This window comes from Dasypus novemcinctus, chromosome 24 (assembly GCF_030445035.2).
Source record: "Dasypus novemcinctus isolate mDasNov1 chromosome 24, mDasNov1.1.hap2, whole genome shotgun sequence".
Lineage (NCBI taxonomy): Eukaryota > Metazoa > Chordata > Mammalia > Cingulata > Dasypodidae > Dasypus > Dasypus novemcinctus.
In genome coordinates this window covers 3,951,209-4,015,411 of record NC_080696.1, presented here as the reverse complement: position 1 = coordinate 4,015,411, position 64,203 = coordinate 3,951,209, and the positions used below count along the sequence as shown (strand labels likewise).

General features: G+C 61.0%; 4 protein-coding genes across 4 annotated transcripts in view; all 4 read left to right on the top strand.

The window, feature by feature from the left end:
- The first annotated feature begins 10,096 nt into the window (after positions 1-10,096).
- On the top strand, positions 10,097-17,733 carry LOC131275882 (ral guanine nucleotide dissociation stimulator-like). The gene is made up of 6 exons (XM_058287518.2): positions 10,097-10,285; positions 13,737-13,847; positions 14,988-15,181; positions 15,797-15,853; positions 16,485-16,678; positions 16,926-17,733. Exons 1-6 carry the CDS (start codon positions 10,097-10,099, stop codon positions 17,222-17,224), a joined length of 1,044 nt encoding a protein of 347 aa, XP_058143501.1. The 3' UTR covers positions 17,225-17,733.
- A 52-nt stretch (positions 17,734-17,785) lies between these two features.
- On the top strand, positions 17,786-20,129 carry LOC139437575 (ral guanine nucleotide dissociation stimulator-like). Its single transcript, XM_071211844.1, has 4 exons — positions 17,786-17,794; positions 18,099-18,314; positions 18,595-18,698; positions 19,182-20,129. The coding sequence occupies exons 1-4, from the start codon at positions 17,786-17,788 to the stop codon at positions 19,309-19,311; spliced, it is 459 nt and encodes a 152-aa protein (XP_071067945.1). The 3' UTR covers positions 19,312-20,129.
- A 563-nt stretch (positions 20,130-20,692) lies between these two features.
- LOC101428037 (ral guanine nucleotide dissociation stimulator-like) lies at positions 20,693-25,469 on the top strand. Its single transcript, XM_058287517.2, has 8 exons — positions 20,693-20,975; positions 21,363-21,395; positions 21,740-21,861; positions 22,015-22,113; positions 22,431-22,623; positions 22,817-23,032; positions 24,344-24,458; positions 24,951-25,469. The coding sequence occupies exons 1-8, from the start codon at positions 20,913-20,915 to the stop codon at positions 25,124-25,126; spliced, it is 1,017 nt and encodes a 338-aa protein (XP_058143500.2). The 5' UTR covers positions 20,693-20,912; the 3' UTR covers positions 25,127-25,469.
- Positions 25,470-58,741: 33,272 nt separating this feature from the next.
- The window catches only part of LOC131275880 (ral guanine nucleotide dissociation stimulator-like), a 5,850-nt gene continuing 388 nt past the window's right edge, over positions 58,742-64,203 (top strand). Inside the window, exons 1-8 of the mRNA XM_058287514.2 lie at positions 58,742-59,309; positions 59,925-59,981; positions 60,645-60,838; positions 61,086-61,954; positions 62,260-62,475; positions 62,756-62,859; positions 63,346-63,430; positions 63,992-64,203. The exon at positions 63,992-64,203 is cut by the window's right edge and continues 388 nt beyond it. Of these exons, the coding sequence (XP_058143497.2) occupies positions 58,771-59,309; positions 59,925-59,981; positions 60,645-60,838; positions 61,086-61,954; positions 62,260-62,475; positions 62,756-62,859; positions 63,346-63,430; positions 63,992-64,203 (2,276 nt within the window). The 5' untranslated portion in view covers positions 58,742-58,770. The remainder of the gene's footprint in view (positions 59,310-59,924; positions 59,982-60,644; positions 60,839-61,085; positions 61,955-62,259; positions 62,476-62,755; positions 62,860-63,345; positions 63,431-63,991) is intronic.

Below are 64,203 nucleotides of genomic sequence, written 5' to 3'. Positions count from 1 at the left end.
TGGGGGCGGGGACCGCGCCCGGCCTCACCTGTGACAGTGATCTGCGTGCCCCTGACGTCCGACCAGCGGTTGCCCTCGCTGATCTCGAAGCGGAAGTTGTAGGGGCCCGCGTCCTCGGGCCGCAGGTCGGCCAGCAGCAGGCTGCACACCTTGCGCTCGGGCGGCTCCAGGAGCCGCGCGCGGCCACGGAAGCGCTCATCCACCTGCGCGGGGTCGGCCGAGTGCAGCACCACCTGCCGCGCGCCCGCCCAGTCGCCGGTACCAGATGGCGGTGATGCCCTCGGGCACCTCCACGGCGGCGGGGAAGTCGAAGGCGCGGGGAACCAGCAGGCAGGACCCGCTCACGCTGCTCACGCTCTGCGGGCTGGACACGCCCCACGAGGCCCGGCCTGCGGGCGAGGTGGGCAAGGTGGGCAGCGGCGGGCATGCGTGGTCACCAGCCCCGCGCCCCCCAGCCCGGGCCCGCCCGCCCGCCGCAGCTGGGCGCTCACCTGTGCGAGGACCAAGGCCAGCAGCAGCAGTGCGGGCAGGGGGCCCATGGCGAGCTCGCGCGTCCAGGCATCTGGCAGGGGGGCGCAGCCGGCTGAGCGGCGCGGACCGCAGGGCCAGCAGCCCCCAAGTGGCTGAGGGTCCAGCCCTGGTTCCCACCCGCCGCGCCCGCCAGGTCTCGGGGTGCCAGCCAGCGGGTGCCGGAGGCCCCGGTGCCCAGCTCGGGGCGTGCCCAGGAATGTCCTCGCTTGGTGCCGGGCGCAGAGGGCCGACTGCGCGTCCTGGAGCCCCCGCAGGGCGGACGCCCGAGTTCTGCTTTCCCAGCCCCTCGGGGAAGCGTCTGCAGGGCTGCTGCTCCCTCCCCCCTCGCCAACAGGAACTGGAGCCCAGAGGCGCCAAGGGAGGGTCCCAGGGCGCCCGAGAGTGGGGGCCTCCGCCCAGAGCCTCGCGTCCCAGCCGCAGGCCGTAATGGGGCCTGGCTGCGCTCACAATGCGCCTGCCGTTAAGGCTCGTTCCACTGCTCAGAAACCTTCTGTGGCTCCCTATTGCCAGTGAGTTCTGGGTCCCAAGCGGTCGCCAAAGGTCCTCACTTCCAGTCCCCTTCTGAAGCCTCACTCCCTGGCCCCCACTGACCCACCGGGAGCCAGTCCGTCTCTCCGTGGGCTCTCCAGCTGCCCAAGTCTGTCCCTCCCACCAAGTCGTCTGCCCGCCGAAACCTCATTCGGCCACCAGGATGCCTCCTCCGGGCGCCTGGTGCACGCCACTGGGCTCGCCTTGTCCTTGGCAGCTGGCGAGCAACCTTTCCCGGGCCTGAGGATGCGTGCCCGCAGCAGCGCAGAACCCCCGGCCCCCACGGGCCCCTCCGCGGGCCGGAGCAGGATGCGGCCTCGGGGCTCAGGTTTGGGCAGGGGGGTGGCAGGGCCAATCTAGGGCGACAGGCAGCTCGAGGGCGCAGTGCCAGGTGGCCCCCACAAACACGTGGGCTCGATGCCCTCCGGGGCTCCCTGGGTTGGGGTGTTGGGGCTGCAGGGACAGGACGCAAGGGAAAACGCTCAGAACGCGCCTCGCCCACTGGCAATGCCCCCTGGCCCTGAGCGCTGGCTCAGCAGGGCGCGGAGGCGCGGGGGCGGGGGAGGGGGCAGGAAACCTGTGACCCTGCTCATCCCGGCCCCGGCACGTGCACCTCGTCTGGGCTCAGGCCTGGCTGGTGCCAGCGGCTACTGGGGGGCACCTGGGAGGGGCCGAGCAGAGGCCGGGGCCGGCTGGGCCTGAGCTGCTGGGAGACGGCTAAGCAGCGCTCAGCCAAATGCAGGGGGGGAGCGCGGGCCTGTGGGGCGCAGCCAAGGAAAAGGCATGGCGGGCACGGGCCGTCCCTCGGGCCTCAGCCCCCGGGTACTCCTGCAGGCGGGTCTGCCCATTGGCTGGGACCCCTTCTGTGCCCAGGAGAGGGCAGGCTGGCCCGGGCGGGGCCTGTGGCCTTCATTCTTGGCCTCCGTCACCAGCACCCCAGGGCCACACGGGGGCTCTGCCTGTTTCACCAGCACCCGGGGCCACGAGGGGGCTCGGCCTCCGTCATCAGCACCCCGGGACCATGCGGGGGGCTCGGCCTCCATCACCAGAACCCCAGGGCCATGTGGGGGCTCAGCCTGCGTCACCAGCACCCCGGGGCCATGCAGGGGCTCTGCCTGTGTCACCAGCACCCCAGGGCCACGGGGGGCTCTGCCTCCATCACCAGCACCCCGGGGCCACAGGGGAGCTCGGTCTGCATCACCAGCACCCCGGGGCCACGGGGGTGCTCGGCCTCTGTCACCAGCACCCCAGGACCATGCGGGGGCTCGGCCTGCGTCACCAGCACCCCGGGACCATGCGGGGGCTCGGCCTGCGTCACCAGCACCCTGGGGCCACATGGGGGACTCTCCCTGCATCACCAGCACCCCGGGGCCACAGGGGGGCTCTGCCTGTATCACCAGCACCCCAGGACCATGCGGGGGCTCGGCCTGCATCACCAGCACCCCGGGGCCACATGGGGACTCTCCCTGCGTCACCAGCACCCTGGGGCCACGCGGGGGGCTCGGCCTGCGTCACCAGCACCCCGGGGCCACATGGGGACTCTCCCTGCATCACCAGCACCCCGGGACCATGCGGGGGCTTGGCCTGCGTCACCAGCACCCCGGGGCCATGCGGGGGCTCGGCATGCATCACCAGCACCCCAGGACCACGTGGGGACTCTCCCAGCATCACCAGCACCCCGGGGCCATGCGGGGCGTCAGGGAGGCTCCCCTGGCTAGAGACAGCAGTGATGTCTGCGCTGACCCCAGCTCCCCGCTTGCAGAAGCTAAAGGTGTCCTGGTGGGGTTTGGGTGGACGCTCAGGAGGGCGGCAGGGGTTTCTGGAGGGCACGTGCGGACTCTTCTAGAACCAGCCAAAGTCGCGTCGTGCTGCCGCGGCGTTGCTTAGCCCAGCCCTACACCTGCGGGGCCAGGCCCTCCGCGTCCTGCCGATTGGCTCAGCCGCCCCCACCCCAAGGCCGGCCGCCGCCCCGAGAACTGTCCTGAGAAAAGGAGGGCAGGACGGCCCTGGGGAGGGAGCCCCTGGTCCCCGTTTGAAAGCCTGGCCGGGGTGGGTGCTGGAGGTACGACGGGGGGTCTAGGAAGCGGGGGTGGGGCGGGAGCAGCCCTGAGGCCGCCCCCCTCGGGCCACGGCCCCCCTGGACAGTGGCGTCCCCGGGCGCGAGGCTCGGGGTCACCCAGGATCTCAGGCTGAGGACGGCGTTCAAGTCCCTCCTGGGGCTGGCGTGCGCGTCGGGGTTGGGGTGTGCAGCGGGCGCCCCACGCTCCTGGGAGGGCGGGTAGAGCGGGTCCCTGACCTGACCCGGAGGCCAGGCCTGCCGCGGGCAGCTGTCCGGGTGAGGGTTCAGTTTCTCTTTCCCGACACCAGCCCCGTCTCCAACTTCCCTTTTGGGCTGGGGAGGGGGGTGGGGGGCCCGGCAGGAGCGTGCGCCCTGCGGGTGGGAATCAGGGGGGTTTGGAGGGGCAGCGGGGCAGTTCTGGGAGCCGATGAGCCTCCACGTAACGGAAAGCCCCGAGCCGGGCCAGCGCCCTCCCCCAAGGCCTCACCAGCCACAGGTCCTGTTGCCTGGGAAATGACCCGCCTCTACCACCCGCCTGCGTGCCAGCCGAGCCCCCTGGGGGTCTGTGTGCCAGCCGAGCCCCCTGGGGGTCCTGGGCTCGATTAGAGGGAGGGGAAGACTAGAGCGGGGCCGGGGCGGGGTGGGGCGAGGGTGCTGATGGGGAGGCTGGGATCAGGGTGGGGATGGGGTGGGGTGGGGTGGGCTCGATTGACCTGGGGTTAGGACGGGGTCCCGCTGGGGTCGGATGGAGATGGGGAGGAAAGCGCTGGGGTGCTCTGCCAGTGAGGGGGGCTAAGGTCAGGATTGGCCGGGCCGGCTGGGCTGGGGTCAGGACCACGGTCAGCACTGGAACCGGCCGGCACTGGCGAGAGCGGGCGCTTGCGGGGGGGGGGGGGGGGGGGGGGGGGGGGGTATGGGAGGTGCACAGCTTTGACCTGTGTCCTGGGCGCGGGTTCGTGGGGGTCCCGCACTCACACCCGGCGGCCCACGCGGGCCCGCCCCCGCCCTGCAGGCCCAGGCTTGGGGGTACCTGCTGCGCGGTGGACAAGGAGCCGGCGAGGCGGCCCCCAGGGAGACTGGAGGGGAGGCCGGGCTGAGGCCCCTGGCCCCGCAGGGCTCTGCCGCCCCGGAGGCTGCTTCCGCCTTCCGCAGAGCCCGAGGCCGCGCAGCCTGGAGGTGGCCGGGAGGCGGCTGCGGCCCGTCCAGTGCCAAGGCCACGGGGCAGGGGCAGGCCCTCTGCAGGCCAGAGGTGGGATCTGGTCCCGCTGGGCCCACGGGCAGGACGTGCCAGGAATCCGGAGCTCCCCAGAGGCCGGCCTGCCCGGGTCCGTTAAGGCTGCACCACCCACGGGGCACTTTCTCAACAGGCCACGCCGATGACCTGCTTGTGCGCTCGCTGTTCAGATGAGACCACCACAGCAGGGGGAGGCTGGGAAATTGGCTCCAGACATTTTTTTTACTGCGATATGTTAAAGTAAGTTTGACTACAAGCAATGGCATACAACTAAAATAACAGCGGTTTAAGTGAAACAGAAGAGAATCTCCCACTCCCTCGAGCGTCTGTTGGCCTCTGGGGCTGGTCTGGCAGCTACGATCGCCACGGTCCCAGACCCTTCCTGTGTTTTTGCGCCACTCTCCTCAGCAGGATACTGGAGCTCCAGCCATCCCATCTGCATTCCAGAAAGCAGGACAGAGAAAGCAACAAGCAGGTCACTCCTCCTTCTTTAAAAAAACATTGTCGCGGTAACATACATAACATAAAATTTGCCGTTTTAAACTTTTCTTTATCATTTTAACCATTTTTAAGTGCGCCAGTGGCATTCATGACTTTCACAGCGTGCAGCCATTTCCTGTCTGTTACCAAAACTGCTCCATCACCACGAGCTCTGCCCACTAAGCCCTAACTCCCCGCCGGCCCTCCCCAGTCCCTGGCCGCGTCCGCCCCACGTCCTGCCCTGTGCACCTGCCCGTTCTAGACATTTCGTGTGAGTGGGATCGGACAAGAGCTGTCCCTTGCGCCTGGGCTGCGTCACTCAGCGTCACGCCTCCAAGGTCCCTCCGCGCGTCACGCGCATCAGCCTTTCTGCGGCTGGGAGACAGTCTCCCACCTGCGCCGTGCCTTGTCCAGCTGGCCATCTGTTGGTGGCCCCCGGGCTGCCCCCACCTTTGGCTGCTGTAAATACAGCTGCCGTGGCCGCTGTCCGTGAGGAGCGATCCTCACCCCTGCTTTCGACTCCTCGGGGTGTATACCTAGCGCGGAACGGGGGGCCCCACGCTCTGTGCTGACCTTTCTGAGGAGCTGCCCAGCTCTGTTCCACGGTGGCTGTGCCACTTGACGCGAGGATTCAGCCTCCACGCCCCTCACCAGCGCTTCTTACCATCCATTGTGTTTTTTTTAATAATAGCCATCCTAATAGATGTGAAGTGGCCTCTCATTATGCTTTTTTTTAAGATTTATTTTTTCTCTCCCCTTCCCCGCCCACCCCCCCAGGTGTCTGTCCTCTGTGTCCATTCACTGTGTGTTCTTCTGTGTCCACTTGCATTCTTGTCAGCGGCACCAGGAAATCTGTGTTTCTTTCTGCTGCGTCATCTTGCTGTGTCATCTCTCCGTGTGTGCGGCGCCACTCCTGGGCAGGCTGCACTTTCTTTCGCGCTGGGCGGCTCTCCTTACGGGGCACACTCGTTGTGCATGGGGCTCCCCTACATGGGGGACACCCCTGCGTGGCAGGGCACTCCTTGCGTGCATCAGCACTATGTGCGAGCCGGCTCACCACGCAGGTCAGGAGGGCCAGGGTTTGAACCCTGGACCTCCCATGTGGTAGGCGGACGCTCTATCCATTGAGCCAAATCCGCTTCCCTCATTGTGCTTTTGACTTGCATTTCTGTGGTGATTCACGATGGGTAACGTCTTTTCATGTATTTATTGGCCATTTGTTTTTCTTCTTTGGAGAATATCTATTGAAGGTCTGTAGCAGTTTGATATGGCTATGAATTCCAAAAATAGATAAGGAATGATGTCTGTAATCTGGTCTGTACCTGGGTGTGATTAAGTTATAATTAGGGCTTTGATTGGGCCACATCATTAGGGTGTTGAGTCCCCTGCACCAAGGGGTGCAGACTCACAGCTAAAAGGCTCGGCTAAGGACAGAGTGGAGGGGTTTTGATGTTGGAGTTTGATGCTGAAGCCTTAAGCTGGAGCCCCAGGAAGCAAGCTCACAGAGGAAAGAGAAGCAAGCCCAGGAAGAGAGGAACCCTGAGCCCAGGAAGAAGCAAGCCCTGGGAAGAGAGGAACCCTGAGCCCAGAGAGAAGCAAGACCCTGGAAGGGAGGAGCCCAGGAAGCCTGAACCCTGGCAGACGTCGGCAGCCATCTTGCTCTGAATAGACTTTGGTGAGGGAAGGAACTTATGCTTCATGGCCTGGTATCTGTAAGCTCCTACCCAAATAAATACTCTTTATAAAAAACAAACCCATTTCTGGTATTTTGCATCAGCGCCCCTTTGACTGACTAATACAAAATCCTTTGCCCCATTTTCTTAATAGGATGTTTATTTTTGTTGTTGAATAGTAATAAATCTTTATATTTTTTTGTATATTAAACCCCTCTCAGATATGATTTGCAAATATTTCTTCCATTTTGTGGGTTATTTCTTCACTCTCTTTATAGTGTCCTTTGAAGCACAAAAGTTTTAAATTTTGATCAAGTCCAGTTTATCTATTTTTTTTTCACTTATTGCTCATACTTATGGTATAAAATCTGAATCTGTTGCCAAATCCCAGGTCATGATGATTTTCCCATTTTCTTCTAAGAGTTTTATGGTTTTTAGCTCTTATATTTATATGTCATTGGTCCATTTTGAGTTAACATTTTATATGATATGAGGTAGGGGTCTGTATTAGTCAGCCAAAGGGGGTGCCGATGCAAAATCTGATGGTTTTTATAAAGGGCATTTATTTGGGGTAAAAGCTTACAGTTAGAAGGCCCTGAAGCATCCAAATCAAGGTTGCTTTCTCATCAAGGTCTTTTGCCACGTGGAGAAGCAAGATGGCGCGCGACCTCTCCTGGTCTCTCCTTCCTCCTCCTCTTTGGGCACCGTGGCCCAGCTTCGTCCAGTCTCCGCTGTGGGCTGGCACCGGGCTCAGCTGCTCTGCTCTCTTCAGCTGCAAACTCTCAGGCCAACGGCTCAGCTCTCCCCAGGGCTCCAGGATCAAAACTGACCAAGTCCTCTCTTCTTCTTCTCGAGTGAGTGTCCCTTTGCATCAGCCACCAAGGGGGTGGGACTCAGCCCTGAGTCACACCCTACTGGCATGGTCGAAGCAAAGCCCTAATCTTAACAGGTGATTTATCCAGACATGTCAGCTCAATCTAATGCATTCAAAGCTATCGCACCCAGAGGAACAGACCCGTTCACAGACATGATCTTTTTCTGGGGGAGGGGTTCATGAATAATCTAAAACTGCCACAGGGTCCACCTTCCTTCTTCTGCACGTGGTTCTCCCGTCTCCCCAGCACCACTTGTTGAGGACCATTCTTTCCCCACTGAAAGACTTCGCACCTTTGTCAAGAATCTGTTGGCCAGAGGTCTTGGACCCCATCCTCTCTTAAGAGGAGTTTTTGTTGTTGTTGTTTCATTTTTTTAAATTTATTATTTTAAATTTATCCCCCCCTTGCCACTTGCTCACTGTCTGCTCTCTGTGTCCATTTGCTGCATGTTCTTCTGTGTCTGCTTGTCTCCCTTTGTTGCGTCATCTTGCTGCACCAGCTCTCCACGGACGTGGGCCATCAGCTCTCTGTGGGCGCGGGCCGGCTTCCCTTCACCAGGAGGCGCTGGGAAGTAAACCCAGGGCCTCCCATATGGTAGGCGGGAGCCCAGTCATTTGAGCCACAGCTACTTCCCAAGAGGAGCTTTTTTGTTTGTTTGTTTTATGACAGCTTTATTGAGATCTGATTTAGATATCACACAATGCAGCCATTTAAAGTGTGCAATTCAATGGTTTTTAGTATATTTAGAGCAGTGCAACCATCGCACAATCAATTTCAGAATGTTTTCATCAACCAAAAAAAATAAACCCCAAGCCCACTCGCCGTCACTCCCACTCCCCGGGTCCCGCAGTCCTAGGCGAGCTCTAACCTGCCGCCTGTCTCTGGTCATATGGAAGAATCCGACAACAGGTCTTCTGGGACTGGCCTCGTTCACCTGCAAAAGTTTTCAAGGCCCATCCGTGGACCCTGCAGTTACCAGGACTTCGTGCCCTTTCATTGCCTCATATTCCACAGTGGGAGAGACCACGTACGTTTACCCATTCACCAGCGGATGATCCTTTAGGTGGTTTGTTGTCGAGCACATTAATTTCATTCTTCTTTAAAACTCACATGTTATAATGATGATTATTGTTTCATTCTTTTGTACGGACATGAAATGCCTGCTTCCCCTCCCGCGAGGTACTTGTGCAGCTTGCTGGAAAGGGTGGGGTGGGATTGGCCTGCAGTCCACCCTGGAAGGTTCCTCTACAGTGCTCAGGGCCTGAGGGGCAGCGGTCGTTGCCCTGCGCACCTGCTCCCCGCACTGTTCTGGGAACCCACATGACTCCCGCGTGCGTGTGCTCAGTGCTGAGCACTTACTAGTCTACATGCCCCCGACTGCCCTGTGCATCGGCAGGACCCCTTGGTGCTGTCCGGCCCGTGATAAGCTTTGTGTCCACAATGTACGGGTGGCCGCTGCCCCACGGCCGTCACCGGACACGTGAGTAAATAAACGGCGTGGCTGCTGCTGGCCTTGGAGCCTTCCGTGGGCGTCCTTGGAGCATCAGAAGGACTCGGGCGCCTTCCCGGGCCCAGCCCTCCTGCGTTTCCCTGCTCACCCACGCCCACCCACTCCCACGGGTTCCCAGCATGGCTGTGACCCGGCCCCACAGAGAAGCAACACGTCTCTCAGGGAGAAGGCGGTTTACTGCGCGTGGACAAGCAAGGAAGGGGGGACTCTGCCCCAAGCCCCTGCCAGGGATTTTATAGGCGAAGGAGGGGAAAGAGGAAAACAAGTGAGGTGGCGGGGCGGTGAGGAGTGTGAGCAGTTTTTCCGTTCCGAGCTGTCTCCAGCGCTCACCACGCCCTGGGCCTCCGCGGCTGATGGCGCTCAGTTAGAAGTCGAGCTCTCCGCGCCTTCCTCAGACGAGCAGCCGGAGCTCCAGATGGGGCCCGGGGCTGGCCCTGCCCCCTGCCGGGTGTGCTCGGGACACGCCTGTTCCTGCAGGCAGGGCCCAGGAGGCCGTCACCCAGGACACTCAAGAGTGAGCTCCTGAGTCAGAGGGACAGAAAGCCGGCTCGGGGGGAGGGTTTCGGAGCTGCCTGAGTGAGGACAGCTGAGGAAGCGCATTTCCAAGGTCACCCTCGCAGGCCAGTCCGGGGGCACAGCCGCCCCTCAGGCTCCAGGACCAAGGCTCAGCGGTTGCGTAGCAACCAGCCCGCCCCCGGCCTGGATGCCCCCCACCCTCCCCCGGCCCTGAACTGCCCTGCGTCTTCCCATTCCACACCCGAACTGCCGCTGGGCTGCCCACCTTGGAGCGCCCACGCCCCCCGCACCCCCAGGGTGACCCCCGCACCATCCCTTCTGCTCGGTCAGTCCTCCTCTGGGGTCTTCCCTCAGCTAAGGCTCGGTCCATCGGCCCCGTGGCCCCTCGCACCTCACCTTACCTGTGGAAGGCAGGTTGCAGAGTGATTGATTAATGGCACCCTGAGATGTTTCCTAGGGGCCTAAGAGGGAAACCTGTTTTACCTGGGGTGTTTTTTGTTGTTGTTGTTGTTTGGATGTGCCCTCTTTATTTTTTCCATTTTTTCATTTACTTATTACGGTTTTATTCAATTGTGCTTGCTTTTTCTTTTTAAATGTTTGCTTCTACCTCCAACTCTTAAGTGGACAAGATAGAGTTAGAAATACTCAGGGCAATGGGAAGCCTCTGGCAGGATTGGTGGCACAGCCGCCATGTCTGACTTTGGTCTCATTTGCCAGATGGAGACAGCAGCCCAGGAGCGCAAGTGGGTCTCCTCAGACCGCGCGGCCCTTCACCAGCCCTGTGTGGAGTTGGCCTCAGGGTTCCGTCCGTCCCCTTCCTGCTTCCCCGTGTCTGAGTGTGTGCATTTGCTCCGTGTGAACCCAGACTCGGGGCTCACGGTGTCCGCCCCCCGTGGACGTGACGCTGTCCCAGGAAGCCGATGTTAGAATGGATCCCGCTGTGTGTTGAGGAGACTGAGGGTGGGCCCCAGTGACTAGCCTGGGCTCCCCAAAACAGAAAGGGCAGAGCAGCAGGCTCTGAACCCAGCTGGGTCTCCCCCCGACTCTCATCCAGAGTGGGAGGACAGCCGAGAGGGCTGGCGCAGGAGCAGGGCACGCTCAGACCTCCCCTCACGGCCCATTCTTTCTCTCTCCCCAGGAGGGCCGAACCCTCCGTAACTTCTCCTCAGGCCACGCCATCCTCTCTGCTCTCGAAAGACACCTTGTCCGGGAGCCAGGCTCGGGGCAGCACTTCACATGGACCCTTCCAGTCTGTCCTACAATCAGCCCTGGGGACTGGTCCTCAGGGCGCCCCCTTCCCAAGAAGGAAACTGAGGCCAGCGGGTGCAGTGGTGTTTCTGAGATGCCCAGTGTGTTGGGGGCGCAGCAACCCAGGGGGTGGGTGGGGGCGGGCACTCACCGGTGGAACAGCTGCTCCAGGATCAATCGATGTGGAAAAGGCATTGGACAAAATCAAGTGTCCTTTTTCAGATACAAACTTCAAACAATAGGAATAGAAGGAAAATTCCTGAACATGATAATGGGCATAGGTGGAAAACCCGCAGCCGTGATGTGCTCATGGACTGGAAGAAGAAATATCGTGAGGATGTCAATCTTTCCCAAACCGATTTATAGATTCAATGCAGTACCGACCAAAATTCCAACAGTCGTTTTACAGAATCAGAAAAGGCCATTACTAGATTCATTTGGAAGGGAAAGTGCATCCAAATAGCCAAAAGCATCCTGAACAAGAGGAGTGACGTGGGAACAATTTCACTGCCTGACCTTCAAAGGTATTATAAAGCTACCGTGGTCAAAACAGGAAGGTAGCGGCATCGAGATAGACACATCTATCGGTGGAATAGAATGGAGAATCCAGAAAAACACCCTCACCTCTACTGTCAACTGGCTTTTGACAAACCTACCAAGACCGTGTTAACAGGACATAATGGGTTCTTTGACGAATGGTGCTGGGGGAACTGGATATCTATGACCAAAAGAATGAAAGAGGACCCTATCTCACTCCCAACACAAGAATCAACTGAAAGTGGATCAAACCTAGATAGAAAAGCAGATAAGAAAGACCTAGAAGAAAATATAGGGAAGCATCTTCAAGATCTTGTAGTAGGTGATGGTTTCTGTGACCTTATGCCCAAAGTGCAGGCCACAAGACCAAAAAAAAGATAAAAGGGACGTCTGCAAAATTAAACCCTTGTGCATCTCACAGGACTTTGTCAAAAGGGTGAAAAGGCAGGTGACTCAATAGAGGAAGATATTTGGAAATCACATGTCTGGTAAAGGTCTAATATCCAGGATCTAGAATGAGATGTTTACATCTCAACAATAAAAGGAGAAACAATCCAGTTTAAAAATGAGCAACAGACTTGAGTAGATGTTTCTCCAAAGAAGAAATACAAATGGCAAAAAATCACATGGAAAAAATGCTCAAGATCTCTTCTGATCAGGGCAATGCAAATCAAAACCCACAAGGACTTATAATTTCCCACCTATCAGAATGGCCACTATTCCCAAAGCCAGAGAACTCCAAGTGCTGGAGAGGCTGTGGAGAGATAGGAACACTTCTTCCCACTTGGCTGGAGGCAATGCAGGACGGTCCAGCCACTGTTTTGCAGTCCCTCAAGAAGTTGAAAATAGACTCGCCCTGTGACCCTGCAGTAACACCACTGTGTCTATAGCCAGAGGAACTGAGAGCAGTGACACGAACAGACATCTGCATGTCGATTTTCGCAGTGGCATTCTTCACGATTGCCAGAAGTTGGAAACAACCCAGGTGTCTTTCAATGGATGAGTGGACAAAGAAGCTGGTGATTTCACCCGAGGAAAAGGTAGGCAGCAGTAAGAAGACATGAATTGTCAACAAGAAGACAACGTGAATGACCCTGGAGGAGAATCTTTGAAGTGAAGCCGGCCAGACATAAAAGGGCCAGTGCCACAGGATTGTGTTATGATGAACCAAATAGACTGTGCAACATATTGTACGATAAACAACAATTTGACATAGCCAGTCCATTTAATTGAGAGTTGTACGGTTTTATTCAATTGCGCTTGCTTTTTCTTTTTCAATGATTGCTTCTATCTGCAGTTCTTAAGTGGACAAGTTAGAGTTAGAAATACTCAAGGCAATGGGAAGCCTCTGGCAGGATTGGTGGCACAGCCGCCATGCCTGACTTTGGTCCCCTTTCCACCTCATCACGGGCCGGACGGAGACAGCAACCCAGGAGGGCAAGTGGGTTTCCGCAGACCACACGGCCCTCCCCCAGCAGTGTGGAGTTGGACTCGGGGTTCTGTTCATCCCCTTCCTGCTTCTCCCATGTCTGAGTGTGGGCATTCGCTCTGTGTGAAACCAGACTCCAAGACTCACAGACGTGACGCTGTCCCAGGAAGCCGATGCTAGAATGGATCCCGCTGTGTGGTGAGGAGACTGGGGGTGGGCCCCAGTGACTACCCTGGGCTCCCCAAAACAGAAAGGACAGAGCAGCGGGCTCTGAACCCAGCTGGGTCTCCCCCGAGCAGTGACCCAAGCTGCCCGCAGCCCTCCCAGGGAGCTGTGAGGGGGACGTGTTGGCAGAACGGCGTCCAGGGAACAAGGCGCTCCAGGAGAGGGCATGGACAGACAGCCATGAAGAGGGACTTTGGTGGGCTTCTGACAGTTGAAGGGCCCAGGGGAAATGACCTCAGGAGGTGACCTCACTTCCTCGGTGACAGAACTTGGAACCCTGGTAACCAGGCACCCAGATTCCACAGGCAGCCCCTTCCCAGCTCACTTGGCAGGAGACGCTCGAGAGAGCAACATGTTCTCCTGCTGCGTTGCACGACCCGGAGGCTCCAGCCTCCACCAAAGTGGGAATGCATCCCTTTGCCATCGCTTCCGACATTGGCTCAGGCATCAGCCATGGAGCCGCTGGCCATCGGCACCCAGGAGGCAGCCAGAGGTGACACGGGGTGGCCCAGGGGAGCCGGTTCAGCACAGGCCACTGCTGTGCTCCTCCTGGGCAGCCCCACGTCCATCCTCTTCCCAGGCTGTGGGGGCGTGGACAGGGGGACCACTGCGGGCAGGAGCAGCTGTCAGGGTTGGGGACCCAGAGGGCCTTCCCTGTCCCCTGCCAGGTCACAGGCAGGGGTGGGAAGAGGCAGCTTGGGGACATCCATGTGGACCATGTCTATCCTGAGCCTCGAGCTCCCCTGTTCTCTCCACCGGGCTCGGGGGAAGGCAGAGCCCACCTGGGCCTGCCCTGGGTCCCGGCCCGATGGAGGGCCAGCTTCCCCTGCGGGGGAGGACAGGCCTCCTGGTGACACCCCTCGGCCCGGCCACCGGGCGCTGTGTTCACAGAGCTCCACGCAGGTGGTCAGCAAGGAGCTGGAGGAGGGGCTGGTCTACACCGGCTCTCTGAGGAACGTGATGGTCCATCCGGGCCCCGGCCAGGGCATGAACTGGTTCCAGGTGAGAGCAGGTGCCGAATGGGGCCGGAGGCAGCCGGGGAGCACTCCGGGGCCGTGTTCCACCCTGACCCCACCCCCCTGTGCGCTCTTCAGTCTTTCCCACCCAAGTGGCCCCATAGCCTATTTCCCGAGGAACCTGGGACCCCCCCAGTCACCCAGCACACTGCCACTGCACACACGGGGGAAGGTCACTGCTCACGTAGAGAGGGGCAGGAGAGGGTCTTTAGCGCAGGATTCCCATCAGGGCCGGCTGGAGGGTGGGCGTGCCGCAGACACGTGCGCGTCGTGCTGCTATGTTTGCCAGTCCCCTCCTCGGGCCCCCGTCCCCGGTGGCATCTCCGTGACTGTCCTTGCTCATCTGCTCCGATCCGTCCAGCTCTCCTGCTAAGGAGGGTTCTCGCCTTCTCCCAGAACCGCCTCCTTGACCTTCCCGGGTAGGAGCTGGGCCTGCCTCGGCTGCCCAGGATCCCAGGAGGGTGGCTGCTCAGAGCAGCGTTTCGGCCTTCGGGGCTGCTGGAGCTGAAGGTCCTGTCCCTGGGCCCTGCCGGCTCTGCTGCCCTGGACACTGCCCGCAGGCCCCCAGGCAATGGTCCTCCTGGCCCCGGCAGAGGCTCCAGGAAAGGGCCGGCCAGGCAGAGGACACGCAGACCTCCCTTTCTCCAGCGAGGGCCAGCTGACCTTGTGGAGGGGCAGCGGTGGGGGACCACCGGCTGTCTTTGGGGGGAGCGTCCCTTCATCCCCTGGCCCTGGCCCTGGCATTTCCCTTCCCTGTCCTGAGCTGGGGTCGGGGTGGCCAACGGCATCCCCTTGTTGCTCTGGCCCCGGGACGGTGCAGTCCAGAAGGTGGTCTCCTGACCAGGAGGGTCTGCAGTTGCCCAGGGTCTGCTCAGCCCCTCGGCCCTGCAGGGGCCTTTCTCCCCAAGGACCCTCCAGGCACCGGTCCTTTCAGGCCAGGGGCCTCGCCTCTCAGGTGCTGGCTCAGCTGCGGTTCCGTGTGGAGGCCGAGGACCTTTCTCCACTAGGGCCCACACTGCCCCTCGCAGGACGTCGCTCAGGGCTCGGGGCAGCAGGTGGCCCTGGCCATGCCTGGCTGGGTCCAGACGCTGCGTCTGACCACACTGCCCCCTCTGTCCCACCCCAGAGGAAGAACGAGGGGGCCCTCGCGAGGGGGGAGAGCCGCGCCGTGCGCACGGTCCAGGCCGGCCGCTGGGAGGACCTGGTGGAGCACCTGGTGCCCGCCTTGCAGGAGGGTGACCTCGGCTACGTCTGCAACTTCCTGGAGACCTACGGCGTGTTCGCCTCCACCGAGCAGGTCCTGGACTGGCTGTTTCACCGGTGAGCGCCCGCCCCCACCTGCCCCCTGGGCTGCTGCACCCCCCACGCTCTGGGCGTCTCAGAAACGCCACTGCCCCCGCTGGCCTCAGTTTCCTCCTTGGGAAGGGGCGCCCTGAGGACCAGCCCCCAGGGCTGAGTGTAGGACAGACTGGGAGGGTCCGTGGGAAGGGCCGCCCCGAGTCTGGCTTCTGGACAGGGCGGCTGGAGGCACTGGGCTGCTCCTGGGCAGGACTTCCCTCTCCCCAGGGAAGAGGCTCTCGGCCTCGCTCCCTTCGCACCCAGTTTCCTCATTTCTCTGGGAGGTCTGCGAGCCCTTTCGGGCCTCCGACCTTGGTGTGGTCAGAGCAGGGATCCCTGTGGGCTGCCAGAGGGCTCCAGGTCTCCCCCAGGTCTGAGGAGGTGCCGCTGGGGGCTCCCCCTTCCCCTGGTAGCCGGCACGTGTCTACTCGGGGCTTGTGCTCCCTTCGGCACCTGGCTCCATGCAGCGGACACGGCAGACCAAAGAGCCTGCCGTCTGGGGGCCTTTGGAGGGGGGGCCGCCGGCAATAGGCCGAGCCATCTTCAGCAGGGGGGACACTCAGCCAGCAGCTGTGACAGCCTCACGGTCTCCCCTAGGTTTGGAGGTGACCTCGGTGGGAAGGGTGAGCCTCCTGGACGCCTTGACGTGAAAACGTAGGTGCACCTTGGGTGAGGGCGAGGGGCTCTCGTGCCCAGACCCCATCGTGGGGAGTCGGGTGGTGGGTGTCTGGGTAGGACTAGGCGGGGTCTGGGGCCACGGGTCCTCCGTCCAATGGAAGGCTGAGTCCAGAGGGCTTCCCCCTCCCCTTGCCAAGGAGTAAGGAAGCGGGGGTGGGGTCCTGGGGCACTTTCTGCACAGGAGGCCCCAGGAAGCCCACCTGTCCTCCACCCCCTCCCAGGCCCCACGCCCCCAAACACCACCTCACGCAGACCCCCTACGGGAGGTGGTGAACGACCTGCTGCCAATCTGCCGGGGACCTCAGTCCTGTCTGCCTCCTTCAGGGGTGGCAGGGGCGGGGGGGCAGTGTCCGTGGGAAGGGAGACACACACGACACCAGGCGGAAGATGAGGCAGGTCCTCGGGCAGACGCTCCTGGGGGTGACCGCGAGGGCTCGGGGCGGGAGGACGGGCCCTGTCCCCTCCACACTCACCCGCTGCTGAAGCCCCCACTGTGTGTCAGCACCGGGTTGTGGCCAGGCCAGTCAGAGCCCTTGCTGTCCTCGTGGACTTTCTGTGCAGTGAGAAGGCAAGGCCGGCATCTGACCGTGCTGCCCCCTGCCCTCAGCACCCTCTGCACCCTGCTGGGCACCTGGATGGACCAGTACTGGGAGGACTTCCTGCAGCCTCCGGACTCTCCCTGCCTCCAGCTGCTGGCGGCCCACGCCCAGGAGCACCTGCCGGGCTCTGGCCCGCAGTTCCGTGTCGTGCTTCTGCTTGCCTGGATGAGACACCCGGAGCCCACGGAGGCAGAGCCAGAGGGTGAGGGGGCCTCGGGGTGGGGGCATGGGAGCTTGTGGGCCGGGGGCCAGGATTGCACCGCAGAGGCAGGAGCCAGCAGAGGCTGCCCTCGGGCTGCGAGCACAATGGAGCCCCAGACATGTCCCCTGGGAGCCTGCGGCGGGGAGCACTTTCCTGGGCAGGATCTTCCCCTAGAGGTAGTGGGATCTTCTCTGTTTTGGAATGACACTCGGAGCCATTCATGGTGGGGAAACTGCCTCTTGTCCAGCTCCTTTGTCAGCTCCAGAGCCACCGATGCCTCCAGTGCGACCGCCAGTGCCAGTTCCAACCCCTGCGGCCGACACAGGTCCAGAGCCAGAGTCGGCTCCATCACCACCCGGAATGCCAGCTGGCGAGGTGGTTCCAGTGCCTCCCGTGCAAATAGAGCCTGACGTATTCTGCGCCGGGGCGCCAGCTCCTGAGCTGCAGGTGGCTCCAGCACCACCACAGCTGCCCCCCACAGAGATGGGGCCCGTGCCCTCCCTAGAGCGCGACTGTCTGACCCGGTCAGCCGGAGCACCTGCCTAGGAGCCGCGGGCAGCTGCAGCACCATCAGGAGCAGGAGCTGCAGAGCCGGGGGCAAGTCTAGCTCAACCTGCCTCACCACCGCTCCACGGATCGGCACTGCCCGCTCTCGAGGGAGAGCCTGCTCCTCCAGCAGCAGAAGCGCCGGCTTGCGGGCTGGAAGAGGCCTCTGGGCCACCTGCACTGCCACCTGTGGAGGGAGCGCCAGTGCCCCCTACGGAGGCAGAGCCGGCCCCATCTGCAGGAGCAGCCCCATCCGCACCAGAAGTTGGTGAGGGGGAGGCGGTCCCACCGCCACCTCCAGTGCCACCTGCACAGGTCGCGCCAGTGCCCACTCTGGAGCTGCAGCCGGTTCAGGCTCCTTCAGGAGCAGCGGCTCTCGAGGGGGAGCAAAGTCTGTCAGCAGCACCTGAGCCACGGCCAGAGCTCAGCTCAGCAGCAGGGCGGGCTGCCCCCCCACAGCCTTCCTGCCCCTGGCCCGGGACCTGCTGGGACGGTCTGCGTGAGCAGAAGCCTGAGCTCCTGGCCTTCCCTCCCGAGCTGGTGGCAGAGCAGCTGTCGCTCATGGATGTGGTGAGCAGCTGGGCTCGGCAGCGGGGCGCTGGGGGGACCTTCCTCCCAGGACCTGCCACCCCAGCCCTCCCCACCCTGATCCCGAATCCTGGGATCTGGGTCCAAGCCCTGGTCCCCTGCCAGCCTTGTTCCCTGGGCGAGTTTCTTGAGCTCAAGCCGCACTGCGCCTCTGGAGAGGGGACCTAGGACACTACCCGTCCCTGCCACACGCACTGCTGTGACGATGACCCCGGCTAGGGTCCCGAGGGCCTGCGGGATCTGAGCTGGGGGCGGGCGTAACTGGCTGACTTGCCCTCCTCCCCAGGAGCTGTTCAAGAAGGTGGTGCCCCACCACTGCCTGGGCTCCATCTGGTCCCAGCGCCACCAGAAGGGCAAGGAGCACGTGGCGCCCACCGTGCACGCCGTCATCAGCCAGGTCAACCGCGTGGCCGACTGCGTCATGGCCACCTGCCTCGGGGACCCCAGCATGAAGGCCGCAGACAAGGCCAGGGTGGTGGAGCACTGGATCGAGGTGGCCAGGGTGCGTGCCGGGCCCTCTCTGGACTCCTGGACCCCCTGCGCTCTGGTGGGCTCTCGGCCTCCGGGCCCTGCCCTGCCTGGAGCACAGCCCTCCTTCCTCCTCACGTCCCCCCAGGCTCTTCCTCAGGTGGAGCTTGGGGGTCCCGCTCTGGGGCCCCAGCTCGCCCTCAGGGCCTCTGTGGGGGTCTCTCATCCAGAGGGGGAGGTCAGACGAGAGGGCTGGCGTGGGAGCAGGTCACGCTCAGACCACCCCTCACGGCCCATTCTTTCTCCCTCCCCAGGAGTGCCGAACCCTCCGCAACTTCTCCTCAGCCCGTGCCATCCTCTCTGCTCTCAACAGGCACGCGATTGGCCACCAGAAAAAGACATGGGGGGAAGTTTCCAGGTGGGCAGGCTTCTCTCCAGGGGCGCGGGGGGGACCAGGGGCCCCGTGGGAGGCTGGGCATGGCCCTGCAGGGAGCCTGGAGGCCGCGGGACCCGGGCAGGGGCCGGGTGGGCTGGGGCGCCAGGTCTCGCCAGGACCTGAGGTCAGCTGTCGGGCATCACCACTGGTGCCGGCCGCGGTCACGCACGGAGTCAAGCCAGATGAGAGCACGGCCAGGGTGTGCTGGTCAGCAGCCCGCTCTGTCCAGGGGACAGCTCCCATGTCGACACCAGCCGCTCATCAGCTAGGATGGGGGCCCCCGCGGTGCCCACCTGAGAGCTCAGCTCCCAAGCCCACACTGTCCTGCAGTGCTCAGAGCTGCCCAGTCTCAGCACCACCCACCCAGGCAGTCCAGGTCCCAGGACCCGGCTACGACCAAGTGGGCTGTCCCCGGGACACTCCCACCCACTCCCACCTTTCTCCTTCCTTCTTGCCCTCCCCCAGGGACAGCTTCCACCTCTTTCAGACACTGTCTGAGATTTTCTTCACTGAGAGCAACTCCTCCCAGCGCAGTGAGCTGATCTCCCAGGTGAAGAGCAGGCGGGGGGCCAGGGCTGAGGAGGGGGGCTTGTGACTGTTTCCCTGGGTGTTTCTTTGCAAACATCCTGTCTGGCCTCTTCTGGAGGAAGATGATGAGGGCTCTGCCTGGTTCGTGGGCAGGTTGGGGGCAGCTGCCGGGCCATAGGCCGGGGTTGGTGATTGGACGCGGTCAGGGGGGTGCTGGGATGTTCCAGGAGGAGATGATGAACCAGCAGGTTGAGAAGTCTCCATCCACGTGGGGGTCTCAGAACTGCCCCTCGTTATGAATGGCTTGTCCCGAGAGCTAGGAGAAGTCTTTGGGAGACGGGAAACCACGGTGGGTCCTTTCTGACTGAAACTAGAAGCTTCCACCTAGAAGACGCAGCACAACTTCGATGTCCAGTGCTGCAATGTCCAGCCATGCAGCTGGAGGACGCGGTGCCCCTGCTGACAGAACATGCCGAGTGGACCCCCGGCAGGGAGCGCCTGTGTGCGGGCCTGGTGTGGCCTTTGGGTTTTCCATCCTGTGGGTTGGGGCAGGCAGGATCTGCTCAACTAGGCCTCCCAGGACAGCCCATCCTGCAGCTCCACGGCTGGGGCGACACGAGGCCCCTCGCACACCCACGCGCAGAGGCCGGGAGAAGCGGACAGCTGTTGGCAGTGGTGGGCTGTGGGGCGGCGTCAGCGCAGACGAGGCCTCCAGCTGGAGGGAGACACCCGTCCTCGGCACCCCGAGCGCATCCTTCCTTGGGCCCCCGGCGGAATGGAAGCACGAGCATCCAGCAGCACCGCCCTCACAGCCAGGTGGCGGGGTTGACGGGAGAAAAGGAGCGTGGCCGAGCGTTCCCAGGACTCCGAGCAGGCGAGCGGGATTCCCAGAGCATCTGTGCCGCTGGCGTGCACCCCCGAGGCCTCTGGACTCCCAAGAAGGGGTCAGGTCTTTGTGGTCACGTCCCAGATGTCCACACCGGCTCAGGGAGGCCAGGCCGCTTGCACCAGGCCCCCAGGGCACCTCCGGCACGGGGTGGCAGCAGATTTCCACCTGCCCACTTGGTCCAGGGGTCCATGGCCCCGGGGACACTGACCCTGAGCCGCTCAATCCTGACAGGACTGGAACCCCGAGTTTGCCACCCTGGACGCAAACCCCAACAGAGCCCAGAAGCAGCAGCAGCAGCAGCAGGAGGGGGTGGGGGTGGCTCCTGCCAGGGGGCCAGGGCGGGTGGCCTGCAAGTCAGGGAGGGGCCCTCCTCCCAGCCATCCCTCCTGGGCCTCTGAGCCCGGGCAGCCTCCCTTCCATGTCTGTTCCCCTGGAAGCTTGAGGGCCGGGAGCCGAGGGAATCCTCGGGGACTAGTGGCAGCAAGTCAGAGCAAGAGCCTGGAAGAGCCGGGGCTGGGGGACTGGGTGGGGCAGGTGTGGGCTTGGCATGGAAGAAACGCCAGTGCTGGGAGGGGACTTCAGGGGAGGTTGGTGTCCTTGGAGGCCGGGCGGGGAACTTCGGGGTGACAGCTGGGTGCCTAAGCGAGTGCCGGGGTGATGCTGGGTGGTCCTAGGAGTCTGAGCCTGCGGGTGGTCAGGGCGGGGTGTGGGGGTCCCCATGTGCCTGCGCTCATCACCACCCACTCCACGCCACAGGGTGCCATCCAGGGCACTGTCCCATGGCTGGGGACATTCCTCACTCGGTTTTCGCTGGTGGACCTGCCATGCCGGAGTTTCTGGATGTGAGTGAGCCGGGGTGCCGGGGCCGCGTGGGAAAGGGTCCCTGAGGCTTGGGAGGAGAGGCTGGCCAGAGCCCCGAGCACTGAGCAGTGGGCACACTGCATCTCCCAAGAGCCTCCCGGGCGCCCTGGAGCTTGGGGCCGTGGTCTTGTAGCAGCAGAGTGAGCGCAGGCTGGTCCCGGGGCATGTGTCCACTATGGTCAGAGGCTGGGCCGGGCGGGCCTGGGGCTCCCCTGGCGGCCCCACTCCTGCGCCCACAAGCCTGCCTGCATCCTTGCCTGGTCTGGGCTGCCCTGTGCCCATTGAACCCGCAGTTGTGCTGCGTGACAAGGACTCAGGGGTGATGGGCATGGCAATGTGGTGACGGATGGGACCTCTCTGCCTTCCAGGGGACCATGGTGAATTTGAAGAAAAGGAGGAAGGTGAGCAGCTGCGGGCAGCAGTGCGGGGTGGGGCTGGGGGTGGGGGCTCAACAGTGAGAGCCTCCTGGCAGGGCCCCCCCCCGGGCTGTAGGCAGCTTCCTGGAAGACTGCTGGGGAGTTGGAGGAGAGAAGACAGGGCCGTCCCGTCCCTCGTCCCTCGGAAGGGTGGAGGTTCACCTGGTGGAAGGCCGACTTCCTGGAGGAGGAGCTGTGTGAGCTCAGCCCTGAGGGCAGGTAGAGCACGGAAGGCAGGGGAGGGCTGGGAACCCAGGGGCCCCGGGCCCCGGCCCACCAGGCAAGCCCACCCGGGCCTCAACAGTGCCTCCTCCTCCCTCTGACCACAGGAAGAGCAGCTGGTGGCCGAGCTGCAGAAGCTGCAGGCGCGCTGCTGCTACGACCGCCTTGTGCCCGACGGGCACTTCAGGGCCTGGTTTGAGGCCGTGGAGCAGCTCGGCCAGAAGGACAGGTGAGGCCAGGGGGGCACCAGGCCCCGGTGGGGGTGGGAGCGCCCTGGTGGCTCCTGGGCCCGCGTAGGCCCTGCTGCCCGATGAGGCTGGGACACGCGGATGCCAACTGCTGTGTGGACCCCGGGAGCCTGACGGCGCCCCCTCTCCTGTAGCGTCCTCCTGTCTCATGAGTGGGAGCCACCCCCCGAGGCGGCCAGTGAGAGCTTCCAGGCCCAACAGCCCCCGGAAGGCAGCGAGCCTTGGAGCGGAGAGTGAGTTCCCCTCGCGGGGCAGGCGAGGGTGGGCTCAGGGGAGCTCCAGGCTGAGCGTGGGCTGGGGGGGCTGCCTGCCACTGAGCGCTGGGATCCCAGCTCCACTCCCGACCTGCCCTGGGGCTGCGAGAGTCGCCCCCTCCCTGGGCCTCTTTCCTCCTCCGGGCAACGGGGTGGTGCGGCGTGAGCTCTGGGGCAGTCGGGGCCCGCTGGCTCCTCTTGATGGACCTAGGACTTAGCCGTGTGCAGATTTAGCAGGGCAGAGGTGGGCAGGCATGCCAGGGGAGGCCCCCAAGGTAAGCCGAGCCTCCATCCAGCCGCCAGGGCCCCGACGCTGAGTCCAGCGGCAGCCGCACCACCCACTCCAGCGTCCAGCTCCAGCGTGGCCCTGACCTCAGCGGCGGGGATGGCGCGGATTCTCCTCACCCGCACGTGGCTGGCTCCTCCGGCTCTGCGGTGGAAATCCACCTGGACCACGTCCCGGAGGCCCAGGACAGCCAGGAAGCGAAGGTGACTGCCCAGCCCTGCTCCCTGGGGCCCTCGCCCTCCCGCCGCCCCTCCTGTGCCTGCTGGGCCCTCCCCGTGTCCACGAGAGGTGGAGACCCGTTGCCTCGTCCAGACCTTCTAGAGCCTCCTGGAGCTTCTCGAGCAGCCCGGGCTGCCCTGAGGCTCCCGGCCTCTGCTGACCTCCCGTTCCCCACAGCCGGGGCCATCGACCTGCGCATCGTCTCGGATCGGCTCCACCGTCACGGCAGCATCGGGAGGAACGTCCTCTTCCTCCTCCATCCAAGCCAGGGCCACCCGCACCAGCCGAAAGCGCCGTGACTCACGGCCGCGCGACAAACGGCACGTGGGCGACCACTGCTTCGTCCGTGTTGCCCTGGCCGAGGACAGCGGCCACAAGGTCCAGAGCATCCTGGTGAGCCGGGCGAGCAGCCACCTCCCGAGCCACGGTGGCTCAGGCCGTAGGCACCTGAGCGGTGCCGTGGTCCCCACCTGCCGCCCTGGAGCAGACTTACCAGTGGCTGGGGAAGGACAGACGGCCACGACCAGGGGCAGGAAGAGCGTGTGTGCGACGGCGGTCAGGGCTCAGGACGGTGGACACAGGCAGGCCCGAGGTGGCGTGTGCTTGGCAGGCCGAGGAGCAGCCGCGAGGCCAGGGCTATAGGAGCAGGGGTCAGGGGAAGGGCTGGGGTCAGAGAGGCGTTGGAAGCCAGGTCCCATCAGGCCCTTGAGCTGCCAGATGGAGCGTGACTTTCTCAGGAGCCCCTGAAGGGTCAGAGCAGAGCAGGGACAGCAGGAGAGCTTTGGCCCCCGAGTGGACGGTGAGGTGGTGGGTGGAGACACCGGCCAGTGAGGGGCTGCTGCCGTGACCCAGAGGGGAGGACGGGGTCTGCCCCAGGGAGGTGGCTGTGAAGGTGTGAGCAGAGCCCAGATCCCGGATGGACGTGCAGATGGAACCACCCCTGCTCCACGGCCCAGAGTCTGCAGCGCTGCGGCGGTGCCCAGCCGAACGGGCTGCACTTCTCTTGTGGCCAGGAGCTGCCGTGCTTGTTCTAAGCTGTCACTGAGTGGCCCTTGGCCAGAGCCCTGCCTGCACCCGGGCCCTCGTGCTCAAGGCAGCTGCGCTCTAGACCTTGCTGAGCACAGCTGCCTCCTGGAGCCCAGGGCCTCCTGTGGGGCCGTAGGGTGTCTTCCAGCCTCGTCTCGGACAAACATCTGAGCTTGGACTGGACGTGTGTGTTCTGCCTGGGGTTCAGTGCTCCGCGGAGGCCTCCTGGAGGGGCAGGGGCAGGGCAGGGGCCCTCCCCGAGGGCGAGCCCTCTCCTGTGACGGGGAGGGAGGAGGGACAGAGAGAGGCCCCGAGGTCACTCCACAGTCCCCACCCTCTGCTGCGAGGCCACCCTTTGTCCCAGGGCTCTGGGAGCCCCTAGCAGTTGTGCAGGCTGAGGACCAGGGGCCGGGGCTCAGCCTGCAGGGCAGGGGATTTGGACCCTCCCTTAGAAACACCCTCCAGACAGAGGTGCAGGTTCTTGTAGGAGAGAGGGTTAGGAATGACTGGGAAAGAGCCCTCAGTGCCTGGAGTGTCCCCGGGGGAGCAAGAGAAGATGTGGAGGCCCCTGTAGACCCAGCCCCAAGCAGAGGGGCCTCCTCAGGGTCTCTGGCAGCTGCGCCGTGGGGAGCTGGCTCCAGGACCCATGTCCTGAGGCCTGTCGTTGACCTACCGCAGGTGACCGACCAAGACAAGGCTCCAGCCGTGATCCGCAAGGCCCTGGAAGAGCAGGAGCTGGCTGGGGAGCAGCCCGCGGACTACCAGCTGGTGCAGATCCTCTCAGGAGATGGCAGTGAGTCGGGGGCGAGTGGAGAGGGCGGGGGCACAGGGGTCGGTGGGGGCAGCACGGCCCCAGGCTGAAGGTACGAGACCCCGCTCAGGAGGCCTCGGTGGGGGGCTGCCCTTGGCGGGCTTGGCAGTCTGGCCCGGGGAGCGCTGGGCTCAGGGGCGTGCACTGGGCTTGAGAAGGCCAGTTTCAGCGCCGCGATCCCCAGCAGGGAGGCGGCAGGGGTGCTTGGGGGAGGAGACGACCTCGTGGCAGCTCCACGCTGAGGCTGGCAGGTGGGAGTCAGAGTCGCTTTTGGATCAAGGGACCCCGCTTTCAGCTGTGCCTCTGCAGTCTTCCCTGGTCATTCAGGGTGTCGTTCAGGCGGCTCCTCTGTGGTCCAGGAGTTGAACTGGGGAAGTCGGGTGCCCGGGTGAGGCCAGCTCTCGTGGGGACACAGAGGGTGGGGTTCGTCTGTGCCCCGGAGCACGGCTGACCCCCCATCTGCGCCCCCCCCAGCGCTGGAGATCCCGGACGACGCCAACGTGTATTACGCCATGGCGCCCTCGCCCGATTATCGGTTTCTTCTCCTGAGGAAGACCACGCCCCTGGATGCGGAGGTCAAGGGGAGAGCTCTCTCAGCCTTTCGAGGGAGTCGGCGGAAGGGACCCAGGTTCCGAAAGGGGAAACCGTAACTGGCCCCAGCGGCCCCACAGCCTCAGGGCCCCCTTCCCTTCCAGGTCTGCCTGGCCGAGTCATTCTGCTGACCCCAGCCACCGTGGACCAGGCCAGGCAGGCGCTTCCCTCCCCAGCAGCCAGTCTGGGACACTCCCAGACTCCACTCACACCCCTGGGCCTGTCCTGCCGCTCCAAACATGGCTAGTCGGAGGGAGGATCTGCGGGAGACGGTCAAAGAACTTGATTGAGACTCAACAGCAACAAAGACTATCTGTCTAAAGGGGAGGGGCAATACCTACCTTTGTCCTTAGGAGATGTTCGATGTGAGGGTTTTATTATTAAATTCTTGTTTCCACTATAGCCTGGGAGTTGAGTTTGGTTCTTGCATTTCCTGTGTTCATCAAAATGAGATACAGGCTCTCGCAGTGCTCAATCGAAGGAGAAATCCTGCAGAGCCATCCGTTGATTTTAGAAGGGAGAAGCGACAAGAGCCAGCTGCCCCTGCCCGGGTTCCTGAAGTCAACACGGGCACCCACAGCAGAGAGCGTTTCAGTGCGTTGTGGTGTTCCACCCGGCGGGAGCCGAGAGCTCCCAGGACTGTCCGGCTTAGACCATTCACAAAGACCATTTCCCGAGCCCGGGCAGGCAGCGGCCGACTTCCCACCACTTTGGAGGAGGAAGGAACCTTTCCCGCTTCTTGCCTGAGGCTTTGCTTGCACACCAAATAGGAACTTGTCGTTTTCAAGGGCAAACGATAGGGTGACAGCAGCAGTAGGTAGGGCAAGAAGGAGAACACAGCTGAGAATGTGGAATGCAAAGGGCCAGAGGAGCAAACGAGGAGGACTCTTGGCTCCAGTGCAAGGACAGGCAGACCCGGCCTCCTCAGTGCCCCTCAGGCCTCACGGTCCACGCTTGACCTTGGAGTTCCTGCTTTGCCATCCTCATCCCTGGCACCAGAATTCCTTTCCCTGAGGCGGGGACGGGGTTTGAGCTGCAGCGTCCCGGGCTCCAGCTGGGCCTCCTTGGTGTCCACACCACTGCCCCCTGTGAACGAGTGCTTCCAACTGCCGTGCCATTCCCTGTGCACGTCCTTCCCCCGGAAAATCCCCGCAGGCCCCGCCTCTGCGCGGGCTCCCCGTGGGCTCTCCTTGCTGCCCGGGGCCTGTGGCAGCACGCGGGAGCTCTCGATGCCAAGACAAGAGTGCTGCTTCCTGGCGGCCAGAAACCCCGCGCGCCCTTTCCTGCAGGTCGAGGGGAAGTCGGGCCGTGCGGTCTGAGGTCCACACTCCCCGCCGTGTGGCCGCTGCCTGGCCTCAGGAGGAGTTTGGCTCTGAGCACTTCGAGCTCTCGTACCCTGGGAGGGCTGCGTCCATCGGTCCACAGCTCGGGCTTTGCTGATGTCACGGGGGTGTGGACAGGTCCTGTCGGGAGAGGGTGCAAGTCACGGCCTGCTGGGACCAACGACCACAGTCTTGCCCCGATTCCCCTCATGGCACGTTCAATCGCTGAGCGGCTCCCTGTCGGGGGTGGCAGGTCGTGTCCTGAGCTCCCCGTGGGCTCTAGCCTGGCTTCCCCATGACCGGGAGCTAAAGGTGGAAGCCCTGGCTCAGCACAGAGCCCAGGAGCCTGCACCAGCCTCCCGCCTGCCCCAGGTGAGGGCCGAGAGGCCCCTTCCGTCTGGGTGATCGGGGAAGGCCAACACTCTCATCGTGCACGTTCATGAGGAAATATTGGTCTCGAAAGCACTTTCTCTGTCAATAAGAGAGTCTCTAGCTCCAGCGGTCATCGTGAGCTGCTGGTGCTGGATGCTCACCTCTAAAAGGGAAAGAGTCACTGATTGCCAGAGGGCTGCTGTGTTACCAGTCATTGTCCCCCAACTCTCATTCCGCCCTGGTAGTGGGGCTGTGCGGTCACCCCTCGGGCTGAAGCGTGGTTTGCTGGCCTGGCGGGGGAGCGGCCGCGGTAGGCCAAGCCACTGCCCCCATAATAGGGTGGCTGGTCGGACTCACCACCACCCCTGAAGGAAGCTCGGCATGGGCGCAGAGTGCCCTCGGGTCTCCCCTTCTCGGCAGCCGTGCTTCCGCGGCTGCCCCTCCTCCCGGATGGCGCCACACGATGCCTGTGGGGCGGCACCCTTCTTCTTCCTTCTCCCTGCACAGGCGCAGGGCGGAAAATTCCAGTCTGCCCTTTTCCCCTCCCCCGACAGCAGCAACAGCCAGGCGTGGGCGGAAAAATCCAGCCCGCCCTTTTCCCTTCCCCCGACAGCAGCAACAGCCAGGCGTGGGCGGGAAACTCAAGTCTGCCCTCCACCCCAGCAACAGCAGCCACCAATCCCTAAACCCTGCCCCTTCCCCCAGCAACAGCGACAGCCAATCCCTAACCACCACCCCTCCCCCGTCCAGTACCGCCCACTGACCTTTCACCGGCAACTAATCAGAACAGGGCGTGGCTTCGACCAATCAGCCTACCCCAGCCCCTATAAAACTCTTGCCTCTCCCTCAATAAAGTTGGACTTGCGTGTTTACCTTGTCTCCGCGGTAGTTCTTCTGCCGTGCGCCCTCCAGTCCTGAGAGCCCCCGACAAGGGCCTGGCCTCCCTTGTCCCCAGTTCGTCGCCTGCTTCTCCGGGCGACCCCTTCGTCGCCTGCTTCTCCGGGCGACCCCGTCAGCCGAACCGCGCAACCCCTTGTGAGACCGATCCCTCGTCTGCTGCCGGACCGACCCCTCGTCCCAAGTGGGACCGACCCCTCGTCCCAAGCGGGACCGACCCCTCGTCCAGAGCTGGACCGACCCCTCATCCACAGCCAGACCCCACCTCTACCGACCGAGCAAGCCGCCGCAGGGCTGGTTCCCTGGGCTCCCTCACGTCCGCTCCTACCCCAGCTGGGGACAGGCTGGACATCCAGTTCAGGGGTCCTAACTGCAAACACAGGGGCCGGGAGGCCAAAGAGGAAGAGGAGGGGGCGCCTGGCCTTGTCGTCGGCCACACTCCCCTGCCTGCCTCCAGGTGCCCTGCTCCTGGCTGTCCTCTGTGGGTGTCACCCAGGCACCTTGGCCGTGGGGAGGTGGCCAGATATCAGGTAGCCTACCCCCACCCTCTTCACCCCCAGCTTCTCCAGGCTCTCCAAGCCCACCAAGCCCATCAGCAGCATGGCCCCCCCACCTGGCAGTGTTCCAGGTGCCCCCAAGGTCCACGGGACCAGGGAAGCACGGGGAGGGCTGGTGGCACACGGTGTTGGCCGGTGCCTGCGAGCAGAGCCGTGGATGCATCACCCACGTGTGCCCTGCAGTGACCAGCGGGCATTACTGCCCTGCACGCAGAGTCTCCCTGTTCAGCCAAGCCGGCCAGGGCCTACGGGCGCACTCGGTCCCTGAATCTGTGATAGGAGCAGAGCCTTGGAGCCGGCCGCTCACACCTGTGGGTCCCTGGGTGGAGCTTGGTCTTGCCAGAGACTCTCCCCGCCCACTCCTACCCGAGCACCAGAACAGAAGAGGGCCCGGGCAGCAAGGAGGGAACATTCAGCAGCGTGGCGCTGCCCTGCCAAGGGGAGCAACGGTGGCCGGGGAGGCTGCCAGGCAGCAGCTGGTGCGATGAGCCCCGACACTGGGGCGGCTGGGGGAGGACGTGTAAAATTGGGAAACTGACACCGAGAGAGGGAGCGATTGGCCCGGGGCACAGGGCTGAGCAGAGTCCCGAGTGTAAGGAAGGGTTGCGGCCTCAAGCCAGGGCTCCACACCCCCCACCCCACAGAGTTTCCTACCCAGGCAGAAACCTCCAGGGCTTGTCCCAGGGCCAGGAGCCAAGGGCAGACTCGGACCACTTCCCCGGTGGAGCGCAGTCTGGGAGGATTCCTGGGCCAGGGCTTCTCCTAGAAGCAGGAGCTTCTGTTCCTCCCCTTCCTGCTCCAGGTCCCAAGGGACCTTCAGGCACTTCTCTATTGGAAAAGTGAAGGATGAACTCCCAGGCTGCAGTCTCCTTGGGATCACGGCTTTGGGCCAATCGGTGCTCTCTCCCACTCGACAGAAGGCGAGTGCATCAGGCTGCTCACAACCATGCCAGCATTTCCAGTGAGGAGCACAGAATGAATGAGTGGACAGTCAAAGGACGGTGCCACAAGATCCCTTGACCCCAAGGCAACAGGACACTCTCCCCAGGCTCCAAGTCCCCCACCGAGACCTCAAGACTCTTTTGGCAAAATGGACTGATGAAGGACAATTCCAGCTGAGCACTGGCTTTGCCAAAGCAAGCCCAAAGAGACATTATTCAAAGGTCAGTCTTTGACCATCAATGGTCATGGACCAGGCCACTCAGGGTGTCCCTGCCCCATGGGTAAGGAGATGCAAACCAAGAGCAGCCGTTTTCCTAGCTGCAGGATCTTCAGCTTGAACTCTTCCTGCCTCAGCCAGAGAGCGATGGTGACTACTGGCTCTGCCTGCTGGACAACGGCCTGGTTCGTGGATGCACCGAACCAGGGCATCCCTCCTTCACGGAATGTCCCCTCCACCCAGGGCTTGGAGGACGGCATCAAGCATCACATCACAGTCAGGGCCAGACCCAGTCGCTCCCAGCATTGAGATCCCAGCTCTCGGCCAGGGCCCTGCCAGGGGTTTTCTGGCTACTGCGCTGACAGCAGGGGGCAGGGCTTGTGCTGAGCTCTTCATTCGACCTGGGCACAAGCTTCTGCTGCTGGCGGCAGCCCCAGCCTTCAGCCCACGGCGTCAAGCATCTCCATCTCCATCTCGATCTCATTCCTGTCCAACGGCCTGAGCGCCTCTCCCACCTCTTCATCATCCCCCTCCTCATCCAGAGGCTGAAGGCTTTAGAGACCAAGCATCTTGGACATAGAGCCAGAAGCTGAAAACCAGTAAAAGCCAGAGATAGAGAGAGACAGACAGGCAGATGGAGAGAGAGACAGACAGGCAGATAGATAGAGAGAGAGAGAGTTGAGTGTAGAATTACTATATGACCCAACAATCCCTCTGGTATATACCCAAAATAATCAAAAGCAGGGACTCCAACAGATATTTGCATTCTGATGTTCACAGTGGCATTATTCACAACTGTCAAAAGATGGTGGCAACCCAAGTGTCCATCAACTGATGAATGGATAAACAAAAGGTGGTGTGTACAATGGAATATTATTCAGCTGTAAACAGGAATGAAGTCCTGATGGGTGTGACAACATGGGTGTCCTGAAGATGTTATTCTGAGTGAAATATGACAGATGCAAAAGGACATATATTGTATGATTTCACTGATATGGAGTAACTAGAATAAGAAAAATTTTAGAGTTGGAATCTAGGATATACGTTACTAAGGGCTGGGTTGAAGAGTTAATGCCTAATTTTTATAGTGTTTCTATTTAGTTTGATTGTAAAGGTTTGGAAATGGATGGTGGTGATGATAGCACAATATTTTCAGTGTAATTAATACCAACGAATTGTTTATGTGAGTGTGCTTAAAAGGGCAAATTTTGGGCCATATATATGTTACCAGGATAAAAATTACAAGATAAAGCATAGTGAACCCCACTGTAAACAATGGACTATATTAATAGCAGAATTACATAAATGATCTTTCATGACTTTTTTTTAACAAATGTCACACACTAATACAAGGTGTTAATAGAGTAGAATATGGGAACAAAAAGAAAACTAATGTAAACTTTGGACTGTAGTTAATAGCACAATTTTAATATTCTTTCCTCAACTTTAACAAAGGTACCACATTATTGCAAAGTGTCAACAACGGGAGATTTGGGAATGCTGTATTTTTAACATGATTTTTCTGTAAGCGTACACTTTTTTTTTAAGAGAAGTAAATACTGTTCGAGTCATCTTCCTCAGAGCTCTTGATGGTAGCTAGAGGGTCTCAGTCACTTGCCAAGCACTGAAAGAAGGAAACGCACCTTAAGAATGAGAGGGAAGTTCCTCCTGCTGGCCCCTCCCTCCCCTTCACTGGTTCAGGGAGAAGAGCACCTGCCCTCCCAGGTGGGTCTCTGGGACTTTGGAGATGGAGCAGAACAGCCCCTTTGTGCCTCCTGGAGCACACACATGCCTATGCCAGTCCCTCAGTTGGCAGCCTGAAGGACTGGACCAGGACAGTTGTCTTTGGCTCGCCATCCAGAATGTGCCCTGAGCACAGAAGCAGCTTCCACACAGCTGACCCAGTGCAAGAAACAATCAAATCAAAGTGGTCAAGGAAATATTACAGGACTTAAGATATACAATGGAGAATCCAAGAGAAAGGGAAAGTCTAGTTTTCAGTGAGGTGAGGGTACATTCAGGTCCCTGAAAAGGGGATAATTCCTAGGTCTAGAAGCACATGTCCAGGAAAAAAAGCAAACTCAGAAAACCCTGGAAAGGACCCTGTGCTTTCATCTCAAGCTGATCTTCCTGGTAAGAGGGCTATGCTCTGAAGAAGTGAGTGAACTAACACAGAGTCAATTTGCAAACACTGTGATAGATATTCTTTACATGATGTCTTTGCTTTCTTAGCTCCTGGCATGCAAGGAAATGTCTGTCATATCATTAACTGGATATGATCTTAAGGAACAGACAGTCCACAAACCAAATTCCAGGGCAGCATATTAATATATTAAAATGTAGAGTGTGACAAAAGATAAGAAACAGAAGATATCAAAATAAATAGGTAATGATGGACCATCCAAAGGAAGAGAAAAACTTCACAAACAACCATGAGGGAATCAGACTTTGAACATATCAGGGAGAGACTTTAAGAAAATGTCCTCCAATATGCTCAAAGAGATAAAGCAAAACACAGAGAAAAAAACTAAGGATATCAAGAAAATGATATATGAACAGAGCAAGAATGTCAACAAAGAGACAGAAATTATCCTAAGGAACCAAACAAAGCTGAAAACTACAATAACTTAAATTTAGAATTCTCTAGAGGGGCTCAACACCTAACAGATATTTACATTACACCCCACAACAGCAGGATATATATTCCTTTGAAGGGCTCACGTGTCCTTCTCCAGGATAGACCGTATGTTGGGCCTCAAGACAGGTCTCAGTAATTTTTAAAAGACTGAAATTATACAAAAAACTTTCTCTGATAATAACAGAATGAAGCTGGAAATCAATAATGGATGGAAAAAGGGAAAATTCATAAATTTATGGAGATTAAACAACACACATTTAAATAATCAGTGGGTCAAGAAGAAATTGCAAGAGAATTCAGTAAAAATCTTGAGAGAATAAAATGGAAACATAACATATCAAAACCTATGCAACACTACAAAGGCAGTGTTGAGAAAGAAATTTATACTCCTCAATGCTTACATTAAAAAAGAAAGACTTAAAATTGAAGATCTAACCGCACACTTGGAGGATAGAAAAAGAACAACAAATTAATCCCAAACCAAGCTGAAAGAAAGAAATAGTAAAGATCAGAGCAGAAAAAAGTGAAATCAAGAACAAAAAAACAGAAACGGAGCAGATGTGGCTCAAGTGGTTGAGCACCTGCTTCCCACATGGGAGGTCCTGATTTCGGTCCCCTGTGCCTCCTAAAAAACAAACAAACAGACAAAAACAAACAATAAGCAAACAAAAGAAAAAACCAACTCTGGGGAACCAATGTGGCTCAGTGGTTAAGTGCTAGCTTCCCACACACGAGTTCCTGGGTTTAATCTCTGGTCCTGGTACATCCAAAAAAAAATGACAGAATCAACAAAACCAAAAGTCAGTTCTTTGAGAAGCTCAACGAAATCGACAAACCCTTAGCTAGACTGACAAAGGAAAAAAAGAGAGAAGATGCAAATAAATAAAATCAGAAAAGGTAGGGGCATTACTACTGACCCCACAGAAATAAGAGAGCTCATGAAAGGATACTACAAACAACTGTATGCTAAAGAACTAGACAATGTAGACAAGATGGACACATTCTTAGAAACACACAAACAACATACACTGACCTAGAAGAAACAGAAGACCTCAACAGACCAGTCACAAGTAAAGAGATTGACGCAGTCATCCACACCCTCCTGGAGGTGAAGAGCCCAGGACCAGGAGGTCTCACAGGGGAATTCCATTGCTCTTTCAAAGATGATCCAACACCAATCTTGCTCAAGTTCCCAAAAATTGAAAAGGAGAGAATGCACCAAACTCATTCTATGAAGCCAACATCACCCTAATACCAAGACCATATAAAGGTACCATGAAAAAAGTGGGAGAAAAAAAGAAAAATTTAAAGCATCTGATGGAATTGTTCATAAAATAAAGGCAGAAAGAGAAGAAAGAAATTTGCTACATTCAAAGCAGTGACCATAATTAACTTACACAGAACTTTCTGCTTAACATTTATTGAGCATCTCCTATACAACAAACACAATTTAAAAAACTGGAAGTAGAGCAATGAAAAAATCCAAGTCCTGCCCTCACTGAGCTTATAGCCAGTGAAAGGACAAAGACAAGTAGTAAAATGTCAGGTGGAGATTAATGCTGTGGAGAAAAAGCAGAGTAAACGGGATAGAGAGGAGAAGGTTTCAATTTCCTATTAGATGCATGTGGTAGGCCTTGTTGCAAAGAGGACATCTGAATAGAAACCTAAATCAGGTAAGAGCAAACCATGCTTATGTCTAGAAGAAGAGATGGATGAAACAGCACAAGTGAAAGCCAGGAAGTAGAAGAGGGTCTGCTTTGTTCAGGAATAACAAGTTAGCATGACTAGCACTGGGGGATGTATGCAGAAAATATCAGGAGATGAAGAAAGGTATTGAAGGCTGTGGAGGTGCTGGGGTGGGGGCAGAAGAAGACTGTGTAGGAGTAAAGTTCTTAGCTTTTTTTGTGCCATGGCCCCCTTTGTCTGATGAAGACTATGGCACCTTATCAAAGTTTTGAAGTGTATTAAATATGTAGGATTACAAAAGAAACCACATTTCAATGGTATTATTAAAACACAATACTCGAGACTTGATTTGTGACAAGTACAATAAAAGACACAAGTCCTATGGTCATGGCAGATAGCTCCAGAGTTTGGTGCCTTGCCAGTGGGCCCTACTTTGTAATTTGTGCTCCTGAGTGTGACGGCGTTAGACTCAGATGTTACTTCTTTACCCATGCCTTTTCTGTCCCTCTTATTGAACCTGTGGTTGGTGGTGGGGTTGGTGTATGCCCAGGAGACTTGAATCTCTGGGATGTCCATGGGCCACCTGGGCCCTGAGCCTCAGCAGAGTTGCAAAACCCAGTCTCTAGTTCGTTGGATTCACCCAGGACAACTAACAAGGTGAAGATGGACAACCACCACAGCAAGGAACAGAGAGAGTCTACAACTACAAGCAAGAGAGTCCCATCCATCAGCCATATGGGATTGAAGCCCCCTCTCAATTAGAGGTGGAGTGGGCATGACCATCCCAGAATCCTCAGGACTGGGGAATAAAATATGGACTAGAGTGGACTTACTGCTGTTCTTCTATAGACTTATTGTGATTCTAGCAATGGAAGAAAAAATTATATCATTGATGTGGAGACAGTGGCCACTGGAGTTGCTGAAGGCAGCAAGAGGGAAAAAGAGGGAGCAGTTTTGGGACTTGGAATTGTCCTGAATGACATTGCAGGGACACATACAGGACATTGTATGTCCTGCCATAACTTCCCAAATGGAGTGGGAGAGAGCGTAAACTACACGTAAACTATAATCTCTGCTCTGTGGCCTTGCTCCAAAATATGTACATCAATTGCAAATAATGTACCATACTAATGAAAGAAGTTGTTAATGTGGGAAAAATGGCAAGTGTGGGGAGTGGGGCATATGGGAATCCCTTATATTTTTTAATGTACCATTTTATGTAATCTATGTATCTTTTTAAAACAAATAAAAAATTGACTTAAAAAAGAACACTGCAGGGTTGGAAATAAGTTCAATGTATGGGAGATTGACACTCCAGGATTCCAGGTTAGGGGATAAATAAAAGTTTGTCACTAGGCTGCCTTGTTAGCAGGGGATTCCTGGATGGTGTCTGCAGCTTTGCTTTCAGTCTGGCCCCCTCCTCTGTTTCCTGCACTAACCCGCCTCAACTCCCCCTCAGCGTTCACACCCTTATTTTCAGGCAGCTGAAGGACAACGGTCATTCTTCTGTAGCTGCTGCCCGCTGGTCATGGCGGTGGTTGTAAGACTCTTTGGTTACTCTATTGAGGGTGAGGGAAGGTGAGTCTGGGGACGTAGTGAGAACTGGTTGAAATCCTTGCATGATTAATATTTTGTTCTTTGATTCTGGAAGAGATCTATTCCATTAGAAATTTTAGAACATAAGGGCTTATGGGAAGTACAAAGAAAATGGATAAAACTGACTCCAGGAGGGGCACTAACCAGGACGATGAGGGGACTGGGAGAGGCTTGAGATGCCCTTTTTGCATTCTCATGTAGCTGGGTTGCCTTTTCTTCCAGAAACTGTACATTGTCTTGGACCTGGACTGACCGACTGACGTAGAGGCAGTCCTCCCCTCTGAGGTGGGCACACATGCCTCCTGGTGCTGCTGTCAGCATATCAAGGCCCCTGATTTTGGAGGACCACAGCAGCCAGGGAATTTAACTGGGTTTGGATGTGGCAGGTTCGCCACGGTGCTTTCGAAGCGTGCAGCCAGCTCCAGGAAAAGGTTCTGATGTGCCCTTGTGCCTGGATGGGCCACTGTGCTGTGGCAACTGCCCACCAGTCCTGACAATTCCTGCGGGGAGAGGTGAGGAGGGGATCGCCCTGTGCTCTGAGGCGGTGCAGTGGGGTGAAACACAGGGATCGGGAAGGTTTTGTCCCTGCACTTATACTTAGCTCTGGGGAGGCATGGATGAGGGTGCAAGTTCCAGACCATCAGGGTGAGACACACCTTATGTCCAGAGAGAAAGGAGAGACCCTGGAGCCATGCTGAAGGCGGGGTTTCCACTGGCCCAGGTGCTGCCTGTTCGTGTGGCTGCTGCATGGATTTCACTTCTCTCCTGGGCTGGTCCAGCTCACTGGTGACTGACAGGCCAGGGCCCAAGGCCTGGGAGGCAGAGTCAAATGTCCTTCCTCCAGCCTCACCCCGATCCAGCCCAGACTCCCAGGTGGCCGTGGAACTTTACACAGCGACGTGGTGATGTGGGGTTGGTACTCCGACTTGTGGGACTCACTGGTCAGCAAGTCCTTGGAATGTGCTACATTGTAGCCCAGTAGTATGGCTTGCCCAGGATCAGTGCTGATTTTTAGAGTATTCTTGGGATATTAGGACAATGTCTTGCCTTCTGTAAGTGATGCTGGCCCACTGGGAGAGAGTTTGTGTTGACAAAGAGGTAATCCAGAAGGTGTAACTGCACAGGGTGCTATTGATAGTCCCCAGGAATTTGGTTTTGGGGTGTGGAGAATTAGAAAAGGACACAACAGACTGAGGTGACATATGTAAGGGTGTCCGATAAGACGGTGCTGGTTGTACTGGGCCGAGCAGTCTCCAGAGACATCCCAGGCTCCGAGGTCCTGCAGGAAGGACGGAGGACACAGGCGCTTCCTGCAAAGGCTCACCTGTTAGCAGAGGGCTCCCTGCCAGCAAATCGGGGCCTGGCAGGAAAACATGGCCAGAAACCCGTGGCCATGGAATTCTACCTGGAAATCATCTGAAGGAGACGCTCACCAGCAAGCGGCTGGAAGAACCCGCGAGAATCCTCTCTTTAGAACGGGATTTCATCCGGGATCAAGAAAAGCCAGGACAATCTCATGAGGTGTTAGCCAAAGGGGTGCTGATGCAAAATACCAGAAATGTGTTGGTTTTTATCAAGGGTATTTATTTGGGATAGGAGCTTACAGTTATCAGGCCATAAAGCATAAGTTACTTCCCTCACCAAAGTCTATTTCTACGTATTGAAGCAAGATGGCTGCTGACGTGTGCTTAGGGCTCAGGCTTCCTGGGCTCCTCTGGGCTCAGCTCCTGTTTTCTCCACAAGGTCAGCTGTAGACTAGGAGGCTCTCTAGGCTTTGCCTGTCTCCACAAGGTCAGCTGTAGACTGTCAGGCGAATGGCTCTCTTCTCCCAGAGCTCCAGCTTAAGACTTCAGCATCAAACTCCATTAAAACCCTCTCATCCAAAGCTCCAACTCTGTCCTTGCCCTAATGACATGGCCCAATCAAAGCCCTAATCATAACTCAGTCATGCTCAGTAATAGAGCAGATTACAAAAATAATCCAATATCTATTTTTGGAATTCATAACTATATCAAACTGCTACATGGGGCCTTATAACTGGGCCTCCCTGGGGAACTGACGGGTGGGGTTATCAATCAAAACAGCAAACAACTGGGACCCCTCCCCCAAACATGATCAAGCTGGAGGAATAATTAAAGGTTTGAAAAGCAAGCACAGAGGTTAAATAGGCCCTTTTTCTCTCTCGGCCTAGACCAACCCACAACTGTACCTGGGGACCCAGTTTCATTTTCTCCACTCTTATGCTTTCTTTTAGATGAATCTACTATTATGGATGATTCTGCTTATGGAATATAATTAGTCTTTTTTAACCTGTTAATATTCGTATTAAAGTGTAACTGTTAACTTATGGGTTAGATGTTCCAGTGTTGTTCACTGAGGAGATACCCTGGAGACACGGATGTACCGCTGCCGGGTTCCAGGCCAGTCCACTGCTCACTGCTCTCATCCTTGGTTACTGGAGCCAGGTGGCGAGACCTCATGCACTTGGGGTGCCTCTTCTCTCCCTTCTGTTGCCGGATTTCCTCTAGGTTCTTGGCTCTGTTACATAAATGAATTTAAGAACATCCCAGTTTAGTTAGGCCAGTTGTTTAAGGAAGCGAGAGAAGAGGATAGAAACAGGAGGAACAGATGACAGGCCTCCAGGTACCCTAGAATGCTGGTCCAGGCAGAGAGAGGGAAAAGGGCTGCTCCACTTTTAGCAGAGAATGGGGACCCTTATAGTTTGGAAATGACCAAAATGGAATTTTCATGACTTTAAAATGACCCAGGGAAGTGGATGTGGTTCAGCCAGGGGGGCGCCCGCCCACCATGTGGGAGGTCCTGGGCTTGGGTCCTGGAAGAAGACGAGCAGACGCTGCGCCCGCTGCAATGAGCAGAGTCACCAGCCAGCAGAGGCTGCAGCCCACGGGAGCGCATGTGGCTCAGGCCACTGGGCACCCGCCTCCCATGTGGGAGGGCCTGGTCGTGGTTCCTGGTGCCTCCTTGAGAAGGTGAGCAGACAGTGGGCAGACGGAAGAGAACTAGCTGTTGGGGGAAGTAGATAAAGAAAAATAAATCTTAAAAAAATTAAAATTACCTATAGAAAGAACTTTTCCTCCTAGATGGGTAGAAAAAGATGAAAGACGGCTGTGGAAAGAATTCACAGACTGGAACAAAAGACGCTAACTCCAAGAAAGCATGAGGACAGATAGAAACAGGTGAAAAGCAAGAAAAGCATAAAGTGTACAGTAACTCAGTTTAACATATATGGAATTGTGATATTCTAAGGAAAAAAGAGAGAGAAGCTATCAGGGGCAATATCTGGAAATTCCAAAACTTACGGATGACTTCGATCCACATTTCAAGGAGCTGAGGCTAAAAAGCCTCACGCGAGTGAGAAGAGGAAATCAGCAGAAGGCAAAGACTGTACCTTAGAAGCTTGTGAAGCTTGTAGATGAAAAAAAAGATGACATTCAAGGGAGCAACAACTCCACTGAGGACCACGCTCTCCATGAGAAAGCTGGAAGAGAAAGCGCTGTTAGGAAGACATAGTTGGCCCAGCACTTACTGTCCTGGCACCTGTCACTTTGCAGGTGAAATCACTCGACAGCGTGAGTGGGAAGGCTAGCGTGGCCAGGCGTGGGGCAGAGCATGCGTGGAGCCTGCAGCCGGGCGGCCTGTCACTGAGGCTGGAAGTCGTTTAGTACACAGAGAAGTATATGCAAGTAGCATGTCCAATAAAAAGACTCTGTTGATGAGTAGAGGATAACTGGAATGGTGACAGGAACTCTTGCATAGTTTAATCAGGAGGATTTCTAAGAGTCACAAAGTAGAAACAGCTTCAGGGTCATGAAAGACGAGGAAAGACGAGGAGCCACGAAGGCTGGAGTGGAGTCTGTGAGACGAAGCTCGTGAAAAGTGGACCCCGCGTCAGAAAAGGGCATTTGTGGCAGAACTGCTGAGTTTCCAGAAAGGGCTCTAGCTTAGGCCCTGGTGTAAAACGTCACTTTCCCGTTGTGACAGTGACCAAGCTGAGGCGACGTGCTCACTTAGGGAGGGGAGCACAGCCCTTCACGTGCATGTGGACTTACACACAGACCTCAGCGTGCTCACCTTACGCGTTTGCAGGTTTTCACGTTCTCGCTTTTCTAAGGTCCTCTAAGAAAGGACAGCTTCTTGGGTCTTTCTGAAGTTGGACCAGGTCTGTTTTCCCAGGGTTGCCACGTGCTGCTTCCCTGTGGTTTTGCTTTGTTTGTTAAAGCGTGTGTGTGAGTTTGGCTTTTGCTTGAGATTGGGCAGGTGCAGGAGCGTCGGGGCGGGGGGGGCTTGCAAGTGGATCGTGAGGCCCGCGGGACCCCCACGTCGTCGTGGGGCCCAGGCCTCACAAACGCCCACTCACGCCCACGCCCACGCAGGCAGCTTCTCGGGCTGCAGACCCAAAAAAGCACTAGAGTGGAGAGAAAGGAGCCCAGGGCCCTGCGTCCTGCGGCCACGGCGCTCGCTCCTGGAGGACCCCTCGAGCACGTCCTCACGCAGGCCACGGGCTCGGACGTGCCAGCCAGACCGGCCCCAGCTGCTCCTCAGGCTGCCCACAGGGGCCTCCCCAGAGCCCCTGGCCACCAGCTCCGCAGCCGGGAGCCCCCGCCCCACACCTTGGTGTCTGGACCCTTTTCTCCACCGACAGGAACCGGGGCTCCAGGAGAAGCGGCTGAGTCGAGGGCTGCGGCAGGAAGGGCGAGACGGGAGCTCACAGCGTCGCCCCGCTGGAGAGCAAGGAAGGACTTCGGGAAGCAAGGGGCTCCGTCAAAAGGGCAACGACGCCCCTCAGGGGCCCCCGGCTGAACCAAGGGGAAGTGACGCGTTCCTGGAAGGGACGTGGGAACCGGCCGTGAACCGCTGGCCAGGCGTGAGCAGGTCCATGCTGAGGCGAGCCTGTCCACACACCAGCAAACCCAAAGCCGAGTGAGAACAGGACACTGACATAGCTGCAAAGCGCTCCTGCCCCAAGACACCTGCACCGGGAGGAGAAGAGAGCCTTTGTGGGGGAGCAGCCGAGGACACGGCTCAGCCGCGAGACGGCCGAGGCCAGGAGCCGCTGCGGGCCCGGCGGGCCGGCCGCTCTGCTGCGATGCGCCTCCCGCAGCCACAGGCTGGAAACACTGGCACCGCCCGAGGGGCCCCCTCGGAGCAACTGACCCGCAGCGGCCAGCAATTACCCTTAAAGGGCTCGAGGAAAAACCCCAAAAGGTCGATTTTTAAACCATCATAAACTGTTCTGTAAGTTTCTGATCGTTTAAAAATGGGCTGTGTGTGGTGGCGGGAAGCTGTCCTCACCCCAGGAAGGCGTGTCCTTATGCTCAGTCCACTGCTGTGGGGCGCAGCCTTCGCAGGAGGACGTCTGCTGAGGCCCAGCCGGTCAGGAGGGGTCTTGGAACTGAGTGGACGGAGTCCTTTGCAGGGGGATGGAACTCGGGCACGGAGAGCGGGAGCCCCGGGAGCGAGAGGCCGGCCACAGCCCGGCAGAGAAGGGGCAGCGAGGCCGCGGGGCCTGCCCATGGCGCGGGGGCCAATCGGGCAGCCAGCCCAGAGCCCTGTTGATGCTGGATTTGGGCTCCTTTTAGCTCAAAACCACAAGTTAGTAAATGCCCGTTTGTTAACAGGATCCATTCCAAGGTATCTGCTGGAGCAGCCCGGGACGTGCCATCGCCGAGCACTGGGACAGCTTCTGGGGACGCAGACGCATCGCGGGGTGAGCCGAGGCCTCTGCCCGCAGATTCGTGTCCAAGACTTGGTCCCTCTGAGTTCTGGCGAACGGAGTGGGGAGCGACTGAGAGCCCAAGTGAAGGCGCCGGCCCGCGGAGTGGGGGTGGGGGGGGCAGCCCCTGGACCACCTTGCGGAAGGCTGGGGTGCGGGGGTGCCGCGCCGCGGAGGGCTCAGTGCACTGTGGGTGCCCGGCCCCGAGAACACCCTCGTCCTGCCCTTGAACACTGGCCCCTCCGTGCCCGCGGCAGGCTTGGTCAGGCCCTCCTGCCCGGGGGCCCAGGCCTCCGCAGCCCAGCTCCTTCCTGCAAGGGGACCCCAGGGGTGGGAGGTCCACAGCTAGCCGGGCTCGGGGTGCTCGGCCCCGACGCGCAGCACAGGCGCGCAGGCTCTGACACGCCCAGCCCCAGCGAGCACGTGCGGTGGGCAGGGGGCAGGTGCCCACAGGACACGTCCCCAGTCCAGAGACGCCGCTGCAGGAATTCAGCCCCAGGAGATCACAGGAGAGAGGCAAAGGCGGAGGATGGGGCGCCCTCCCAACGGGGCTGGGGACAGCGGCCGCTCAGGTCCATCTGCAGGGCCCTGACGCCTCAGGGGACGCACCCATGCAGGACATGCCAGCCCGGGCTGGACGGTCGGCCTTGCCGTGAGGGTGAGGAGACGCCAAAGCATCAAACCTGGAACTTCAACCTAACTGAACGGACATTTGCTGTGGAAACATGGCGAAAATCCACGCATCGGCCCTGCAGGGGCCACCCCAGCCGGGCTGCGGCTCAGGCCTCCATGGAGAGGCGCCGGGAGCACAGAAAGGCCGGATGCGGCTGACGGCAAGCAGGGCTTGGCCGCGTGCTGCGGGACACGGAGGAAGCGCGAGCTGCAGCCTGAACCCATGCGCGGCCCAGGGGCTGGACCCTGGACCTCCGGCTGCCCGAGCGAAGGTCCCTCCTCGGGCTTCTGTCACGGGAACGTTGCTCAAGGCTTTCTCCGCTCTAGGGGGCAGCCACCTAAGCGGCTCAAACACTGCCCTGAGCCCCTCAGGGACCCCTTTAATTCAGAATAGAGCTCTGCCGCGTCCTAAAAGCAGCCAGGCCCTCCCGGGGTGCTGCCTGGTGCTGCAGGAGGCTGGGCCCAGTCCTGCGCCGGCCGTCGGAACTCTGCCCTGGAGAACACTCAACCACGCGCTGTGGCCAGCATCCGGCCATCGGACTCTGCCCTGGAGAACACTCAGCCACGCCCTGTGGCCAGCGTCCGGCCGTTGGACCTCTGCCCTGGAGAACACTCAGCTACACGCTGTGGCCAGCATCCGGCCGTCGGACCTCTGCCCTGGAGATCACTCAGCCACGCACTGTGGCCAGCATCCAGCCGTCGGACCTCTGCCCTGGACAACACTCAGCCACATGCTGTGGCCATCATCCGGCCATCGGACCTCTGCCCTGGAGAACACTCAGCTACACGCTGTGGCCAGCATCCGGCCGTCGGACCTCTGCCCTGGAGATCACTCAGCCACGCACTGTGGCCAGCATCCAGCCGTCGGACCTCTGCCCTGGACAACACTCAGCCACATGCTGTGGCCAGCATTCGGCCATCGGACCTCTGCCCTGGAGAACACTCAGCCACACGCTGTGGCCATCATCCGGCCATCGGACCTCTGCCCTGGAGAACACTCGGCCACGCCCCTGGGCCAGTGTCAGGGCCCTCCCTGCCCACCTCCTGGCCCCCGCAGACCCCAGCCACCTCCGCAGCTTCCTGCTCCCACCCGCCCTCTCCTCAGGCTGGTTCCTCTTTGCTCAGGACACTCACCCCAGGGCGTTAGCCGAGCCCCTCCTCTGTGCTTCCTGGTGGGCACGGGCGGCAGGAGGGAGACGGCAGGTGGTAGGGAGGCCTCCCCTGGCTGACGGCAGGTGCTGGTTCAGCGCCACGGCAGGCACGGGTCTGGGAAGGAGGGCGAGGCCTGCGTCAGCTCCGGGGCCGGGAAAAGGGACGGGGAGTCAGGAGAGGCTCTGTCCCAGGAGCCCAGGGAACCCTAGCAATCAGCAGCCGCCAGTGGGTGCCTCCTCTGATTCAGGAAGCGTCCAGAGGCTCGATGTCCTCCAGGAACCAAGCTCTGAGCCCGCAGGGGCTGGGGGAAGGAAGACAACGAGCAGGGTGCTGGACGCTACGTCACAGCGCGGAGCAGGGCGGTTCAGGATGGGGTGTCAGGGTGGGCGGCTGCGAAGGAGAGAAGAGGCTCTGAGCACCTCAGGGTGGGGGGGGAGCAGGTGCAGCCCATTGGCCAGGCCCGAGGCTGCCCCACAGCCCTGCTCCCCGCCCCCCGGGTGTTTCCCCAAGTAGGTGACAGCCAACCTGCTGCATGCGCGCCCGGGGCCACAGCGGCTTGTGCGAAGGCCCCAAGCTGGGGCCAGCCCAGATGGCCCGACGGGGAAGAGCGTGGAGCAAATGTGGCCCGTTCACACCGTGGTCCTACTCGACAGAAGAGGAGTGGAGGTGGCGGCTCGCCCCGTGGAGCATCTCCAGGGAAGAAGCCGCGCTGACGGAGGCTGACCGAGGGGCGGGGGCCGTGCGGGTCCCTGCACAGGACATCCTAGCGTGCACAGTGGGTCTCCAGCGACGGGAGCGCATCGGCGTCCTGGGGTGGGGGCGGCGGAGGGAGGGGGGACGACAGGCAGGCGGTGGGAGCAGAGGCCTGTGCGCGGCCTTGGCCTCGGCGTGTCAGGTGGACCGGGGCGTCACGTCCCACCTCCCGCTGCAGCGGCTGAACCTGCAGGTACAGGCCCGTCATGCCCGGGGACGCTGCTTGGGGACAGATGGGAGGCGGCGGGGAGCGCTGGAGTCTGAGGAGCCAGGGCAGGCGTGGAGCCGCTCGGGGTGCAGAGCGCACAGGAGGCGCCCGGGGGCGGGGCCAGAGGCCGCGGGGCCAGGGGAGCCGAGCCCGTTCTCGGGGTCCTGCCTGGCGCTGAGCGCCCAGCAGGTGCTGTCACCTAGAGCCTGCGCTTCGGGTGCGCTCCCTCCTGTCCTGTCACTCTGCCCGCCCTGGGCAGCGGGGCCTTTGGCTCCACCTTAGGGGTCCCTGCTGCTGGCGCTTGCTGTGACCACAGGCAGGTGGCCTCCGTGGTTTGGGAGATGGGGCCACAGGCGGGTGGCCTCCGTGGTTTAGGAGATGGGACCACAGGCAGGTGGCCTCCGTGGGTTGGGAGATGGGACCACAGGCGGGTGGCCTCTGTGGTTTGGGAGATGGGGCCACAGGACGGGTGGCCTCCGTGGTTTGGGAGATGGGGCCACAGGCAGGTGGCCTCCGTGGTTTGGGAGATGGGGCCACAGGAGGGTGGCCTCCGTGGTTTGGGAGATGGGGCCACAGGCGGGTGGCCTCCGTGGTTTGGGAGATGGGGCCACAGGCAGGTGGCCTCCGTGGTTTGGGAGATGGGGCCAGGGCCCACCAGAGCACCTGGACACGCTCAGCCCTGGGTGCCCTCTCTTCTCTCCTGCCTTCCGCCAAGACCCCAACCTGGCAGCTTGGGGCACCCCCTCCATGTCCCACACTCTCCCCTGGATGTGCCAGGCCCACCTGAGCCCTTTCCAATCCCGGTTGGAATGAAGGGCAGGATGTCGTGCTGCGTAGAAACCCTGGGAGCAACTTGTCTGGGGCAGAGAAAATGCCAGAAGGACACTTCAGGGCTCAGGGTGATCACAGGGGAGGAGACCCTCGAACTCGGCCCAGCAGGACACACGGCCCAGAGGACGGGGTGCCCCGGTCTGCTCTGAGTTTGGGGAGTGTTCTTCAGGAGAAAACTTCCTCTTTTCATGGAAGGCAGCTGGGGGGACTTCATCGTTTCTGGAAATCCACAGGGAGTGGCCGGCCCGCCTGGTCTGTGGATCGGGCGCTGGCCCGTCAGGTCCTCGCTGCCGGGCTCTGTGGCCCCTGGAGTCACCGCAGGCGCAGGGCTCTGCAGAAACCACCTGGGGGGGCAGAGGATGAGGCTGCACGGGGCCTGGGTCACCAGGCAGCCCACCTGCTGGTCCACCGCGGGGCCTGGCCCCCTTCTGGACAGGTGCTCCACGCTTCACACAGGGGGTCAGTCACGCCTGCACACGAGGAGACTGCTCTGCCCTTGCCAGGAGGAAGGAGCAAGACCCTTCAGGCTGGACCGGGACCCAGAGCGGAGGGGCAGCTGCTGCGGCCATCGGTGGAGCGCGGCTACAGGTGGAGCTGGCTATAGGTGGAGCTGGCTACAGGTGGAGCTGGCTACAGGTGGAGCGTGGCTACAAGGGAGAGTGTGGCTACAGGTGGAGCTGGCTACAGGTGGAGCATGGCTACGGAGGGGGAGAGCGGCTGCGGGTGGAGCGTGGCTGCGGGGGGAGCGTGGCTACAGGGGGAGCATGGCTACAGGTGGAGCGCGGCCGTGGGAGCCGGCCTCACCCGCTGGGCCCCGCCACACCGGCGAGGCAGCACCTTTCTGCTCTGCTGGTCTTTGCTGTCAGAGACCAAAACGGGCAGGATTTTGCTGGCTTCAAATTTTGCTTAGTCCTGGGTGTGGTTAGGAAAAGTTCACACCAGCCCTGGCCCCAGGGGCTGACCACCAGCGGCCGCATCCCCACCCACCCCGTCCAGCACGAGGACCGCAAGCTGGACACCTCGGCGGCCCGTGCTGCCTCCTCAGCTGGCTGGGCCGCCCGCCCTGGCCCTTCCCCTTTACCTGCGACCTGGGTTTACCGGGGGCCTTTTACGTTGCATCTGAGGTGCAGGGCCATCCCTCCTCGCCTTGCCCTGCTGACGTTCTCCGTGTGTACAAGGATTTGGAGAGTATCTTCACTCCTAAAGGCAGGCGGCCATGGATCCGAACAGCTCTGGGGGGACAGAAGCTAGCTGAGAGTCTCGATTAATTTCTGCCCTGAGGCTACAAGGTAGTAAGAAGAAAAAAAAGGCATCTCTGGATCTCAAACACGAACTGCGGCCACCCGGCCAGGCCTGCGCCCTCCCTCCTTCCTGCACTGAGGTCACGTCCACACGGCACCGCCCGACCCAGGGCCCGCTGTGAGGGATGCACTAATCAAACGGGACTTTGCGGCTGTGGGGCGCATGACTCTCACTTGGCTTTCCTCTATTTCCTCTTCCCTGGAAAACTTTAAAAACCCTCTCAGGCAAAAGAAAGGCAGTTTAAGTGCTAATCTGACTACCTCTGGCCCAACATAGTAGAAGAACATGTTATATCTTCTCCCTCCAAGAGAAGGAGAAGTACATAGCCACATGGAATAAACTGAGGACACGACACAGGTAGATCATGTAAAAGAAAAGAAAGGCAATGAGAAACTCCAGGAAAACACAAGGTCAAAGAGAAGAGATAAATGCATATAACTGCAGAATACTAGGGAATTCAGGAGAGAGGATGCACTGATAGTGCCAGTATCCTCTTTGCAAGCTGGAACCTGCAAGATTCTGCTGTATTTTAAGGTACTCAGTGCTACAACGATAACCAGGAAAGAAACAGCAATAATGATATTTTTACCGTGGGTTGAAGGTGGAGGAGCCCTGGACAGTCTAAGCTCATTCTTCTCTATCCAGCAGGTATAACGGGTGAGGTCAGGGGGCACAGAGCAGAGAGCAGAGGGGCAGCAGCTCTTCCCTTTCATTGTATCTCTTCTTACACACTTACTCTTTAGCCATCTGTGTATTTCGTTGTGCAAAATAAACTAAAAGTGATTGGCTGTAACTGTGGGGAGAGTCTCTGTCCCGTGGCACAGGTTCTGGGTCTAACCGGACGACACTGGATGGAAATAAACATCCTGACCTTTCCCCCTTCACACCCTCAAACGAGAGATGGGGCCAGGCACCTGGGGCAGAAATGGGTCGTCTGCCTGGCACACGCCTCCCTGTGGGGCTGGGATTGTCCAGGCGACGAGGGGCACGGCTGCAGTGGTGTCTGGACGGAGCATCATGAGGACCAGCTCCTGACTCTGAAACAGCTGACACTCTGGAAGGAAACCTCCGTGGAGGAGGCCAGTGTGAGGGACACCAGCCACGATCCTGAGGTGGCCAGTGTGGCCTGTGCCAGGCAGAGGCCGGCAGCCAGAGGGCAGTGGCCAGGCCCGGGTAGGGGGGCCAGGGGCAGCATGGAGGCCCAGGGCAGGGGGGCACCAGGGGGCAACATGGAGGCCTGGGGCAGGGGGAACGGGGGCAGTGTGGAGTCCCGGGGCAGGGGGCCCGGGGCAGGGGGGCTGGGGGCAGCATGGAGGCCCGGGGCGGGGGGAACGGGGGCAGCATGGAGGCCCGCGCCCTCCCCCAACACCTCGGGGCCCTGCAGAGCCCCGAGGGAGAAGCAAACCCGCCCTCGGGGCAGAGGCTCCTGCCGCACGGGGGAATCTGGGTCCCGGTGGGCTCAGCCCTGACGGCTGTGGGGCCTCACATTAGGGATCCCTCTGTGAGCCCCTGTCCTCCTGCAGGGCTGAGCTGGGTGAGGGGCTGGCCGGGGACACGTCGCTAACGTGCTGCTGGGAACCTGCACCTCGTTAGCAGCTGCGTTTCCAAAGGCTGCAGGGGGAGCTCTGCTCCGAGACTGGAACTGGGGAGGCCCAGCCAGAGCCGGTGGGGTCAGCCCAGGGTGCGTGAAAGCAGCACCAGGCAGCAAGCAACTAGCAAACGACAGAAGCAGAGCTCGTGGCCCGGGCTCCAAGCCCAGTCAACCCCAGACAATCTCCGCAGCGACTCAGCATGGCAGGGCCCATCACTAGCCCCATTTCACAGGTGGGAAACGGGGCACAGAGAGGTCAGGCGAATGGGCCCAAGGTCGCACAGCATGGTGGGGCCAGGCCTGGAAGGGAACCACCCGGGAGGCCACGAGCAATTCCGATGTCAGAACATTTAAATGAAAAGGAGGCGCACGCACAGCAGGGTCGGGGGCCACCAGCACCGTCCTTATGTCCCGCTGGCTTCGTGCTCCTCGAAGAGACTTCCCAAGTGCTGGCGCTGACATGTTAAAAGACAAACCATCAGAAATAACAGCACTTGGCTCCTGGTCTCTTCCCCCTGCGGCCTCCCGGGCTCTGTCCATCCCGGTACGGCCGTCCCTCTGCCTCCACCAAACACCCTTTCCCAGCCCTGCTCTCCTGCCGTCGGAGCAGAGCCCAGCTGGACATGAGGTGCCTTCTGGACGTGAGGTGCCCGCTGGACGTGAGGTGCCCGCTGGACGCGAGGTGCCCGCTGGCCACAGGGAGACTAGAGGGTCTCGTCTCCAGGACACTCCCGGCCCCGGGACAGCAGCTCCCACTGTCCTGGCAGCCTCCGGGGACGGCGAGGGTGACTTCCTGCTGGACGCACGGCAGAGCCAGTGGAGGGAAGGCCTGGCCGCGCTCTAAGGCCAGCCTCCTTCCCCAGGGTCTAAGGACTCCCGAGCACGAGACCGCGCCGCTGGCTGGGAGAGGGCACTGCCTCTGCGCCAACCCGCTGGCCGTTATCGGGCGTCCATCTTCTTTCTGGACCGACGAGCCTATGGATTCAGGACACCCCGAACCACGACCCTGGTTCACCCACCCCTCCGTCTGGCCACGTGGCAGCCCCTTCTCTGCCCACCCCAGGCCCTGGCTGCATATTAACCTCTAAGCACAGAGTGGCTGCCACGGGCCACCTGGCCAATGCTCGGCCACAGTCGGGCCCCAAAGCCCAGTGGGTCGTCGGCCTCAGCTGCAGCATTCGCACCCCCGATGACAGGTGGACTCCGTAACACCTGAGGGGGAGCGCTCACCACAGGAGAACACCTGGGCCTGCCAACGGGCACTGCCCCTGCCAAGCAGAAGGCGAGCATGTCGGAGGCCAGCACCGGACTCCAAAGCCCTAGGCGCCTCAGCCCTCAGGCCACTCGCCTGACCGCGCAGGCTGGTGCCAAACTGGGGGTCATCGTGGGGTCGCTGGACGGCCTGGCAGGGCTTGCTCGGGCGCAGGATGGCTCTTTGGCATCGCTGGAGTTTGGCAGACCTGGTGCAGACTGCCCGGCCGACAGCTGGTGTCCAGGGCCAGGAGCCACTGCCCAGGTCGGCAAGTCGCCCGGTCAGCCCGTGGCAGCCGCGGCAGGGCCTGGGGTGTGCCCGCCCGCTGCTCCCACCTGTGCTGCCCAGGGCGAGGAGGGGTCAGCGGCGAGCAGGAGGCGCAGCCCCCGCTGGCAGGTGCCGCCCCCAGATGCTGTCCAGAGGCTGCCTGAGCCCCAGGGACCACGGCCCACGCTGCAGCGCCTGCACCCCTGGGGACGCCAGGTCCAAGCAGGGGTTCTCTGCCCAAGCCCCGGCCTCACTCCTCGCACACCGACGGCGTGCTGTGCGTGCTGGGCCGCCCGGGCACCGAGAGCGGCTCCTGCCTCACAGACCCGCCGGCTTCAGATCATGGCTTTGGACAGAGGCGAGGAGGCCATTTTAAAGCCGCGTCCCTGCAGCAGAGCCGGTGCCCTGTGGCAGCCCAGGCGGCCCCGTGGGCGTGCACCTGCCCGAGACCCTGCGGCGGCCCCGGGGTCTCTGTGCCCGACGGGCTGCCTTCCCTTGGCGGCACAAGGACCCCTGCTCAGGAAGAACGTGGACGGGCCTCCTCCGGGGGGCCGCAGTCCCCTGCTCCCTCGGCCCCTGCCCCGCTGCCCCCACGGCTCCTCCGGGGGAGGCGAATCCGAGGGCAGGTGTGTGCTCAGGGCTGCACGCGGGGGAGGCCGAGGGCGAGGGCACCTGCGGGCAGTGTTGGGGCTCCAGGGGCAGAGCAGCTGCGTGTGCAGTCGGGACGACGAGCCCCTGACCCGGGACCACCCGCGCAAGCCAAGTGGGAGCACTTAGATGGGGGGAAGCCCCGGAGGGAGACCCCGGGGAGGGCAGCCTGTGGGGGGCACACTAAGGGGCGCACCTGGGGGCAAACATCCTGGGCTCCAGGCTCTGGGAAGGGAGCTCCCCAGGGGGGCTCGGCCTGGGAGAAGCAGCTGGGGGCTGGAGGGGCTCCTGGGGAGGCGGGTGGTGGGGTGGGCTGGGGGAGTCCAAGAGGAGCGTCTTGGGGGGAAGAATTCTGGGTCGGACGAGCTTCCATGGCTGCATCCTGGATGGGAGGGGGTCCTGGGGCAGGGGCACAATCGGGGAGCATCCTGGGGGGGCATCCTGGGGGGGGGAGCATCCTGGCGGAGGAGCATTCTGGGGGGGGAGCATTCTGGGGGAGTATCCTGGGGCAGCATGCTGGGGGGACATCCTGGGGGCATCCTGGGGGGGCATCCTGGGGGGATATCCTGGGGGGCATCCTGGAGAACATCCTGGGGAGCATCCTGGGGGGCATCCTGGGGGAGGAGCATTCTGGGGGGGGAGCATTCTGAGGGAGTATCCTGGGGCAGCATCCTGGGGGGAGCATCCTGGGGGGACATCCTGGGGGCATCCTGGGGGGGCATCCTGGGGGGATATCCTGGGGGGCATCCTGGGGTGGGGAACATCCTGGGGGAGCATCCTGGGGGGCATCCTGGGGGGGGATCTTGGGGAGCATCCTGGGGGAGTGGCCCAGGGAGGGCACGGCCTGGGGGGAGCAGCCACCCTCTGCTCTCACCTTTGGGCCTTGCTGGGGCGGGGGCCCACACCCAGGTGAAATCCTGCGGCTTCCAGTGAACCCCTGGGGAAGTTCAGGCTCTTTAGACCCTCTGGGCAGAGAGAGGAGGGCGGTAGTGCTGGACAAGGCGGGTGATGAGAACAGGGACCCCACGTCTGCCCCTCCCCCTCACCTCTCTGTCCTCAGGCTGGGGAGAAGGTAGACCAGCTGCCTCTGTAGACTCAGAGGGGACAGGCAGAGGGGCTGCCACCTGCAGACCCCAGCGAGGGCCACAGGTCTAGGGCCACAGCAGGGCTCCTGACCCACGGGGCTCACTCCTGAGCCCGGCTCATTCATGGGGTCCCCAGGAGCCCCCCAAGCTTGGCATGCAGGTCTGTGCCATGGGAGAGTTGCTGTTTGTGTGGCCGAAGGGCCAGCTGTCAGCTCTTCAGCCGCTGCTCCCTGGGGCTGTCCGGGGGGCACCACCTCTCCCACGCCCGGTGGCCTGACCCTGGCCCGCTCCTGGGCAGCACCTGAGTGGAGCAGGTGGCGAGCACGAGCCTGAGGGTCAGGAGCGGGCTGGGGAGGGACCTGCAGCGGCCAGAGCGGAGCACGTGGGCCAGCCAGTGTCCTGGCTCTGCCCCCGGGGAGCTGTGCCCTGGGCAGGACTGCCACCCTCCAGGACGGACGGCAGGCCCCTCCTGCGCGTGCTCACCAGTGCAGCTGCCCCTGCACCCCCATCTCCCTCCCCCTGGGCCCTGCTCCCACCGCAGAGTGATCACTGCCCAGCATTCTCTCCCCCAGACTCCCAGCTGTGCCCCCCGCCCTCCCGGCCCCTCCCCTCCAGCCCCAGGGACCTGGTGGTGGCCTCCTCCTGGGTCACCCCTGTCGTGCAAATGACTCCCAGATGGCTCATCCCACGCCCAGCCCCCTCCCCAGCCAATGGCAGCAGCGGGGGCCTGGAGAGGGCCCCCCCACCGCCACTGACTGCAGCCCCACCCCATCAGCCCTGCCGGGGTCCCCGGGCCTCAAGGCCACCACGGCTCAGGGCCTGTCCCCAAGTCTCCACGCACAGCCCGCTGGCCCAGGGGAGACCCCCTTGTAGGGACACGAAATGCCCGCTTCCCCTCCTGCGAGGTACTTGTGCAGCTTGCTGTAAAGGGTGGGGTGGGATTGGCCGGCAGTCCACCCTGGAAGGTTCCTCTACAGCGCTCAGGGCCCGAGGGGCAGCGGTCGTTGCCCTGCACACCTGCTCCCCGCACTGTTCTGGGAACCCACACGACTCCCGCGTGCGCGTGCTCAGTGCTGAGCACTTACTAGTCTACGTGCCCCCGACTGCCCTGTGCATCGGCCGGACCCCTTGGTGCTGTCCGGCCCGTGATAAGCTTTGTGTCCACAGCGTACGAGTGGCCGCTGCCCCACGGCCGTCAAGGGACACGTGAGTAAATAAACGGCGTGGCTGCTGCTGGCCTTGGAGCCTTCCGTGGGCGTCCTTGGAGCATCAGAAGGACTCGGGCGCCTTCCCGGGCCCGGCCCTCCTGCGTTGCCCTGCTCACGCGTGCCCACCCACTCCCACGGTTTCCCAGCATGGCTGTGACCTGGCCCCACAGAGAAGCAACACGTCTCTCAGGGAGAAGGCGGTTTACTGCGCGTGGGCAAGCAAGGAAGGGGGGACTCTGCCCCAAGCCCCTGCCAGGGATTTTATAGGCGAAGGAGGGGAAAGAGGAAAACAAGTGAGGCGGCGGGGCGGTGAGGAGTGTGAGCAGTTTGTCTGTCCCGAGCTGTCTCCAGCGCTCTCCACGCCCTGGGCCTCCGCAGCTGATGGCGCTCAGTTAGAAGTCGAGCTCTCCGCGCCTTCCTCAGCCCAGCAGCCGGAGCTCCAGATGGGGCCCGGGGCTGGCCCTGCCCCCTGCCGGGTGTGCTCGGGACACGCCTGTTCCTGCAGGCAGGGCCCAGGAGGCCTGTCACCCACGACGCTCCAGAGTGAGCTCCTGAGTCAGAGGGACAGAAAGCCGGCTGGGGGGAGGGTTTTGGAGCTGCCTGAGTGAGGACAGCTGAGGAAGCGCATTTCCAACATCACCCTCGCAGGCCAGTCCACGGGCACAGCCGCCCCTCAGTCTTCAGGACCAAGGCTCAGCGGTTGCCTATCAACCAGACCACCCCCCAGCCTGGAAGCTGCCCACCCTCCCCCGGCCCTGAGCCACCCTGCGTCTCCCCATTCCACACCCGAACTGCCGCTGGGCTGCCCGCCCTGGAGCGCCCGCACCCCCCATGTCCCCGGGATGACCCCCACACTGCCCCTTCTGCTCGGTCAGTCCTCGTCTGGGGTCTTCCCTCAGCTGAGGCTCTGACCATCAGCCCCGTGGCCCCTCGCACCCCTCCAGCTGCCCCGCGCTGCTGCCTCCACGCCCCGCGCCCCCCACTTCCACGCCCCCCACTTCCCATGGCCCGCATGCTCCACACCCCCCACTCTCGCACCCCCCACTTCCCTTGGCCACCACCTCCGCACCCCCGCTTACGGGGCCCCCACCCCCGAACCTCCGCTTCCAGGGCCCCCACCCCCGCACCCCCGCTTACGGGGCCACCACCCCCGCACCCCCGCTTCCCCGGCCCCCACCCCGGGCACAGGCCGACCACCTGCCGGCCACCCGCATCGGGGCCAGCGCCCCGCCTGACCTGCTGAGGCCTCAGCTGCTGGGCTTCCAGGACCCCGGCCCCTTAGCTCAGCCCCAGCCCTCTCGGCCCCCTGCCGACCCCTCCTCACCCAGCTCTGTGCTGGAAAGTTCCAGGGCTAAGGCCCGAAGGCCAGCGGAGCCGGGTCCTGCGCGCAGCCCTCTGTCCACGCCCTCACAGCAGCCCCCGTCCCTGCACTAAGAGCTGATGACCCTCGAAGCTGTTTCCCTGCGGTCCACCAGCAAACACCGGCTCCCACCCACAGCGCGTGCGCCCCGGGGCTGCCCTCCACCCCCACCAGGGCGGCGAGCCCTCCTGCACCTGGCCTTGTTCTGCAGCACCCACCCCACCCGAGACCAGTGCAGGGTGGGGCCCCCCACCCCAGCACCCTAACCAGCCGACGTCCTCAGCCCTGAGTGTCCTCCCGCCTCCTCCCCTGCGCGTCCCTGGCCGCTGGCCCTGCTCCCGGGGCACCTTGCAGCCAGCCCTTGATGACGGCAGGTGAGAAACACGGCGCAGCGAGGGCACAGCGAGGGCTAAGGGGAAGCGCGCATGTCCTTGATGGCTAATTATGAGCATCTTTCCATTACTTTCCCCAGTGCATATCAGGGGAAACTGAGCTACAGCTTGTTAATTATTACAAACCTCTAACAGCTATATAATTGTATGATTAGTATGGTTAGGAAATTATGTTTGTATATATATCGTGTGATTTAAAAAGGGGTGGATAACTCCACCGCTGGGTGGGAATTTTAGTGTCTTAATTAAACAAATTGAAGGGAGGACAGCAAGGGGCTGCTTCTGTGTGGGTCTGGCCAACAAGTTGAAGCTGGTTTTTATACTTTATTGCTTCAACAGGACAATTTTGACCCTCAAAAGTGGAATTTAGTACTAAGAAAGGGCTGTATTTTATTACTTTTAAATTTATGTTTAATTAATTTTCTTGTATTCTAGCAATAGGAGAGAAACAAGTTGCTTTTCGGTGCTTGGTTACTTTCCAGCTATTCCTACACCATGAAGCCCCCCAGGCAGACCCACCCGAGGGGCTGGGGGCAGCAGGCACATCTTCCTGACCACAGCCCATCAGGTCCAGGGCCACGTCATGCAGGGGAGCCCCTGCCCCAGGGCAGTGGGACACTGCCGGTCCCTGGCTCAGGGCCATGGGAAGGTCACTTCTCCTCTAGCCTCAGTTTGCTCCTCTGAAAAGTGGGGTGGCAGGAGGACCGGACCTGTGAACTTATTGAAGGGATGAAATGGGATACACCATGGAAAGTCCTTCCTTGTATGAGGCTCTCCAGGTAGGGCTGCTGTGGTGTTTTCCCATGACCCATGGAGAGGACCCTGGCCACAGCCCCCACTGACCCAGACACCTTCCCTGTCTGTTTGTAAAGATGTTTGAGGTTCGCCTCAGGAGCCCCTGTCCTGGTTTTAGCCAGTGCAGGGAGCGCAGGGGCTGCAGGGAGTCCCTGGGAAGGTGCAAGCTGGGGCTAGTTCATTACAAAGAGAAAGCAGATATGCAGTGCTTCCTGCATGCGAGCACTTCTTTAGCCCTGAGCCTAACTCAGTGGGAAAAGCAGACAAAATTCCCTCCTCTCCTGGGATTCCCATTCTAGTTGTTGTGTCCAGCAGTAACCTTTCCATCAGCAGGAGGTGGCGCACCCAGCAAGTGCGGGGGTCACCCACAGGTATCCCTGCGGCAGTGCACACTGACCCCACGCTGCCGACGACGGCAGCTCGGCCATCTTATTTCTCTCTGCGCCGGCGTCCTGCTCTGAGGCTTCCATCCTTAGACTCTCCCACGGTCCAGGATGACTTCTGGAGCTCCAGCCTGCGCAGCCAATACTTCTGCTTCAAGGTGGCGGGAAGGAGGGAAGGACGAAGGGGAGGGGCCCTCCCAGCTGGGTCAGCTCCATCGCGGCAGCCTGCCCAGAGCCCCGAGGTCCCTTCTGCTCACGTCACACTGGCCTGAGCTTAGTCTGGCCACTCTTAATACAGAGGATATAGTGGAAGAGAATGCACTTTACAAACTGTAAAGCTCTAGAGCTGTGCTATTTTATGTATTTCTCTTAACATTATCCAAATTTTTTACAGACTCTTTTTCCCAAACTTTACAAAGAAATGGAATGAAATAATTCTTCCTCCCACTCAGGTCCCTGTTTGCCCCCAGAGACAATACCTGTTAACTGATCTTGTGTGTCCTTAAAGAAATTCTCTATGCATAGTAGAAATATAGTGTGTGTGTGTGTATTTGTGGGGGCCCACTTAAATCCAGTGCTGCCATACAGAAATACAATGAAAGTTATATACGTATTTTAAAATTTATAACAGCCACTACACAAAAGTAAAAGGCAATAGGTAAAGTGACTTCTGGGAAGATGGCATCAGAGTAGGTAGGCAGGACTCAATATTCTTAGAAAAACAATGGACAGAGGGCAAAAAGCTACCTGAGGGAGCTGCTTTGGGGATCTGCAGCCCAGGAGAGTATTGCACATTGTCCAGGAGGGAGAGCAACAGAGGGGAAGAGGCCAAACAAAAGCCACGAGTCTCTTACCCCTGTGGCTGGGAGCAGCACACCTACCCCACCGTGCAGGCAAAGAGCCTGGGTAAAGCCCCGGGCTCGCTGCAGCCACCTGAGTGGGAAGGAAGCTTCTCCTCCCTGGGGGGAAGAAGAGGCTGATGGAAGCAGAGAGTGGCCTCTCCTCAGTGAGTGTGGCCAGCTGAGCCCCCCCTGAATCGCCAGCTCTGAAGAGGCCCAGGGAGAGGGAAGGCTGTCACACCCAGCAGCCCTGGATGGATGGAACGAGGTCCGTGAGGGGCGGGCAGAGACAGGCGCTGACCAGCCCTGGAGAGGAGGAGGTCAGGAGAGGTGGGGGCCAAGTGCTAGAGGCCAGCGCATCTTAGGGAAACAGGGCGGGAGAGCCACGTAAGCTGTCAGAAGCCTGCTGACCTGAGCAGCGGGCGTAGCTGAGGGGGGTGAGGGCCCTGGTTTGATTCCCAGGACCTGCTAAGAGAAGGGATCCAGAGAATGAGCCACCAGGTTGTCAGGTCCCCAGCGGGCACCTTGTGACAGGGAACTTATAGACTGAGATTGTCTTTTTGTTTTAGGTTTTTCAATCTGCTATTTTATATTTATTATTATTTATTATTATTTATTTTGTTTGGTACCAGGTACCTTACCTGTGGAAGGCAGGTTGCAGAGTGATTGATTAACGGCAGCCTGAGGTGTTTCCTAGGGGCCTAAGAGGGAAACCTGCTTTACCTGGGGTGTTTTTTGTTGTTGTTGTTGTTTGCGTGTGTCCTCTTTATTTTTTCCATTTTTTCATTTCCTTATTACGGTTTTATTCAATTGTGCTTGCTTTTTCTTTTTAAATGTTTGCTTCTACCTCCAAGTCTTAAGTGCACAAGATAGAGTTAGAAATACTCAGGGCAATGGGAAGCCTCTGGCAGGATTGGTGGCACAGCCGCCATGTCTGACTTTGGTCTCATTTGCCAGATGGAAACAGCAACCCAGGAGCGCAAGTGGGTCTCCTCAGACCACACGGCCCTCCCCCAGCCCTGTGTGGAGTTGGACTCGGGGTTCCATCCGTCCCCTTCCTGCTTCCCCGTGTCTGAGTGTGTGCATTCGCTCCGTGTGAACCCAGACTCCGGGGCTCACGATGTCCACCCCCCGTGGACGTGACGCTGTCCCGGGAAGCCGATGTTAGAATGGATCCCGCTGTGTGGTGAGGAGACTGGGGGTGGGCCCCAGTGGCTAGCCTGGGCTCCCCAAAACAGAAAGGGCAGAGCAGCGGGCTCTGAACCCTGCTGGGTCTCCCCCCGAGCTGGGGCCGGAGCCGCCCACAGTCCTCCCAGTGAGCTGTGGGGGGGACGTGCTGGCAGAACGGAGTCCAGGGAAGAAGGCAATCCAAGAGAGGGGATGGACAGACAGCCATGCAGAAGGACTTTGGAGGGCTTCTGACAGTTGAAGGGCCCAGGGGAAATGACCTCAGGAGGTGACCTCACTTCCTCGGTGACAGAACTTGGAACCCTGGTAACCAGGCACCCAGATTCCACAGGCAGCCCCTTCCCAGCTCACTTGGCAGGAGACGCTCGAGAGAGCAACATGTTCTCCTGCTGCGTTGCGCGACCCCGAGGCTCCAGCCTCCACCAAAGCGGGAATGAATCCCCTTGCCATCGCTTCCGACATTGGCTCAGGCCTCAGCCACAGAGCCGCTGGCCATCGGCACCCAGGAGGCACCCAGAGGTGACACAGGGTGGCCCAGGGGAGCCGGTTGAGCACAGGCCACTGCTGTGCTCCTCCTGGGCAGCCCCACGTCCATCCTCTTCCCAGGCTGTGGGGCGTGGACAGGGGGACCACTGCGGGCAGGAGCGGCTGTCAGGGTTGGGGACCCGCAGGGCCTTTCCTGTCCCCTGCCAGGTCACGGGGGGGTGGGAAGAGGCAGCTTGGGGACATCCATGTGGACCATGTCTATCCTGAGCCTCGAGCTCCCCTGTTCTCTCCACCGGGCTCGGGGGAAGGCAGAGCCCACCTGGGCCTGCCCTGGGTCCCGGCCCGATGGAGGGCCAGCTTCCCCTGCGGGGGAGGACAGGCCCCCGGTGACGCCCCTCGGCCCGGCCTCCAGGCACTGTGTTCGCAGAGCTCCACGCAGGTGGTCGGCGAGGAGCTGGAGGAGGGGCTGATCTACACCGGCTCTCTGAGGAACGTGATGGTCCATCCGGGCCCCAGCCAGGGCCTGAGCTGGTTCCACGTGAGAGCAGGCGCTGAATGGGGACCGAGGCAGCCGGGGAGCACCCCGGGGCCATGTTCCACCCTGACCCCACCCCCCCGCGCGCTCTTCAGGGCTTTCCCACCCGAGTGACCCCATATCCTGCTTCCCGAGGAACCTGGGACCCCCCAGTCCCCCAGCACACTGCCACTGCACAGACAGGGGAATGTCACTGCTCATGTGGAGAGGGGCAGGAGAGGGTCTTTAGCGCAGGATTCCCGTCAGGGCCGGCTGGAGGGTGGGCGTGCCGCAGACACGTGCGCATCGTGCTGCTGTGTTTCCGAGCCCCCTCCTCGGCCCCACGTCCCTGGCGGCATCTCCGTGACTGTCCTTGCCCATCTGCTCCGAGCCGTCAGCTCTCCTGCTGAGGAGGGTTCTCGCCGTCTCCCAGAACCGCCTCCTTGACCTTCCCGGGTAGGAGCTGGGCCTGCCTCGGCTGCCCAGGATCCCAGGAGGGCGGCGGCTCAGAGCAGCCTTTCGGCCTTCGGGGCTGCTGGAGCTGAAGGTCCTGTCCCGGGGCCCTGCCGGCTCTGCTGCCCTGGACACCGCCCGCAGGCCCCAGGCAGTGGTCCTCCGAGCCCCGGCAGAGGCTCCAGGAAAGGGCCGGCCGGGCAGAGGACACGCAGACCTCCCTTTCTCCAGCGAGAGCCAGCTGACCTTGTGGAGGGGCAGTGGCGGGGGACCACCGGCTGTCTTTGGGGGAGCGTCCCTGCAGCCCCTGGCCCTGGCCCTGGCGTTTCCCTTCCTTGTCCTGAGCTGGGGTCGGGGTGGCCAATGGCATCCCCTTGTTGCTCTGGCCCCATGACGGTGCAGTCCAGAAGGTGGTCTCCTGACCAGGAGGGTCTGCAGTTGCCCAGGGTCTGCTCAGCCCCTCGGCCCTGCAGGGGTCTTTCTCCCCAAGGACCCTCCAGGCACCCGCCCTTTCAGGCCAGGGGCCTCGCCTCTCAGGTGCTGGCTCAGCTGCGGTTCCGTGTGGAGGCCGAGGACCTTTCTCCACTAGGGCCCACACGGCCCCTCACAGGACGTCGCTCAGGGCTCGGGGCAGCAGGTGGCCCTGGCCGTGCCCGGCTGGGTCCAGGCACTGTGTCTGACCACACTGCCCCCTCTGTCCCACCCCAGAGGAAGAACGAGGGGGCCCTCGCGAGGGGGGAGAGCCGCACCGTGTGCACCGTCCAGGCCGGCCGCTGGGAGGACCTGGTGGAGCACCTGGTGCCCGCCTTGCAGGAGGGTGACCTCGGCTACGTCCGCACCTTCCTGGGGACCTACCGCGTGTTCGCCTCCACCGAGCAGGTCCTGGACCGGCTGTTCCACCGGTGAGCGCCCGCCCCCACCCGCCCCCTGGGCTGCTGCACCCCCCACGCGCTGGGCGTCTCAGAAACGCCACTGCCCCCGCTGGCCTCAGTTTCCTCCTTGGGAAGGGGCGCCCTGAGGACCAGCCCCCAGGGCTGAGTGTAGGACAGACTGGCAGGGTCAGTGGGAGGGGCCTCCCCGAGCCTGGCTCCCGGACAGGGCGGCTGGAGGCGCTGGGCTGCTCCTGGGCAGGACTTCCCTCTCCCCAGGGAAGAGGCTCTGGGCCTCGCCCGCTTCGCACCCAGTTTCCTCATGTCTCTGGGAGGTCTGCGAGCCCTTTAGGGCCTCCGACCTCAGTGTGGTCAGAGCAGGGATCCCTGTGGGCTGTCAGAGGGCTCCAGGTCTCCCCCAGGTCTGAGGAGGTGCCGCTGGGGGCTCCCCCTTCCCCTGGTAGCCGGCACATGTCTACTCGGTGCACGTGCTCCCTTCGGCACCTGGCTCCATGCAGCGGACACGGCAGACCAAAGATGCTGCCTTCTGGGGGCCTTTGGAGGGGGGGCCGCCGGCAATAGGCCCAGCCATCTTCAGCAGGGGGGACACTCAGCCAGCAGCTGTGACAGCCTCACGGTCTCCCCTAGGTATGGAGGTGACCTCGGTGGGAAGGGTGAGCCTCCTGGATGCCTTGACGTGAAAACGTAGGTGCACCTTGGGTGAGAGCGAGGGGCTCTCGTGCCCAGACCCCATCGTGGGGAGTCAGGTGGTGGGTGTCTGGGTAGGACTGGGCGGGGTCTGGGGCCACGAGTCCTCCGTCCCCTGGAAGGCTGATTCCAGAGGGCTTCCCCCTCCCCATGCCAAGGAGTAAGGAAGCTGAGATGGGGTCCTGGGGCACTGTCTGCACAGGAGGCCCGGGGGCTCATTCACCAGAGAAGCCCACCCATTCTCCACCCCCTCCCAGCCCCCAGGCCCCCAAACACCACCTCACACAGACCCCCGACGGGAGGTGGTGAGCGGCCTGCTGCCAATCTGCCGGGGACCTCAGTCCTGTCTGCCTCCTGCAGGGGTTGCAGGGGGCGCAGTGTCCGTGGGAAGGGGAGACACACACGACACCAGGCAGAAGATGAGGCAGGTCCTCGGGCAGACACTCCTGGGGGGGGCCGCGAGGGCCCAGGGCGGGAGGACGGGCCGTGCCCCCTCCGCACTCACCTGGTGCTGAAGTGTCCACTGTGTGTCAGCACCGGTCTGTGGCCAGGCCAGTCAGAGCCCTTGCTGTCCTCGTGGACTTTCTGTGCAGTGGGAGGGTCCTGGGGGCAGTGGGGAGGGCAAGGCCGGCGGCTGACCGTGCTGCCCCCTGCCCTCAGCACCCTCTGCGCCCTGCTGGGCACCTGGATGGACCAGTACTGGGAGGACTTCCTGCAGCCTCCGGACTCTCCCTGCCTCCAGCTGCTGGCGGCCCACGCCCAGGAGCACCTGCCGGGCTCTGGCCCGCAGTGCCGTGTCGCGCTTCTGCTTGCCCGGATGAGACACCCGGGACCCACGGAGGCAGAGCCAGAGGGTGAGGGGGCCTCGGGGTGGGGGCACGTGGGCTTGTGGGCCGGGGGCCGGGATTGCACCGCAGAGGCAGAAGCCAGCAGAGGCTGCCCTCGGGCTGCGAGCACGGCGGAGCCCCAGACATGTCCCCTGGGAGCCTGCGGCGGGGAGCACTTTCCTGGGCAGGATCTTCCCCTAGAGGTAGTGGGATCTTCTCTGTTTTGGAATGACACTCGGAGCCATTCATGGTGGGGAAACTGCCTCTTGTCCAGCTCCTGTGTCAGCTCCAGAGCCACCGATGCCTCCAGTGCGACTGCCAGTGCCAGTTCCACCCCCTGCGGCCGACACAGGTCCAGAGCCAGAGTCGGCTCCATCACCACCCGGACTGCCAGCTGGCGAGGTGGTGCCAGCGCCTGCCGTGCAAATAGAGCCTGACGCATTGCACGCCGGGGCGCCAGCTCCTGAGCTGCAGGTGGCTCCAGCACCACCACAGCTGCCCCCCGCAGAGATGGGGCCCGTGTCCTCCCTGGAGCGCGACCGTCCGACCCGGTCAGCCGGAGCACCTGCTGAGGAGCCGCGGGCAGCTGCAGCACCATCAGGAGCAGGAGCTGCAGAGCCAGGGGCAAGTCTACCTCCACCTGCCTCGCCACCGCTCCACGGATCGGCACTGCCCGCTCTCGAGGGAGAGCCTGCTCCTCCAGCAGCAGAGGCGCCAGCTTGCGAGCTGGAAGAGGCCTCGGGGCCACCTGCACTGCCACCTGTGGAGGGAGCACCAGTGCCCCCTACGGAGGCAGAGCCGGCCCCATCTGCAGGGGCAGCCCCATTCGCACCAGCAGTTGGCGAGGGGGAGGCGGTCCCACCGCCACCTCCAGTGCCGCCTGCACAGGTCGCTCCAGTGCCCACTCTGGAGCTGCAGCCGGTTCAGGCTCCTTCAGGAGCAGCGGCTCTCGAGGGGGAGCAAAGTCTGTCGGCAGCACCTGAGCCACGGCCAGAGCTCAGCTCAGCAGCAGGGCGGGCTGCCCCCCCACAGCCTTCCTGCCCCTGGCCCGGGACCTGCGGGGACGGTCTGCGTGAGCAGAAGCCTGAGCTCCTGGCCTTCCCTCCCAAGCTGGTGGCAGAGCAGCTGTCCCTCATGGATGCGGTGAGCAGCTGGGCTCGGCAGGGGGGCGCTGGGGGGACCTTCCTCCCAGGACCTGCCGCCCCAGCCCTCCCCACCCTGATCCCGAATCCTGGGATCTGGGTCCAAGCCCTGGTCCCCTGCCAGCCTTGTTCCCTGGGTGAGTTTCTTGAGCCCAAGCCCACACTTCCGCCTCTGGAGAGGGGACCTAGGACCCTAGCCGTCCCTGCCACATGCACTGCTGTGACGATGACCACGGCCAGGGTCCCGAGGGCCCGCGGGATCTGAGCTGGGGCGGGTGTGGCCGGCTGACTTACCCTCCTCCCCAGGAGCTGTTCAAGAAGGTGGTGCCCCACCACTGCCTGGGCTCCATCTGGTCCCAGCGCCACCAGAAGGGCAAGGAGCACGTGGCGCCCACCGTGCGCGCCGTCATCAGCCAGGTCAACCGCGTGGCCGACTGCGTCATGGCCACCTGCCTCGGGGACCCCAGCATGAAGGCCGCAGACAAGGCCAGGGTGGTGGAGCACTGGATCGAGGTGGCCAGGGTGCGTGCCGGGCCCTCTCTGGACTCCTGGACCCCCTGTGCTCTGGTGGGCTCTCGGCCTCCGGGCCCTGCCCTGCCTGGAGCACAGCCCTCCTTCTTCCTCACGTCCCCCCAGGCTCTTCCTCAGGTGGAGCTTGGGGGTCCCGCTCTGGGGCCCCGTCTCGCCCTCAGGGGCTCCGTGGGGGTCTCTCATCCAGAGGGGGAGGTGAGGTTAGAGGGCTGGCATGGGAGCAGGGCACGCTCAGACCACCCCTCACGGCCCATTCTTTCTCCCTCCCCAGGAGTGCCGAACCCTCCGCAACTTCTCCTCAGCCCGTGCCATCCTCTCTGGTCTCGAAAGGCACGCGATTGGCCATCAGAAGAAGACATGGGGGGAAGTTTCCAGGTGGGCAGGCTTCTCTCCAGGAGATGCCGGGAGGGACCAGGGGCCCCGTGGGAGGCTGGGCATCACCCAGGAGGGAGCCTGGAGGCCGCGGGACCCGGGCAGGGGCTGGGTGGGCTGGGGCGCCCGGTCTCGCCAGGACCTGAGGTCAGCTGTTGTGCGTCACCACTGGTGCCGGCCGCCGTCAGGCAAGGAGTCGAGCCAGATGAGAGCACGGCCAGGGTGCGCTGGTCAGCAGCCCGCTCTGTCCAATGGACAGCTCCCCTGTCAACACCAGCCGCTCATCAACTAGGAGTGGGGGTCCCCGCGGTGTCCGCCTGAGAGCTCAGCTGCCAAGCCCACACTGTCCTGCAGTGCTCGGAGCTGCCCAGTTTCAGCACCACCCACCCAGGCAGTCCGGGTCCCAGGATCCGGCTACGACCAAGTGGGCTGTCCCCAGGACGCTCCCACCCACTCCCACCTTTCTCCTTCCTTCTTGCCCTCCCCCAGGGACAGCTACCACCTCTTTCAGACACTGTCTGGGATTGTCTCCACTGAGATCAACTCCTCCCAGCACAGCGAGCTGATCTCCCAGGTGAAGAGCAGGCGGGGGCCAGGGCTCAGCAGGGGGGCTTGTGAGTGTTTCCCTGGGTGTTTCTTTGCCAACATCCTGTCTGGCCTCTTCTGGAGGAAGATGACGAGGGCTCTGCCTGGTTCATGGGCAGGTGGGGGGCAGCTGCCGGGCCATAGGCCGGGGTTAGTGCTCGGACGCGTTCGGGGGGACTAGGATGTGCCAGGAGGAGATGATGAACCAGCAGGAAGAGAAGTCTCCATCCATGTGGGGGTCTCAGACCTGCGCCTTGTTACGAATGGCTTGTGTCCGAGAGCTAGGAGAAGTCTTTGGGAGACGGGAAACCATGGCGGGTCCTTTCTGACTGAAACTAGAAGCTTCCACCTAGAAGACGCAGAACAACTTCGATGTCCAGTGCTGCAATGTCCAGCCGTGCAGCTGGAGGACGGGGTGCCACTGCAGGCAGAACATGCCGAGTGGACCCCAAGCAGGGGGCACCTGTGTGCGGGCCTCGGGCGGCCTTTGGGTTTTCCATCCTGTGGGCTGGGGCAGGCAGGATCTGCTCAACTAGGCCTGCCGGGACAGCCCATCCTGCAGCTCCACAGCTGGGGCGACACGAGGACCCTCGCACACCCACGCGCAGAGGCCGGGAGAAGCGGACAGCTGTTGGCAGTGGCGGGCTGTGGGGCGACGTCAGCGCAGACGAGGCCTCCGGCCGGAGGGACACACCTGTCCTCGGCGCCCCGAGCGCATCCTTCCTTGGGCCTCCGGCGGAATGGAAGCACGAGCATCCAGCG

Bases quoted from the DNA above. Each gene is read 5' to 3' on its own strand.
- LOC131275882 (XM_058287518.2), top strand. From the start codon at position 10,097: ATGTCTGACTTTGGTCTCATTTGCCAGATGGAGACAGCAGCCCAGGAG. The intron at 15,182-15,796 runs GTGAGCGCCCGC...GGTCTCCCCTAG, and splicing joins CTGGACTGGCTGTTTCACCG to GTTTGGAGGTGACCTCGGTG. The intron at 15,854-16,484 runs GTAGGTGCACCT...CCCTGCCCTCAG, and splicing joins GGACGCCTTGACGTGAAAAC to CACCCTCTGCACCCTGCTGG.
- LOC139437575 (XM_071211844.1), top strand. The intron at 18,315-18,594 runs GTGCGTGCCGGG...CTCCCTCCCCAG, and splicing joins ACTGGATCGAGGTGGCCAGG to GAGTGCCGAACCCTCCGCAA. The intron at 18,699-19,181 runs GTGGGCAGGCTT...GCCCTCCCCCAG, and splicing joins ACATGGGGGGAAGTTTCCAG to GGACAGCTTCCACCTCTTTC.
- LOC101428037 (XM_058287517.2), top strand. From the start codon at position 20,913: ATGGCTGGGGACATTCCTCACTCGGTTTTCGCTGGTGGACCTGCCATG. The intron at 20,976-21,362 runs GTGAGTGAGCCG...TCTGCCTTCCAG, and splicing joins CCATGCCGGAGTTTCTGGAT to GGGACCATGGTGAATTTGAA. The intron at 24,459-24,950 runs GTGAGTCGGGGG...CGCCCCCCCCAG, and splicing joins GATCCTCTCAGGAGATGGCA to CGCTGGAGATCCCGGACGAC.